The sequence below is a fragment of the Bos indicus genome, chromosome 3 (assembly GCF_029378745.1).
Source record: "Bos indicus isolate NIAB-ARS_2022 breed Sahiwal x Tharparkar chromosome 3, NIAB-ARS_B.indTharparkar_mat_pri_1.0, whole genome shotgun sequence".
NCBI lineage: Eukaryota > Metazoa > Chordata > Mammalia > Artiodactyla > Bovidae > Bos > Bos indicus.
This window is the reverse complement of record NC_091762.1, coordinates 26831056-26896847: the sequence shown is the minus strand read 5'-3', so window position 1 is coordinate 26896847 and position 65792 is coordinate 26831056. Positions and strand designations below refer to the sequence as shown.

Sequence of the window (65792 nt, the reverse complement as noted above, 5' to 3'; positions counted from 1 at the left end):
TCCTGCCCACTTTCCACCCTTGTTCTGTCATCTGAATCTGAACCTGTGCCACACAGCTCCCTCCAATCTATCTCACATGAATCAGAACCCGTCCTGCCAGCCAAAGCTTATGCCATCCAGTGGTGTCCCATTGCCTTTGGGAGAAAGCGTCTGAGCTTCGTCGCTACCTGTTCTGGCACTTGCGGACTTGTCCACTTCAGTCTTACTGGGCTGGCCAAAAAGTTTGTTTGGATTTTCCTGTACCATCACACAGGCAAACCCAAACAAACTTTTTGGCCAACCCAATACTTCGAGCCCTTCCCTCAGTCCCTGCTCCCTCAGTCTGGGCCACACGACCTTCCTGCCACCCCTGCGTTCTCCACCACGGGCCTCTGCCCTGCTCTTCTCTCTGCCTTGGAGACCACTCTTCCTGTTTTAACCATGCGTTCTGGGAAACAAACTCACTCAAAAGGACAATGCAGATGGTGGAGTGCAGTTTATTACACCAGCGGGCCCAAGGCAGAGTCTCCTCTTAGCCAAGGACCCCGACCAGTTTTTCTGAAGACCTTGTATACCCTAAGTGTACGTGTCCAAACCCACCTCCCCAAATTCCCTGAAACTAGTCTGAACAAAGGAAAACAAAGACACAATCAAAGTTAACCCATAATTCATATGCCTTAAGCCTAGGTAGTTCAGTTCAGTTCAATTCAGTCCAGTTCAGTCGCTCAGTTGTGTCCGACTCTTTGCGACCCCATGAATCGCAGCACGCCAGGCCTCCCTGTCCATCACCATCTCCCGGAGTTCACTCAGACTCATGTCCATCCGAGTTGATGATGCCATCCAGCCATCTCATCCTCTGTTGTCCCCTTTTCCTCTTGCCCCCAATCCCTCCCAGCATCAGTCTTTTCCAATGAGTCAACTCATCGCATGAGGTGGCCAAAGTACTGGAGTTTCAGCTTTAGCATCAGTCCTTCCAAACAATACCCAGGACTGATCTCCTTTAGAATGGACTGGTTGGATCTCCTTGCAGTCCAAGGGACTCTCAAGAGTCTTCTCCAACACCACAGTTCAAAAGCATCAATTCTTCAGCGCTCAGCCTTCTTCACAGTCCAACTCTCACATCCATACATGACTACTGGAAAAACCATAGCCTTGACTAGACGGACCTTTGTTGGCAAAGTAATGTCTCTGCTTTTCAATATGCTATCTAGGTTGGTCATAACTTTTCTTTCAAGGAGTGTCTTTTAATTTTATGGCTGCAATCACCATCTGCAGTGATTTTGGAGCCCAAAAAAATAAAGTTTGACACTGTTTCCACTGTTTCCCCATCTATTTCCCATGAAGCAATGGGACCAGATGCCATGATCTTAGTTTTCTGAATGTTGAGCTTTAAGCCAACTTTTTCACTCTCCTCTTTCACTTTCACCAAGAGGCTCTTCAGTTCTTCTTCACTTTCTGCCATAAGGGTGGTGTCATCTGCATATCTGAGGTTATTGATATTTCTTCTGGCAATCTTGATTTCAGCTTGTGCTTCTTCCAGCACAGCATTTCTCATGATGTACTCTGTGTATAAGTTAAATAAGCAGGGTGACAATATACAGCCTTGACGTACTCCTTTTCCTATTTGGAACTAGTCTGTTGTTCCATGTCCAGTTCTAACTGTTGCTTCCCGACCTGCATATAGGTTTCTCAAGAGGCAGGTCAGGTGATCTGGTATTCCCATCTCTTTCAGAATTTTCCACCGTTTCTTGTGATCCACAAAGTCAAAGGCTTTGGCAGAGTCAATAAAGCAGAAATAGATGTTTTTCTGGAACTCTCTTGCTTTTTCGATGATCCAGTGGATGTTGGCAATTTGATCTCTGGTTCCTCTGCCTTTTCTAAAACCAGCTTGAACATCTGGAAGTCCGCGGTTCACGTATTGCTGAAGCCTGGCTTGGAGAATTTTCAGCATTACTTTACTAGCATGTGAGATGAGTGCAACTGTGTGGTAGTTTCAGCATTCTTTAGCATTGCCTTTCTTTGGGATTGGAATGAAAACTGACCTTTTCCAGCCCTGTGGCCACTGCTGAGTTTTCCAAATTTGCTGGCATATTGAGTGCAGCACTTTCACAGCATCATCTCTCAGGATTTGGAATAGCTCAACTGGAATTCCATCACCTCCACTAGCTTTGTTCGTAGTGATGCTTTCTAAGGCCCACTTGACTTCACATTCCAGGATGTCTGGCTCTAGGTCAGTCATCATACCATCGTGATTATCTTGGTCGTGACAATCTTTCTGTACAGTTCTTCTGTGTATTCTTGCCACCTCTTCTTAATATCTTCTGCTTCTGTTAGGTCCATACCATTTCTGTCCTTTATCGAGCCCATCTTTGTGTGAAATGTTCCCTTGGTATCTCTAATTTTCTTGAAGAGATCTCTAGTCTTTCCCATTCTGTTATTTTCCTCTATTTCTTTGCATTGATTGCTGAGGAAGGCTTTCTTATCTCTTCTTGCTATTCTTTGGAACTGCATTCAGATGCTTATATCTTTCCTTTTCTCCTTTGCTTTTTGCTTTTCTTTTCACAGCTATTTGTAAGGCCTCCCCAGACAGCCATTTTGCTTTTTTGCATTTCTTTTCCATGGGGATGGTCTTGATCCCTGTCTCCTGTACAATGTCACGAACCTCATTCCATAGTTCATTAGGCACTCTATCTATCAGATCTAGGCCCTTAAATCTATTTCTCACTTCCACTGTATAATCATAAGGGATTTGATTTAGGTCATCCCTGAATGATCTAGTGGTTTTCCCTACTTTCTTCAATTTAAGTCTGAATTTGGCAATAAAGAACTCATGATCTGAGCCACAGTCAGCTCCCGGTGTTGTTTTTGCTGACTGTATAGAGCTTCTCCATCTTTGGCTGCAAAGAATATAATCAATCTGATTTCAGTGTTGACCATCTGGTGATGTCCATGTGTAGAGTCTTCTCTTGTGTTGTTGGAAGAGGATGTTTGCTATGACCAGTGTGTTCTCTTGGCAAAACTCTATTAGCCTTTGCCCTGCTTCATTCTGTATTCCAAGGCCAAATTTGCTTGTTACTCTAGGTGTTTCTTGACTTCCTACTTTTGCATTCCAATCCCCTATAATGAAAAGGACATCTTTTTTTTGGTGTTAGTTGTAAAAGTTCTTGTAGGTCTTCATAGAACTGTTCAACTTCAGCTTCTTTGGTGTTACTGGTTGGGGCATAGACTTGGATTACTGTGATTTTGAATGCTTTGCCTTGGAAACGGAACAGAGATCATTCTGTCATTTTTGAGAGTGCATCCGAGTACTGCATTTAGGACTCTTTTGTTGACCATGATGGCTACTCCATTTCTTCTAAGGGATTCCTGCCCGCAGTAGTAGATATAATGGTCATCTGAGTTAAATTCATCCATTTCAGTCCATTTTAGTTCGCTGATTCCTAGAATGTCGACGTTCACTCTTGCCATCTCCTGTTTGACCACTTCCAATTTGCCTTGATTCATGGACCTGACATTCCAGGTTCCTATGCAATATTGCTCTTTACAGCATCAGACCTTGCTTCTATCACCAGTCACATCCACAACTGGGTGTTGTTTTTGCTTTGGCTCCATCCCTTCATTCTTTCTGAAGTTATTTCTCCACTGATCTCCAGTAGCATATTGGGCATCTACTGACCTGGGGAGTTCCTCTTTCAGTATCCTATCATTTTGCCTTTTCATATTGTTCATGGGGTTCTCAAGGCAAGAATACTGAAGTGGTTTGCCATTCCCTTCTCCAGTGGACCACATTCTGTCAGACCTCTCCACCATGACCCACCCGTCTTGGGTAGCCCCACAGGCATGGCTTAGTTTCGTTGAGTTAGACAAGGCTGTGGTCCTAGTGTGACTAGATTGACTAGTTTTCTGTAATTATGGTTTCAGTGTGTCTGCCTTCTGATGTCCTCTTGCAACACCTACCGTCTTACTTGGGTTTCTCTTACCTTGGGCGTGGGGTGTCTCTTCACGGCTGCTCCAGCAAAGTGCAGCTGCTGCTCCTTACCTTGGACGAGGAGTATCTCCTCACTGCCGCCCCTCCTGACTTTGAACGTGGAATAATTCCTCTCGGCCCTCCTGTGCCCGTGCAGCTGCCGCTCCTTGGATGTGGGGTTGCTCCTCTCAGCCGCCGCCCCAGATTTCGGGCATGGGGTAGCTCCTCCCAGCCACTGCCCCTGACCTCGGATGTGGGGTAGCTCCTCTAGGCTGCTCCTGCGCCGTCGCAGCCTGGCACTCTTGGCCATTGCCCCTGACCTGGGATGTAGGGTAACTCCTCTTGGCCACCGTACCTCGGGCATGGGGTCCTCCTGGCTTCTGCCCCTGACCTCGGACGTGGGGTAGCTCCTCTCGGCCGCACTTGTGCGCTGTCACAGCCGCCTAGGTAGTTAACAGTGGACAATTATCAATAGGCCTGTGGTCATACCCCAATAAGCATAATAGAATTTATTATTCTATTTGGTTACACAGATAATTAGGGTATTCTTTTAGGCAATAGAGAGTCTAGGTATGAGCCCTGGGGCTCTTCCATCCAGGGGGCCTGGTTTTTCAGCTGGTATGTCGTTTCTATAGATACTGGGCATATAGCTCAAAGTCAACAATCTGGCCCAAGATGGAGTCCTGCTTTCAAGATGGAGCCTGTTCTGTCTGTTTCCTCCTTCATTTCTCCCTCTTGATGCTCTTAACTCATAGTATGAGCATCATTCATAGGGATATATTGCACCCTGACTCTCCGACCTCCAATTTGGGAGAACGACATCAACCTTTGGGTTACAAAGTTCATAAGACATTGTAAAATTAAGGGCCCACAAAGCAGATCTATCAAGGCAACTATAACAATGGTAAATATAGTTTTCCACCAATCATGCTTCACCCAAGATAGGACCAAAGTCCAAAAAGGAAGATTATCATCAGACATAACTTTTACCTGACCTTTGATGTCATCTAGGGCGGCTGATATATATGGGAGAGGGCCTCCCATACACAATTTTGTATGGAGAAGAGCCATGTGGGGTCATCCTGAGTCTGAGCAGAGCCGTCGGAAACAAGTCCAGGCAGGAACAGTCAGTCTCTAAGATCCACTTGGAGAGTGTCTCTTTAAGTGTCCGGTTGGTTCCTTCCACCATCCCACAACATTCCACTGTAATTATAGCACAGGTCCCTCTTTGTACTGAAACTATGGTTAGTCTCAAGATGATACCAGCAAGTCCTTGTAGCAGTAGTTGATTGTAGAGCTTCATCTTTGTTTCTTCTTTAAGATGACCTTGGTTTCACGGGGATCAGTGGGGTCCTTTTGTGTAGTCTCCTCGGCGTCCTCCGTGTCTGCGTGGTATGCCCTCTTCACCTGCATGTGGAGGATCCAGGGAGTGAAACCTGCAACTTTAACTGCAGTAGGGCTGGTTCAGTTCAGTTCAGTTCAGTTCAGTCGCTCAGTTGTGTCTCACTCTTTGCGACACCATGAATCGAGGCACGCCAGGCCTCCCTGTCCATCACCATCTCCCGGAGTTCACTCAAACTCACGTCCATCGAGTTAGTGATGCCATCCAGCCATCTCATCCTCTGTCGTCCCCTTTTCCTCCTGCCCCCAATCCCTCCCAGCATCAGAGTCTTTTCCAATGAGTCAACTCTTCACATAAGGTGGCCAAAGTACTGGAGTTTCAGCTTTAGCATCATTCCTTCCAAAGAACACCCAGGACTGATCTCCTTTAGAATGGACTGGTTGGATCTCCTTGCAGTCCAAGGGACTCTCAAGAGTCTTCTCCAACACCACAGTTCAAAAACATCAATTCTTCAGCACTTAACTTTCTTCACAGTCCAACTCTCACATGCATACATGTAGGGCTGGTTAGAGCAACAGTATATGGACCCTTCCAATGTGGGGCCAAGAAGTCGTGTTTCCAGTCCTTGACCACACCTGATCCCTGGGCACAAATTCATGAATCTGTTCCCCAAGGGGGAACGGAACCCTTTCTTGTACAAACTTAGTTACCTAATTTACTACCTTACCCACTTGTTCCATCTGCTGTGAAATCTCATCTCCCCTTACCTGTTGTTGATACCTGTTTTATTATGGGAGGGGGCCTCCCATACACAGTTTTGTATGGAGAAGAACCATGTGGGGTCATCCTGAGTCTGAGCAGAGCCGTTGGAAACAAGTCCACCCAGGAACAGTCAGTCTCTAAGATCCACTTGGAGAGTGTCTCTCTAAGTGTCCAGTTGATTCCTTCCACCATCCCAGAACTCTGGGGCCTATATGCAATTTCCATTTGATGTTTAAAGTTTTGCTTACTTGTTATACTAAATCAGCTATGAAAGCCGGGCCATTGTCCGATCCAATGCTGGTAGGAAATCCAAATCTGGGAACCATCTCCCTAAGCAGGCACCAGGCTACTTTTGATGCTCTTTCAGTCCGGGTAGGAAAAGCTTCTACCCATCCCGAGAACATACATACTATGACCAGCAGGTAATTGTAGTGTCGGTGAGGTTTCATTTCAGTGAAGTCCACTTCCAGGTGTTCAAAGGGCAGCGTGCCTTTTACCTGAATTCCTGGAGGTTTCTGTCTGTGCCGAGAGGCAGCATTGACCTGTGAGCAGGCAGTGCAGTTCTGAGATTCTGTCCTTTTGACAGCTGGAGGGCCTGGATTAGAGCATATAGTTCGGCCAGTTGAGCCGACCAGTGTGATGGCAGAGAGCTAGCCTCAACGATGGTTTCTTCCATGACTACTGCATACCCCGACAGTCATTGTCATTGTTTCACCAGGCTGGTGCCCTAGGTGTACAGGGCCAAATATGGGTCTGGGATTGGCTGGTCTCTCAAGTCAGGTCTGCTGGCATATTTCCTTGCAATCATGTGAGGGCCCTCCTTCTCCCACAAGAAAGAGAGTGGCCAGATTCAGGGCCTGACAAGGCTCAGTAGTGACATGGGGGTTCTCACATAACAGTCCCTGGTATTGAGTAGTCTGGGATGTTGACAGCCATTTATAGGGGTCCCCTCGCAGGAGAGTGTTGATCTCATGCAGGATTTTTACAAACAAATCTTGGTTCAAAGTCAGCTTGGTTGCCTCCCGGACCAGTAAGGCAACTGCAGCGACTGCCCGTAAGCATCCCAGCCACCCAGTGGCAACATTGTCCAGCTGATTAAAGATAAGTCACTGGTCTGTCCCATGTCCCCATAGTCTGGGACAACACTCCCATAGCCAACTAGCAAGGTCTGGAAGGCCCAAGGCAGGTGCTGACTTAATTGTACCGGGTTTGAGTTCTATTACCAGTGGGACTTGTTTTGCAAGCCTGGGGATGGGGGGGTGGGGGTAGGGGAGTTGTCTTCTGCCCAGACCTCAGGCAATTGTTGAGTTAACTCTCTTCAGGGAATTTTTGAGTTAACTCTCTTTCTTGACTGTTTAGCCCATCTGGTTTCCCTTCTGGGAGATTGTGCAACCTCCATTCATCTTGAGGGGTTACTGAGAGGAAGAGTAAATAGGTGGTTGAGCCCACTCAAACAGTGGGTCTTTCGTGGGGGGAAAGGTCACTTGTGCCCCCAATTTAGACAGTAAGTCTCTTCCTAACAAAGGCGCTGGGCATTCAGGGATGTATAAAAATTCATGGGTCACTTGGTGTCACCCTATGTGACATTTTCAGGGTAGGCTAGAGACACAAAGGCTGCATTTATCACCATGTGAGACTGAGCAGCCTCTGGCTGGGTCTATTGGCGTATAAAGGCTATAGGCCTCGCACAGTCTTTCGCAGAACTCAGAGGGTGATTCGCTTTCCCTTTGAATAACTTCAGAGGGTTTTGCAATACTTATAGCTTTCCGGGCCCCCATCTTGAGACCTTGTAAAATAGGATATCTCTCCAGGTGGCCCCTCCCTTCCTCTGTGTTACAGTCCCAGTTGGGCCTCTCATCGGGGATGGCTAGTTCTGCCCACCACTGTGGGTTTGCAGTCCCCTCAGGTGCCATTTCTCTTAACCATTTTCTGGCCTCAGTTAGGATCCTGTGTCTTTCCTCAGTGCTGAAAAGGGAGACTAGTAGTTGGATTATGTCATCCTATGCAGGGCGGTGGGTTCAAAAAATAGTCTCCATTAGCCTAATCATGGCTTGTGGCTCCCCCGAGTATGGTGGAGCGCGTCTCTGCCAGTTTAATATATCCGTAGAGGAAAATGGCTGGTAATAATAGGCTACAGAGGGCTGATGGTAGTGCCCCATGCGTCCTGAACTGGAGGCTGTTGTAGCTCTCTGAGGGGCATCTATAGCGGGGTTTTTTCCCCCTGTTCCTTGGTGGAGCACAGCCTCTGTCTAATTGCTGTGTTTCTTCCCACTTCCCATCAGTACTCACCGAGAGAGGTGGATACAGTCTAGGAGGTCCAGCTGAGGTGGAATCCTGGGGGCATTGACCAGAGGTCTCCATTGCTGGGATTGGAGTCTGCCGAAACGGTGGCTCTACGAACTCCGGGAGAGCTGGTGGAAGAGCAGTGGCTGCTGAGGGAACTTCACGTGGCCCTGGATTGGGCAGTAAGGCGGCCTCCGGTCCTGGTGGAACACTGGGAGGCAGGCGCGTCATTGTCCAGTATGGGGGAGGGGTCAGGATATCCCTGTCCAAATCCTGTAGAATTTGCTTTTTTATCATCAGTCAATTTTTGTGCCATTAATATTTTTCCCTTTCCTTTCTGGATACAGAACCTTGTCCAAGTAGGAGGGTCTTGAGCTAACCCCAGCCATGAGTCAATATATGGATGTTGATCCAGGTGTCATGGCTCTCCTGTGACTACTGTATAGACTGCTTCCACTAGTTGTAAGTTCATGGTGTTCTCTGGCGGCCATCCTACTCCCACAGGGGGCCATTCGACCTCACAGAGTATGTGGAGGCGGTTAGGCTTCATCTTCACCCCATAGTCTTCTCCTAATCCCTTCTTTAAATTTTTAATCATGCACTCCAATACACTTGCCTTAGATTCACTTCCTCCCATCTTCCTTACCTTCTCGGACCTTCTTCTCCTTTTCCTTATCCTTCTGTCTACAAAGGTCTCAGTACCCTATGTACTTCTGATATTTCCACTCAATGACACTTAAATTGCCATTCTGCCTCCTTCCTAATTGGGGTGAGAAGAGCCTTACCTGCCAGATCCCAGAGGGAGAAGGGGGATCAGCATGTCTTTACCTGCCGGTCAGCACAGCTGAACCAGAACACCACGTGAGCCAAGACTGTTTCTCCCTTAACTTTTAAAGTCCATTCTGCCTTGGTGGCCTTGATCAGGTGTGGATGAAAATACAGATGGGTTAAATATTCCACGTCCCAGGCCGTCTCTGGAAAAGCCAATTCGTACTCACTTATGTATCCCACTCCTTCTAGCCTGACAGTTCTGAGGGGGTCAAGAATTTCATAGCAGATGGGATGCCTCCTTGGGGTGGGCAGAATACGAGCACACAAAAACCAAGTTTCTTCTCCTGAAAACCCCGTGGCAATTGCTTGGTAATAATTTTCCCCATGATGGCGTGGACACCACCTCCTAAATGACCTTCACAAAATTCCTTCCTAAGCCCTAACATGTTCGTCAACCTGTGTACCAAGCAATCATTGCCACCTGCCTATTCCAGGCTCCTGTGGGTCTGTGCCTCTTCTAGTCCCTCCCAGGGGGGTGATCAGGCCCCCTCTTCCACCCTGCCGGGTGGGTTCCTCCTCACCTGAGCACTCAGATCCCCTGCTGCCATCCACTACCTGCTAACATGAAAGGTCCGGGCATTGAGAAGCAGAATCCTTCCAGAAGGGCGAGGCGCCTTCCCCCTTCTAGAAGATTCAAGCTGCAAGGCCTCAGAGTAGTCCCAAATGGGACTTGTCTCTGAGGAGTTTCCCGGCCATGTACCAAATGTTGTAGCCATGCGTTCTGGGAAACAAACTCACTCAGAAGGACAATGCAGATAGTGGAGTGCAGTTTATTACACTGTGGGCCCAAGGCAGAGTCTCCTTTTAGCCAAGGACCCCGACCAGTTTTTCTGAAAACCTTATATACCCTAAGTGTACGTGTCCAAACCCACCTCCCCAAATTCTCTGAAACTAGTCTGAACAAAGGAAAAGAAAGATACAATCAAAGTTAACCCATGATTCATATGCCTTAAGCCTAGGCAGTTCAGTTCAGTTCAGTCGCTCAGCTGTGTCTGACTCTTTGCGACCCCATGAATTGAGGCACGCCAGGCCTCCCTGTCCATCACCATCTCCCGGAGTTCACTCAAACTCACGTCCATCGAGTTAGTGATGCCATCCAGCCATCTCATCCTCTGTCGTCCCCTTTTCCTCCTGCCCCCAATCCCTCCCAGCATCAGAGTCTTTTCCAATGAGTCAACTCTTCACATAAGGTGGCCAAAGTACTGGAGTTTCAACTTTAGCATCATTCCTTCCAAAGAAATCCCAGGGCTGATCTCCTTTAGAATGGACTGGTTGGATCTCCTTGCAGTCCAAGGGACGCTCAAGAGTCTTCTCCAACACCACAGTTCAAAAGCATCAATTCTTTGGCGCTCAGCTTTCTTCACAGTCCAACTTTCACATCCATACATGACTACTGGAAAAACCATAGCCTTCACTAGATGGACCTTTGTTGGCAAAGTAATGTCTCTGCTTTTTAATATGCTATCTAGGTTGGTCATAACTTTTCTTTTAAGGAGTAAGCATCTTTTAATTTCATGGCTGCAAACACCATCTGCAGTGATTTTGGAGCCCCCCAAAATAAAGTCTGACACTGTTTCCACTGTTTCCCCATCTATTTCCCATGAAGCTTAGTTACCTGATTTATTACCTTACCCAGTTGTTCCATCTGCTGTGAAATCTCATCTCCCCTTACCTGAGGCAAATTTGTTGACACCTGTTTTATTATGGGAGGGGCCTCCCATACACAATTTTGTATGGAGAAGAATCATGGGACTGTGGGGTCATCCTGAGTCTGAGCAGAGCCATCGGAAACAAGTCCACCCAGGAACAGTCAGTCTCTAAGATCCACTTGGAGAGTGTCTCTCTAAGTGTCCAGTTGGTTCCTTCCACCATCCCAGAACTCTGGGGCCTATATGCTGTATGTAATTTCCACTTGATGTTTAAAGTTTTGCTTACTTGTCATACTAAATCAGCTATGAAAGCCGAGCCATTATCCGATCCAATGCTGGTAGGAAATCCAAATCTAGGAACCATCTCCCTAAGCAGGCACCAGGCTACTTTTGATGCTCTTTCAGTCTGGGTAGGAAAAGCTTCTACCCAACCGGAGAATATACATACTATGACCAGGAGGTAATTGTAGTGTCGGTGAGGTTTCATTTCAGTGAAGCCCACTTCCAGGTGTTCAAAGGGCAGCGTGCCTTTTACCTGAATCCCTGGAGGTTTCTGTCTGTGCCGAGAGGCAGCATTGACTTGTGAGCAGGCAGTGACGTTCTGAGATTCTGTCCTTTTGACAGCTAGAGGACATTTCAGCTCCCTTAACCGCATTCCAAAAAGGGCTGAAGTGTGAGCCTGTTCTGTTTCCTCCTTCATTCCCACCTGCTTGGTTTAGGTAGGGCACCTGCCCTTCCTATCCCAGGTCAGTGGAGCTTTCTCAGGGAGGCCTCCCTGATTTTCCTGGTCCTCCCACTCTGGATCCATGGTCACAATGCCCATGCCTCTCCTTTCCAGCACATCTTCCCTTGGCAGCTGTCCCTTCATTCCTGGGGTGATCTGAGCCTCCTGTGAACCGCTGGTCTCTGGGAGGGCAGAATCACATCTGTGTGCTCAGCTGGCACTTCCTTGAATAAAGGAAGGGGAAAAGAAGGTGATGAGGTGCTGTGTGCTTCCAGGGGCCTAAGGGCCATCTGGGCATAGCACATGGTCATCAACGGGGTGCTCTCCAGTCCTTGAGGTCCCCACCCCACCCAACTCCCTCCAAACCTCTATAACCACCAAGTCAGGAAGTCCACTGTTTGGTTAAGCCCTGACCTCACACTTCAGCCCTTTTTGTAATACCGTTAAGGGAGGTGAAATGTCCTAATGCTTGAGTTTAGCTAAAAGTTTAATCTATTTCTAAAACACTCTCTCTAGCAAGAAATATTTGTGCTGCAAGAGAATGTGAGGCAGCCAGAGGAAGGAGACGTTGGAAAGATTTAGAAATGAAAAGGAATGACTTTTGACACATGCTGTTGGTGCCTCTTGCTCTTACCACTTGGGTTGCTGCTGTCTGAAGAGAGCTCCTTTGCCACATGTCAAACATCCCAGGCATCTGTCAGAAGCAAGCACAGTAAACTTTAGAAGCCTTCCCTGGTCCACCTGGGTAGAGTTGGACCTCTGACTTTGAAGAGGGAATTCATAGGGCCTGGCCTCCATCCTAGGCCTGTTCATGCTGATCATGCTTGGCCACCTCTCCAATGGACTCTGAGCTCTGTGTTTAGTGCCTATGAAAACAACAACAGAAGGATAAGACTCCCTCCAGACAGGCCATAAATTTTTCTGTACCTATCTGAGTGTCACCTTGGGCTTATTGATTATTGGCCAATTGTTTAACTGTTTGAGCACATAATACGTGAATGATGGGGTTATTGGGATTGTATTTACCCTTCCTTTGTTTATGTAAGTCTCAAGGAATTTGGAGTGGTGGGTTCAGACACGAACACATGGGGTATAAAAGATTTTCACAAATGCTGGTCGGGGTCCTTGGCCAAGAGGAGACTCTGCCTTGGGCCCGCTGGTGTAATAAACTACACTCCACTATCTGCATTGTCCTTCTGAGTGAATTTGTTTCCTGGAAGGCGTGGCTACAACAACTCCACTGGGGCACTGCCTCCAGATGTCCACCATGATTGCATCCATCACACAGTATTCCAAGGATTTGGGTATGTGTGATGTCTCTCTTATGGGGCCACAAACTCTCTGAGAGCAGTGCCCTTGACGGCATAACCTTCTATGTCCAGTACCTGTCATAGAAGTTGGCGGGGTAAGTTAGGATTTCTGGTTGCAAGTTATAGAAATCAACTTGATCTCCCCACTTAGGCAAAACAGAAGTCACTCGTGCTTGGTCAGCCCACCCTGACCTTCATGTTGTTGTTAAGCTGCTCAGTCGTGTTGGACTCTTTGTGACCCTGTGGACTGTTGTCTAGCCTTTCAGGCTCCTTCCTCCATGGGATTTCCCAGGCAAGAATACTGGAGTGGGCTGCCATTTACTTCTCCAGGGGGTCTTCCCAACCAGGGATTGAACCGTGTCTCTTGTGTCTCCTTCATTAGCAAGGCAGATTCTTTACCACTGAGCCTCTCCATACTTCCTCCCAGTTCTCAGAAACAGGCCAGTCTTGTGGGTGAGCTCTTCACAGAGAATACGCCAAGAAATGGGCACTAAACACTGGATACTAAGCCTGGAAGGACAGAGGACCTGGAGCAGGGTAGGAAGAGTGGGAGGGGAGGGGGACAGCCACACTGAAGACCAGCAACTTAGTTGGGGCCGTTACAATGGTTCCAAATTCAGCTTAGGAGTCTCTCCTCCCACCTCTCACTCTTCTTCCTTTCCTCAGCCCCATCAGTTCATTAGACTCAGGAAAACAAGGGCACCACGCTCACCAGCCCAGCGCACGTGCCGGGCTGGGGCTGACCCACGAACCCTAGGTGTTGGATCCCACCAAAGTGCCTGTAAAGTTTGCGGATCGTGGGGCTAGACACCTCCTCCCTGCCAGCAGTTACTTCATTCTTTTCTCAACTTGTCCTTGCTTTTTAATTGCTCAATTTCTTCTCTTTGTTTTCCTAGCTAAAGGCTAACAAAGAATGAATTGAGTATTTCAGTCGTTTGTGGTCATCATTAATTTCATGGTCCTCTGAATTTATTAAGTCTTATTTCCCCTTCATAATCTCCTTTCCCCTGATATTTGTAAAAAGCACATCTTATTCTCCTTAATTGCTTTGGCTAGTGTGATCTAATTCTGATTTTTCACCACTCTTATCTTTTTCCCAGGAAGCTTTAACTGATGCAGAGTGTTCTCGTTTAATTCTCTCCCTTTTTCTCCACACATGGGAGTGTGTTTCTCTGTGACTCTCCTCAGTCTTTGGAGGAAGTTGCACTGATTGTATTTTGCTTCCCCTTTAGAAGTGCTGGGTGGCCTGGGCTTTAGTTATGGGTGGGCCCCCTCCTTTGCCACCTGTTTCTCCCCTGAAAACCATCCAGGTTTCTCCAGTTTTCCATCTGCAGCCAAAGTGCTTTTTGCCCCTCAGCTGCTGGTGGTTCTTCCCCTGGCTGTTTTGAGGCTAGTACAGAAAGCTATGCCTGGGGCAAAGCAGGAGAGGAAGCTGTGCAGTCAGATGGGCCGCCTATTAGCAGCTCGGGGCATGGACTGCTGGGGAAGCTAATGACTGAAAAGATGCTGCCCACCTAGCAGGGCCAGTGGCCGTGGATAATTAAGCGCTTGTTATCAGTGACAGTGAAACAGCATTCCTGATCTAAACGTCTACCTGAGTGTTGTCCATCTCTCATTTCTGAACTGCAGGCACCTCAGTTTTAAGTTTCTCAGGTGCGTTTTGCTCATGGCTCTCATTCAGCATCTATTTTGTTCTGCCTTGGCTTGTGGTCCATCGTTTGCATGTGTCCCAGATGACAAAACCTATCTCATCATCTCACCCCTTGGCAACGTAAACGTACTTGGATCCCATGGCCCTCATGTCTATGAACACATTGCTTAACTTATTCTAGAATTATCTCTGGCCTCCCCTCTCCCTCAGCCTCCACATGGAACAGCTCCCCAGTTTGCAGCTTTGTTGTATACCTTTTCCTGTTTGCTGAGATGCCCTTGCTAAAGTCTTCCTGGTTGCAGCGCCCATAGTGGAAGCCACGCTGTACCGAGCCCCCTTCTCTCAGCAGCCACTCTTGAGTTTGGGTCCTTTACCTGCAGCTCGCCCTGCACCAAGGGGAAGCTAACACCACCCACTGCTCTAGGAAGGGAGCTTGTGGTTCAGCCTAACCGAGTCAACGTGATTCCCTTCCCTGGTCATTCTCATTGATTTGGTGTGAGCACAGGACCCTGTTCAAACCAACAAGGCCAGAGAGGGCATCCTTTGAAGATTCTTTGGAACACAATCTTCCTTACTTTTCTGAGCAAGCTGATGGGCCATAGGGGTTGGTGGCCATCATTACCAGCCTGGGGAAGAGCCCAGCTGAAAATGAGGCCAGCACAGGAGAGAACGGCACCAAGAGACACAGAAAGGCTATGAGTCTTGGTTCTAATATTTGAGCTCACGGGTCCAACTGTGTTGGAACACTCTAGACCTACAGTTGTTGTTTAGTCGCTAATTCATGTCTGACTCTTTTGCAACCCTATGGACTGTAGCCCACCAGGCTCCACTGTCCATGGGATTCTTCAGGCAAGAATACTGGAGTGGGTTGCCATTTCCTTCTTCCAGACCCAGGGGTCCAACCTGTGTCTCCTGCTTAGCAGGCAGATTCTTTACCACTGAGCCACGAGGGAAGCCTGCAGCATCCTATACCCTACATCCAAGCTGTAAACACGTCCCACCAGCACTGCCTTCGAGTTACATCAATAATCCAGCTCCTCCTTGTGTGTCCACTGCTCCCTTCCCAGTCCTTAGGCTCAGGCCACTGCAACACCTGCACGCTGAACCCCCGCCTCCATCCCAGCCCTCGTGCACTATTCTCCACAAGGTAGCCTGAGTGATCCTGTTAAAACCATAGGTCAGATAATACCACTGCTCTGCTTAGAACCTTCTAAAAGCTCTCTGTTCAGATGCAAGAACTTTTTCTTGACTCACAGGCCTTGCAGGACCCTCCTGCTTCCCTCTGACCTCATCTCCCACCACTCCTGCTCTAGCTCGGCCCACTCCGTGCTCACTGGCCTTTGACTCCCGCCACAGGGTCTGTGCGCCCGCTGTCCCCGCTCCCTGGGACACCTTCCATCAGGCCTCTGCACAGTTTGCTCCCTCTTGCCTTTACAGCTCTGCTCACCCGCTGCCTTTCCAGTGAGGTCATCTCTGGCCAGTCCTCCCTAAAGTAGCCCTTCCTTGTCACCCTGTATCCCCTTGCCTTGCCTGATTTTTCCTTATATCACGCATCACTTCCTGAAAAATAACATATATTTGTGGCTATTATTGTCTGTATCTCCTCCTTGGCGTGCACATCCTATGAGAAACTTGGGGTGCTCAGTTTGCTGCTGTGCACCCAACTCTTAGAAAGGCAGCTGGCACAGAGCAGAGACTCAAAGTGTTGTCAACTTACTGACTGAATGAATGAATGAAGTAATCACTTCCCTATTATGAATAAGGCATTTTCATTTGACTTGATGCCACTTGTAGACAGAGAGTCCTAATACAGTGTTCAAGTAATAGTTGCTTAAAAACTGGACAAATACCTTAGCTTTGGTCAGAGTGTAAGTTGTCTTCAAATATTAATAATAACAATATCTGGCCTGCAACTACCCCTGTTAAGTCCCAAGTCAGTGTCGCATATGGTGCCCCTTGTGCAACACTTATACGTCGGTTTTGCAACACAAACGGGGCGAATCGTGTCCACCCCCCACATCACAGGCAGAGCGTGGTTCGGAGGTCGTGAGCAACAGAGCAGGGACCAGAGCCCACACTGCCTTGCTCCCAGCCACAGCTCTTCTCGGTTTTGCATTTCTGTCCTCGGATCTGCAGTTTCATAGCCTGACACTCCTCCACAGCCCCGGGGGAGTGCTCAGAGATTCTGGTCCATGCGGTCTCTATTTAGCTAACATTTCCAATTCCCTCTTCTCCGAGAGCCAATAAAACTGAATTTTTCCCGCATGAGATCGTGGGCTCTTCGGGGAAAAAGACAAGCAAGCATATGGTCTCGGGAAATCAAATCTGCCTTGTGAGATAAAAATTTTTCTCCCTGTAAGTCAGCCCATGTGTAACATTCCGTGCAGCTGCCTTTTATATGTTGGGGGGCGCGCGGACAGCAGGCGCGTGCTCCTGCTCGAGTGGCCGCAACACATGGCGAAAAATCCTTCCGCAGCCCCTTCTCCTCTGGAGCGGTCCCCAATCCCCCACCCCCACCCCCCACCCGCGATTCCCCACGGATGACATTAGCTCCCTTTTTAATTCCTTTCCCCTCGCTGCACACTCTGATGCTACTCCCCAGCTCCCAGTGGACGTGTGGAGACTTATTCGGTTTCACGTGTAATAGATAAAACAGCAGGGGCTTCTAATAGGAAAACGTTTTCCAGGCTGCAAAAGGCTGCAGAAAACCACAAAGCTGCCAATATGGTTCAGAGTTTATTAATACATACTTGGCACAGTTTTGGCACCCGACACTGCCCCATTCCCCGTGGAGAAAGAGGAGGGGCTAATTATATGTTTATAGACACAGCCCACGGTGGAGAAGGACCAGGATGTAGTCCCCCTTTCCCCGGGAACTGTTCTTTTCTTTTGAACAGGTTTATTGATGTATGATTGATATGCAAAGAACTGCACATATTTAATGTACACGATTTGAAGAGTTTGGACATATGCAGAGATCCATGATGGCATGCTCATGGTAACAGACACTACAATCTAGGTAACAGACCTAACAACACCTCCCAATGTACGCTTGTGTCCCTTTGTTTGTCTGTCATAACAACACTCAACATGATGGTACAGCCACTGTGGAAAATAGGATGGAGATTCCTCAAAAAATTAAAAATAGAACTACTGTGTGATCCAGCAAGTCCCACTTCTGGGTTTATTCCCAAAGAAAATAAAAACACTGACTCAAAGAGAGAGCTGCACGCTAAGTGCATGGCAGCATTATTTACCATAGCCAAGACATGGAAGCAACCTGAATGGTAAACTGCTACAGAAAATAGATAATTCAGCCATAAGAAGGAGGAAATCCTGCCATTTGCGACAACATGGATGCACCTTGAGGGCATTATGCTAAGTGAGATAATTCAGAAAAAGACCAATACCGTATGCGCTCACTTAAATGTGGAATCTGAAAAAGTCAGACTCAAAGAGAGCAGAACAGTGGTTGCCAGGAGCTGGAAGTAGGGACAATGGAGATGTTAGTGTACAAACTTCTAGTCATGAAAGGAATACTTTCTGGGGAATCTGACATACAGCTTGGTGACTACAGTTGACAATACTGTATTATGTACATAAAAGCTGCTAAGAGTAGGTCTTCAATATTCTTACCACACACACACACACACACACATGCACACACAAAGATAATTAAGTGAGGGGTTGGAGCTGTTAACTAACTTTACTATGATAATTATTTCGCAACATTCCCTCTTGTATACCTTAAATTTATACGAGGTTATATGTCAAGTACTTCTCAGTAAAGCTCGGGAAAAAGAACACAATGGTGAGATCTGCCCTCTTTACAAACGCTAAGGTGCACACTCCCCTATTGTGAAGTGCAGGTGCTGTGTAGAAGAGCTCATCTTCAGACCTTACTTATCCGACCTAACCCGGAACTTCCCCCCCTGCTGAACAATGACTCCCCATCACCCCTTCCCTCGGCTCCTGGCGGCAGTGTGGTGTTCTCTGCTTCCGTGTGTGTGACTATTTTAGGTACCTCGAACAAATGGAATCAGACAGCCTTTGTCCTTCTGTAGCATAATGTCTGCTATTATCTATGTTGTCAAAATGGCAGGGTCTCCTTCTTTGTAAAGGATGAAAAATATTCCATTGTATGCATATACCACAATTCCTTTTTCCATTCATCTGCTGATGGACACTTGGCTTGTTTTCGTATATGGGTTGTTGTGAATCACACACTCCCAAGTGCATCAGAGCTTGATTTTTTAAAGGCCCAGAGACACACAGGCAGTAGACCTCTTTGCTAGAGCACAGGGTTAAATATAACTTGGGTCTTCATCCTTATTAAAAACTCATGTTGGGACTTCCTCAGTGGTCCAGTGGGTAAGATTCCGTGCTGCCAATGCAGGTGGCGGGGGTTCAATCCCTGGTTGGGGAACTATGGATAGATCCCACATGCTGCAACTCTGAGTTCATACGCAGCAACTAAAGATCTCACCTGCCACAACTAAGACCCAGCAGAGCCAAAAAGATAAATAAATATTTAACAAAACAAAACCCCAAAGCTCATGTCTACAGTTCTCCCGCTCCTGCCTTAAGGTTCATTGTGGTGGCATTTTACAAGGCTGCTGGTTTTTTTGAGATGCTTCCCATTAAGACATGGTTCCCATTAAGACATGGCACTCCTCCCCTGAAGTCTGAGCTCTGTGACTCCTTCAGCCATCTGAGTGGTGGGAATGATGTTCTGGGACTCCTGAGACTAGGTCATAAGAGGCCAGGGCCTTGTGCCCACTCCTCTCGGAGTGCTGGCTCTCTGGTGGCCCCTCGCTCTCAGAAGGAATCCCTCACACCGCCCCGGGAAGGGGCACGGGGGGTCCTCTGGCCGGCTGCTGCAGCCCCCCCCCAGGGCAGGCTTCAGGCCCTGTTGGACCTGCCTCTTCCCAGGCCCAGCTCTCCCAGCATCCCTTCAAGTGGAGGCTCCAGACGCGCCAGCTCAGGAAGAGTCGTGCCCACAGGTTCTGGGATCACAACAGCATGGAGGTTGTTTTATGCCACTAAGTCTGTGATGGTGAGTTATGTGTCCCAGGACCCCGTGGCCTCCCCTCCCCACACCCCTGTCAAATCTATACAAACTGCAGAACAGGCTCCTTTCACATTGTTTTGACTCTGCAGAAAGAATGGGACTTCAAGGCGGACAGCACGGAGTTGCTCCTGCTCTGAACAAAGCCTCCTATGACTGCCTACCACCTGTCTCACCTCTGCCTTAGACCTTTTCTCCTCCCCCTACCCCCCCGCCCCCGGCCACCGCTGCTCCACCCCAACACGTCTGCATTCGCACCCCTCTCCCCAAACAGGCTGCGGTCTCACCCCACCGTCCCCCTACCTCACTCTCTCGGGCCTTTACCCAACGCTACTTCCTCAGTGAGACATTTGTGGTCACACTCTCTAAGAGTGCAAACCCTCCACCCTCCCCACATTCCCCCTTCATTCCTTATTTTTCTCCCTCATTTTCACCATCTAAATGCTTATTTATATGTTACTCATTTCTGTTGTATATTGTCTGTGTCTCCAGTAGAATGTAAGTTCATTGAGGGGTGGGTGGGTGGGGAGAACATCCCAGGACCCAGGAGAGTGCCTGGCACAGGGAAAGTAGGCAGTCAATAAATATTCATTGAATAAATTCAAAGCTATGTGACAAAGTGTTGGTTTTGCAATTGTCCCTAGAAACAAACTGAATGTGTGCCTGTCGCAACAAATATTGGTTACACAAGTTGAATGGATGGCCTTACAAAGTAGGAGGAATTTCATCCCTCGCCCAATCTCCACATCCAGCATCACTGCCGTCTTCTCAGCCAAACAGGAATGCCTCTTCCCCTCTCACTGAAGTTTGTCTGTATCTGTGCTTCCCTCCTCCCGGGCCTTCAGCCTGGGATGTCCTTCACTGACCCCTTGATGAACTTGCACCCCGTTAGCCTTTTAACAGTCAGCTCAGGCATCACCTCTCCCAGCTGGAACCGCTTTACCTTCCCATGAACTCCACCTGAGCCTGCCTGTAGCACTTCGCATGGGTACCAGGGCCCGTGGATGTCTGTATCACCTCCGGATGCGTGTCTCACCTCCTTCATCCATGTGAGATTCTTGGGAGGACTGGGGCACCATGTGCCCTGCTCACTTCTTTTCTAGTTTCACCATCCCTGCCCATGGGCAACCTCAGACACAGAGGGGTATTGGGAGTTTGAGACCCTGGAGGCGGGGTTGGGATAGGAGAAGATGTCAGGAGAACCCCATCCTCAGATTCGGATACCTACTATAGTAGTGGCAGAAAGAATACAGTTCTTGGATCAGAGAATCTGGGTCACCTCCTGGCTAAGTCTTCACCGAGGAAGCTTTAAATTCTTTAAGCTTTGGTTTATTCATCTATGAAAATTCTTACAGTGCAAGGATATTGTGTGGATGAATAAATATAATTTTTTAGAGGGGAAAAGTGTAAGCAAAAACATTATACAAATACTATTCATATGCAAAGTGTGTTCTAACCATCAGCAGTGACATTAGCAAGGGTGCAGTTCAGGTTGTGACCAGAGGGTGGCAGCAGCAGGCAGCTTTGCCCCAGGATCCTTTGGAAAGAAAGCAGCCCCAGGAGCTGCTGGATCCTGGTGCTGTGATTGGTGATAGTTTTCTTTTCGGCTCAGCCCACCTGACTCTGAAAAGATTGCCTTGTCTTCTGTAGCGGGATCTGACTGTGCCTGAACTAAATCCAGAAACCTCCTTTTGATGATTTCCCCATACGTTTTTTTTTTTTTTGATTGGTGGTATAATCACCTTACAATGTTGTGTTCTTTTCTGCTGTACAATGAAGCAAAATCAGCTGTATATATATCTACATCCCCTTCCTGTTGAGCCTCCCTCTCACGGCCCCATCGCACCCATCTAGGTCACCATGGAGCACCACGCTGAGCTCCCTGTGCTATAGAGCAGCTTCCTGCCTATTTTACACATGGTAGTTTGGGTGGGGAAGACCCCCTGGAGGAGGAAACATCAGTCCAGTCCAGTATTTTTGCCTGGAGAATCCCATGGACAGAGGAGCCTGGTGGACTGCAGTCCATAGCCTCCTAAAGCGTCGGATAGGAGAAGTGACTGAGCACATAGTGTATATACTGTCAATCCCGATCCATCCCACTCCCCAGCCCTCCACACACACACATATCTGTTCTCTACATCTGCATCTCTAAAATGGTACAGATCCCCACAAGTTTCTGATGGCCACTCTCACCATCACGTGTAAGATTTTCATTGGTTACCTTATCTAGCCCTCATCACAACCTTTTGATCAAAATCAAGCAAGCGGAATGACTGCCCCTCCCCCTCCTTGCCATTTCAGACTCATTGAAACTGAGGCTCAAAGAGGGACTGTGGGGAGCACACAGCTAGCAAGCAGGCAAAGTCAGAGCTGTCTTTAAACTGGGTCTCCCAGCTTGAATCCAAGCGCAGCACTCCTCCTTCCACCTTCCCTATTCATCTCTTCATGCCACCAGCATTTCCTGTGTTTTGCTGTTTGTTGGAGAGGTGTATGGACTTCCAGCCACGGTGGACCCTTCTCAGGGCTCAGCCAGCTGGGGTCTCCTTCCTGCTCTCCTCAAGTGCTGGCCCTTAATCTGTTTTCCTCTGTTCTTCAGCCAGCACCAGCTTCTTGTGACCTGGGCTCATGTCCCCAAGCCCAGCAGGTGAGAAGGGCTCTGTTTCACTGCTTCTTAGCTTACAAGCTCACAGGCCCTGTTGGCGATCCAGCTAAGCAATCCTGAGAAATAAACACGGGAAAGAAGGCTACAAAAATAAAAAGCAGAGAAAAGCAACATGTGCCCTAAAAAAATAATAGTTTCCTAGGTCTTGTCAGTCTTAAGTCCCCCGCTTTCTTGCTGGACAGTGCTCAGAAGCCCTGAGAGCCTCCAGCTTTCCTGACTTTTTTATGAAGGCAAAGTGTCTCGATGTCGTCCCTTCCCTTATTCTCTTAAGTAGGCCCCTTATCCAGAGTGTAATGGCAGACAGGAAAGAAAGCTGATGTTTGCTGAGGGTCTCCTAGGGGCCAGGCACTGCCCTTAGATGCCCGACACCCATCACTTTATCTGACTCACAGTCAGCTTGAGAATGTGGAAACTGAGGCTTACAAGCAGGACCTATCTACCTAGATCTGTATAACTGGTACACGTGGGCCGGCTTGGTTTGGCTTAAAACTCGCTTCTCTGTAATCACATGATTATACGGCTAGTGACAAACATGTATTCCATCTTCTCTCAGAGGAATTTACCCCCCTGGGGGACTTCCAGTCTCAATGACTCTCATTTCAGGCATCCAGACTTCACACAGGAATTTTTTCCGTGGGCTGATTCTCTCCTGTCTGCTGTGTGGGTGGGAAACGCAGAAGGAAAAGGAAACTCAAGTTTTTGCCCCAGAGAATAATAACACTTGGCAACGGACTTGGTGCTCAGAGACGGAGGTCTCCCACCTTGGAACATACATGGGTGGCTGATTACATGAGGCCGCCTTTGCAAGAACAGTCAGTTGCTGCCTGGCAGTGAGCATAGCTGTGCACTGGTGCTGATGCAATGCTAATGTGAGGCCGAGTATCAGCGGGACCAGGCTGCAAACACTCACACATGTGGCCTTTCTCATCAGCACTGAAGCTACAACATACTCGGCTTTTAGTATAAAATGCTTCCTGCTTGCCTCCTGTTTCGCATTCTCACCTGAGCTTTTGGGAAGGCATAACGAGGGCACAAGCAGAGGTACCAGAGAGAAGAGACGGGTGTTAAGTAGGAAGGCAAAGCTGGGCTTAGTGACTCCTAAGTTGGGGGGCACATGAAAGGTGAGAGGCGAAGATGACCCTGAAGTAGGAAGCGGAGAGTGTCCCGGAGCCTGGGGATCAGGCTGCTGACCCGGACGAGGCGGACAGGAATACCCTAGAAACTCCATGGGCTCAAGAGCCTCAACTGAAATGCAGAGAGGAGACCAGATCACTTCCTGAATTTCCTGCCGCTCTGAAATCTGACAATTCAGCATGTTCGGTTGGGTGTGAACTGCCGAAGTGTTAACAGAATCTGATTCTCTCTCGAGAGCTTTCCCTTGGCACAGCGCAGGGACGGCAGGAGCAGGGACCGAAGGTATCTCGCTAGCCAGGGATACATCTGTGAAAATGTCTTCCACCCCTTCACCTGCTTCTTGCTCTCTTCGACTATTTCCCCAGGAGTATTAGTTTAGATAAGAAGAGTCAGTGAAGATAAAGCAAGAGACAGCTCCCAGAGGGCAGTGAGGATGGAGAGAGAAAATTTGGAATGAGTTATCGGTGGATTTTCCCTGCAAGCTCACACACACAGGGCAGGAACTGCACCCATCTTCGGTCCTGGGATTTTTTACCTAAGCAGAAGGTCTACTTATAATGAACAAGAGATCACTTGAAAAGCAATATATATTCAATTTAGAAATGTTAGAATAGCAACAACAACCAAGAACAACAGAACAATAGGCATTATCCCACCACTCAGAGACCAACACCCTAGTGAATGTTCTTCCAAAAGATACACAAACAACACACCACACTTTTTAAGAAACAGAAATAGGATTATATTGTTTATTGTGACCTTTTTCTCCCCATATTCAGTTAGTTCATATCATGATTTAACAGATTTCCTCCTTTCAAATCATCTGCAGTTTTGAGTTATAAACAATTCTACAAGGTATAAATTTTAGCCAAGTCTTGTAAGTCTTTCATTATTCCCTTAAGATAAAATCATTCTTGTGGACTTGCTAGGTCAAAATATGAATATTTTTGATGCTTCTAATTCATGCTGAGAAATTGTCCACCAGAAACTCTACATCTGCTTGTGTGTCTACTGTCCATATTCAAGAATGTCTGTTTTCCCATCATCAACACTGTATATTTTCATTTTTAAATAAAAGATGAAAATACATCTATGTTAACATTTACATTTCTTTGCTTATTAGTAAGTCGACTCCATTTTCATGGGTTTATTCGATCATGCTTCTTTTTTGGTGAATTGTCCTTTGATGACCTTGACCCAGTTTAATATCAAGGTGTCTATCTTTTCTTTCTACATTTACATGAAAAATTTAATTTCGAGGATATTAACCTTTGTTATATATCATGCAAATAATTTGCCCCTTTCAGTACTTTGTCTTTTAAATTTCTTAGGGCTTTTCATGTACAAAGGTTTTAAATTTTACATGCATTTATCGATCCTTTTCTTTTTCAGTTTCTGTCCTTGAAGTCAGGCTCCTTCAACATTCAGAATTAGGTGAGGTGTCAGTGTTATGTGGCAACCTGGATGGGAGGAGAGTTTGGGGGAGAATGGATACATGTATATGTATGGCTGAGTCTTTGCTATTCAACTGAAACTGACATTGTTAATCGGCTATACCCCAACACAAAATAAAAAAATTAAAGTTTGAAGGAAAAAAAAAAAGAATTAAATGAGATGTGAGAGGAGCAGGATTGATTAATATTTCAGAGAGAACAGACATCTGCTCTCCATTTGTCCCATGAGAGCTTAGGAAAATTATCAGAAAGGCCAAGGCAGGGAGCACCATGGCCATCACCATGTCGTCTGGACCAGGACTTGGGAGGCTGTGGTTGGCGGCTGGCTAGTGGGTGAGCCACTTATAGGTAAGGGGCCTAGAGGTAAATTGTTTCTCAGGATCTGTATATGCTTTGGAACAGATGTGTCCTAAGCACCCTTCATTAAAAACAGTTTTTATTACAGAATGAACATGTTCATTATCAAAATTTCTAACTTCACCAAAGTTGATAAAATAGTGAAAGCTTCCTTGTTGCCTCCTCCAAATCCAAGTCCTGAAAGGGATGTGCTGGGGAAAGCTTGGCATGAGTCTTTGCAGATTTCTTTCCATGTCCACACTATGATAGTATAATACAATACAATATAATATATAATATGCTCTTAGAGCTACTTAGTTCTATTTAACTCAACCAATATTTCATCATATGAATATACCACAATTTTAGTTGTTTGAACATTTTTATTACCAAAAAAGCTATAACAAATTTCCTTGGACAGAATTTTTGCACATTTATTCAAGCATTTTTGAAGGTTAGGCTTCTCAAATTAAAATTACTAGGTTAAATATATATATATATATATATATATATATATATATATACACATATATATTTTAAAGTTTAGTGGAAACTGCCAAATCCCATCCATGGGAAGTATACTTTATACTCCCTCAAGTATTATATGAAGGTTCCTGCTTCTCCCAACATTTCTGTCAATAATGTAAATCACTATCTTTTCTAATTTTACCAATTTGAATGTGAAGATGGTGTTTTATGACTTATATATATATATATAAAGCTATTATATATATATCTGTAGCATTAGATACCTTCTTATACATTTATTGACATTTTTTCTATAATGTATTTCTTCTATAATTTGCTTGTTTGTATTCTTTGTTGATTTTTAAAACCAAATTTCATTTGTCTTATTGATTGATAGGAATAATTTATGTATTTTAATAGTAATACTTTTTCATATATACTGCAGTAGAGGGCATAGAAGGCGGGCCGTAAGGTTGAATCTGGCTCTTTGTTAACTAAAGGGTGATTCTGAGTGGCTTAGTCTGTTAGTTCCTCTTCTCTTTGACGAGCATAATAAAACCCACCCAAGGCTGCTGTGAGGATTAAAACATGATAAGAAGACACACTCACAAATATTCTGCTTTAGCAAAGAAGTACATCAGCCAGGTTGGTTTTCTGAATTGTATATGCTTATGTGTGAGTGTGTGTGTACGTCTGTATTCTATGTTACCTAAAGAAGCAAAAAAGAGAGGCACGTGGTTAAGCTCACAGGGGGTGGATTCCACTGATGTTACTTGAGTTCCTTTTGCAAGAAGAACACAGAATCACAGAAGGAAACGATCCCCAAAGATGAACCTCGCATGTGAAATCTTAGCCAGCTTCCTTCTGATTTTCACTGTTCCCACCAAAGGTAAGTTGGTGTGAGGGTCTTCACTCTCACTGTTAGAAGCTTCGTTAGAGACCCTGAACTGAGCATAGAGGTCAGAAAGGTCACAGCCCTGCTTTTCCTTGGCAGCGAGTCACCTCAGCCACTGTCTTGCTTTTTGTAGGTGAAGACCCTGAAAGCATTGTCGTCTGGGGTGCCCTGGATCATGACCTCAACCTGGACATTCCTGGTTTTCCAAGAAGTGATATAGTGGCAGATATAAAATGGAACAGAAACAAAAACAAGATTGCACGAATAAAGAAAGATATGCCACTTCACAATGAAATGGACAAATATGATATGTTTACAAATGGAACTCTGAAAATTAAAACTCTGATGAGAAACGATAGTGGTCTCTATGAGGTAGAGGTTTATGATTCAAATGGAGTAAACCTACTGAGCAAAAAATTTGATTTGAAGATTCAAGGTAAGTCTTTGACCCCTAAATTCCTCCATCTCAAAATGGGTGCTATTTAGCAAGCCAAAGAGTAGCATTTATGCAAGGTCCCCAGCCCAGATGTTGGCCTTGGGGAGCCCTAAGGGAAACTGAATGCATTCCTCCTGCCTCGATGCAAGCTCCAGTCTTGTGGGAGAGATAGACGCCACAGCTAATAGACCCTCGTGTCTACACACTCCACCTCTCCAGAGGTGGTGGGGATGCTGATTTGAGTGAAGGATCTAGATTGACATGGCATTAATTAGGAGGAGGGGAATCAGTGGGCAGAAGGGGGAAACGGTGACCATTTCAGGTGGATGATGAAGGATAAGCTATGAGGCTAGGACGGGGAGGCTGATTGAAGGGCAGTGGGTCTTCTGTCCGGAGAGACAATTTCAAGCCCAGATGTCCTGAAGGAGTGGTGGTAAGGCAGGAAAGGGCTGGAAACAATGTATTAAAGGATGAATGGTTTCTAATCTGCTCAACATCAGCATGATCAAAGGTAGAAGGTGTTTTTGCTGGTATCTGTAGAAAATACACAGGGTGTGGCTCCATATGTCTATGCGTGTACTGGGAGAGCAGTAGTAGCTATGGAAGATGAAAGATGGAAGACTAGGCAGGGAGCTGCTGCTTTAATCTGGGGGAAGCAGGAAGGGGCTGCTTGGTGAGTCTTAATTCAGGCTTCATGTTGGAATCAGCTGAGGTACAGTAAAAGTTACCAGTACTAAGTCCCATCCCAGACCAATTAAATCAGAGTTTTTTGGCTCAGGGCCTGGGCATTGTAGGCACTAAACGCCCCAGGTGATTTTAAAGCACAGCTGAAGCTGATAACCAGTGGCCTAGACCACAGGGTGCCTACAACATGCCTGAAGCTTGCTTACACTGAGGGTCATGTGTGGAAAAAGGATGGACAAAGTGGCTTGAGTTCGAGAGAGAGGGACGAGAAAGTAGAATTGAAATGACATTGAAGTAGCAAGTCCAGGAGTCACTTGGCAGGGCATAGATAACAGTAGAAGAAGAAGCTGAACTTTGCTTGGAGAAGAAGATAGGAACCTGAGCCTGAACACAAGCCAGAGATTCAGTGAGCAAATAAGCATTTCTGTGCTTGACACAGGAAATGCTGCCAAAGGAAGGGCCCCCTCCTCCCACGTAAAGTCACCCTCCAGCCCTGCTCTTGAGCACGCGGATCTGGTAGCAGCCCCCACCCACAACAGTCACAGACATTGGCAGCCCCCCTGCAGATGACAACCTGCCACACCTAATCCGGCACCAGAATACAGACTACAGCTCAGAAACGGGGTGAGATAGATGCAGCCAGAACAGGCCTCTGTTGTGGGCTCTGGGAACCACAGATGTCATAACTTTGGCCTATTTCAAACTTGAGCTTCACATCATGTATCATTTAGTATTGCCTGGGTGATAATGGCTACCAGTGATGTGTGATGTGCTTTGCTACATGCTCTTACTTGAGGATCCCAACAACCCTGAGAGGTCGTTATTCCCTGATCAACTTTGAGGAAACAGGTAGTGGTCTGATGGGAGCAAAGTCAGGATCCAAACCCAAGGCTGGTTTTAGCAAGGATGGTGACATTCTGCCCTCACCCTGCCCCGACCCACCCCTACCCCATCAGCTTTATTGAGATATAATGCACGTCCCACAAAATTCACCCATTTAGAGTATATGATTCTATGGCTTGTAGTATATTTACAGAGATGTACAACCAAACCGACAATCAGTTTTAGAATGTTTTCACAACCTCAAAAATAAATTCTCACTCTTGCCAAAAGACAGAGATCTTTCCATGACACAACTGCCATCCTGTGTGTGTGTGTGTGTGTGTGTGTGTGTAAATGTTACAGAGCATGTCAGTTTGTGATCCAGTCACCATTTCTTGCCACATGGCCTTGGGCAAATTCTCTATCTGCTCTGAGTCTGATTTTCATAATTATAACCCTATGGGGTATTCATGGGACAAGGCTTCAGGGCAAAAGCTAACCATAGGTGCGTCAGGCCCCTGGGACACAGTACCTGTCTCCTCAGTGCTAGAGTTCTCTCTGTCTCTGTTCCTTCAAGCTTGTTTCCAATCTTGGTACCCACAACTCCTTAACGAGGGGGCTGTTGCCATTAGCTGAGGAAGTCCCCTTAAAAGCAGATGTTAGTGGAGAAGGAGGTCGTCCTAGCAACCTGGAAATCAGAGCGCGCTCATCTATGAGATGTACCCTCACTCGATACAATCATGCCTCTTGTACGAAACTGTCTTACAGACAGCATATGTACAAAGATATGCTTTCAAGTGGCTGCACATTGCTGGGTGGTTTATGTCAGTGAAGTACTGGAAAGGATCTTAAAGTCCCCAGCAGTTAGAAACTTACTGATTAAATCCGAATGCGTGCGTGCTCAGTCACTCAGTCCTTTCCTACTCTATGATCCCATGGGCTGCTAGGCTCCTCTGTCCATGGGATTTTCCCAGCAAGAATACTGGAGCGGGTTGCCATTTCCTTCTCCACGGGATCTTCTCGACCCAGAGATGGAGCTTGCGTCTCCTGTATTGGCAGGCGGACTGTTAACCACTGAGCCACCAGGGAAGCCCTTAAAATCAACAATATATCATTTAAAAAGATGGTGGACATGTATATTTATTGGTGTTCATAAAGTAAAGAATTTCATAATAGATCAGTAAAGGGAAAAAGGCAGACTAAAAAATCATATGATCCAATTTTATTTTTTAGAACATTATTTATATATGGCATGCGTGCATAGAAAACATTTGTTAGATGCATTGAAACATTGATAATTATTGACTCTGCGTGATAGAATTGCAAGTGATTTTTAATCTTTTTGAAACTTTTTTGATATTTTATCAATTTTTACAGTGATGTGATTTACTTGTATGTTTTTTTTACTCGTATTTTTAATTGGAGGATAATTGCTTTACAATATTGTGTTGTTTTCAACTGTACAACAACATGTAGATTTATAAATAGAAAAAAAAAAAAGGAATATTTCCATTTTGAAAACACAAACAAACTCCTCAACTCAACCCCTAGAGCATGAACTGACCCTGTCTTGGTGTACGGGGATGTTTTTCCATCCTCTTCATTCGGGGTCACACTGAATCTCTGGATGGGAAAACACTTAATTTCTGCATACCTATATTCTGGGACAGAAATGAAATTTGGCGAGAAAGTTCATGGGGAAGATATGATTGTCTGGGAGTCAGGGAGGGAGGAAATCATTAAGAAAGAAAAAAAGGTATCCATCTGCATGATGAATGGAAGGCTGCTGAGAGAGAAAGGTGGCAACTCTGAGGAAAGAAAGGGAAGGCAGGGTGAGAAAAAGGGCAGAATCTGGTCACAGCTCACAAGTGGTGGAGTACGATTTGAACCTGGTCCAAATAACACCATGGCCAGGGCTTTTTCTTTCATGACACAGCCTTCGAATATTATCATGTCAGAAAAGGAAAGGCAGGGCATGTGTGATCACAACAGCTACCACCAATATTGTGTGTGCTCAGTCGTGTCCAACTCTTTGCAACCCCATGGACTGAAGCCCAGCAGTCTCCTCTGTCCATGGAATTTTCCAGGCAAGAATACTAGAGTGGGGTGCCACTTCCTGCTCCAGGGCGTCTTCCCTACCCAGGGATCGAACCCCTGTCTCTTGTGCCTCCTGCATTGGCAGGTGGGTTCTTTACCACTGTGCCACCTGGGAAGCCCCACCACCAGTATTGCCAGAGCCCAGCCATGTGCCAGGGCTTTGTCACCTGTCATCCTTGCTGTGCAGGTGGGGAACGTTTTTCTTATCCTTATCTATGGGTGAGCACCAGTGAGGTGTGGGGAGTGGCCCAGCAGCTCTGGGAGGATGAAGAGGCTCTGTCTGTCCAGAGCTTGAACAGCACCACTGCTCCCAGGATCTGCCGGGGGAAGGAGGAAGGAGTTTCCATTTGTGACCAAGGCCCCAGGCTATACATGTACCAGTTTCTCAAGGGTCAGGTTCCCAGTTGCTCTTAAAGCATTTCTCCCAACCCTCCATCCCCAACAGACTACTGTGCCATGTGGGGATCACGACATGGTAAACCTCTTAACTGTATGACTGAACTTGAATTTGGGAGGGTGAGCTCCTCTCCTGATTTGCCATTTATTAGTGGGTACCTTTGGACCATCCATTTAACCCTCCCAGACCCTTGGGTACTTCATCTATAAACAGGAAGAAAAACATCAGCCTCTCTGTTTGTTAGGATGAAATGATATCATATATGTGAAAGCATTTTAAGGTATAAAGAAAGAAGGTAAAGTCACTCAGTCATGTCCAACTCTTTGCAACCCCATGGACTGTAGCCCACCAGGCTCCTCCATCCATGGAATTTTCTAGGCAAGAGTACTGGAGTGGGTTGCCATTTCCTTCTCTAGAAGATCTTCCCAACCCAGGGATCAAACCCAGGTCTCCCACATTGCAGGTAGACACTTTACCATCTGAAAATATGATGTATATTTTACTGATATATTTATAAATATCAGAAATAAATTTATTCTGAATGTGCTGTATAAATAACATAAAATAGAAATGATATTTTTTAAATTGCTAGGAATCTTTGAAATTGTTTCCTGTTCCCCAACTAACTCCATTTTCCCTCTCTAAATAGGTATATCTTTTACAATCAGTAAGTTGCCTGACTTGAGTTGTATCTTTCTTTTCTTTTCAGAGATGCTCTCAGGACCTGAAATTAACTGGATCTGTACCAACAGAACTGTGAGCTGCAAGGTAGAAAATGGAAGTAATCCTAAATTAGAACTGTTTTTAAATATGACCCGTGTCAAACAAGATCATGGGAAGCTCATCACCTACACGTGGAACACCAGATGGAATAAAACATTCAAGTGCGTGGCGAGTAACCATGTCGATAGCAAAGTCAGCATAGAGATCGCCGTGTGTCCAGGTGCGTGGTGGGCACTGGTCGGGCGCCACAAGTTCATGTCACAATCCAGTCTTTAAGGCCGAACAGGCAAGGACTGCTCCAGGGCATGGGTGCTTGGCCTGGGAGGCCGCTTTGGCTCAGGATGAGAACTGAAAACATCCCTCTTTCTCCTGGAAATCTCCAAGGGAAGGCTTAGAGGAGAGAGGGGGTAGTGTTCCCTGTTTACCCGTCTTGGGATTCTTCTCACAGAGCATGGTCTAACCTCAGGAAATTAAAAAGATGCTCTCCTCGGAGAAAGAATTGCTGAGTTGAAGAGATAAAAGGAGCTGAAATGGTTATCTCATATAGACGGCCCCTTGCCAGAGAGGCAAACTGACTTGCCCATGGTCTCTCAGTTAGTCAGGGACCATGATTGTGACCCCAGGGCAATGATGGAGAAGGGAGCAAGAAAGATTCCTTTCTGGAGGGGCGATGGTCAGCACCTCCTATCAGAGGCAGGAGCAGAAGGGCTCCTTCTAGAAACCCAGGAAGTGAAGGACTTGGAGAGAGGAAAAGCTTGAGGCCAGGGAGGACTGTGAACCCAGGTGGGCAATGCTCTTACTGCCTCAGAGCAGACAGCTCAGCACGCTAAGTTCTGAAATTTCAAGAGTCTAAGTTCTTTCCTGCTCCCCAACTTGACATGACCCCCCAAAGTAATTTTTGAAAGATGGCCTGCTCTGGCCTGGGAGACTGGGGTCTGGACCTCTAGTTTCTATCTGTCTAAATATATCGGGATGGCCTGGACAGAGTCCCTTCCTCTTTCTGGGCTTCAGCCTCCTGAGCCACAAAGAAGATAAGCCCCGTGATCCCCAAGCGTCTACTCATCTGATACTCCACGATTATCTTTCCAGTGCTGCCTGGTCAATCCCCGAAAGGAAGCCAAGCACAAAACAGTGATCTGGCCAGATTTCCTTAGTTTCTATAGCAATTTTGGTGGGTCAGTGACCCTAGGAAGCAACCCTGAGCTGGTGTGAAGTCAGAAGTAAGACTTTAATATATACTTTGAATTAGTTATCAGTTGTGTAGCAAACGACCCCATATGTAGTGGCTTAAAACAGCAAACAGCGTTGAAGATAATAATCTCACGGTTTCTGTGAGACATTGAATCTGGGACTGGCCTCGCTGATGCTTCTGGCTCAGAGTCATTCATGAAGCTATTGTCAAGGTACTAGCAGGGGCTGCAGTCAAGTCAGTCAGGTACAAGCTCTGCTGAGGGAGGAGCCACTTCCAAGTTTACTCACGTGCATTCGGCTGCCTCCCAGTATGGCAGCCCCTTCCCTCAGGGAAGCTTGAGAAACAGCAACAGTAAGGGCCCAGCGCAAAAGCCAGGCTCTTTGGTCTGTGTACTTGGTCTCAGGTCCCATCACTGCTGCTGTACTCTATTCATTCAGGAGCCACTCAGTAAGCCCGGCCCACATTTAATCAGAAGGGGTCACACACAGGTAGAAATCTCAGGAGGCAGGGCTCAATGGCGACCATCCTAGAGTCCACAAGTCACACGCTCAGACCAGCGTCACGTCACCTCCTATGAAATCTCTGACTCCCAGTCATCCCTCCCTGCCCCCCATCACTAAGGCACAGTGAGTGAGGTAGCCCCTCCTCGACTTCACAAGCTCTTATCCCCTTTCAGGGTGCTCTTAATTAGAGTTGCCAGATTTAGCAAATTAAAAAAAAAAAAGTGTAAATATTTTTTTTTGGTCACCCTGCATGGCATGCAGGATCTTAGTTCCCCAACCAGGAATCGACCCCATACCTCCTGCATTGGAAACACAGAGTCTTAACCACTGGATCATCAGGGAAGTCTCTAAAAAGACAGTATAAGTGTGCTCCAAGTGTTGCATGGGACATCCTTATACTAAATCATTATTCATTGTTTATTTCTAATTTAACTAGTCATCTCCTGTATTTTATCTGGTAATGCTACTCCATGTGTATTTTAACCAGATCCCAGCAGTATAAAAATGTGTGTGCATTAGGGATGGAGGAAGAGAGGAAGGGCTTTGGGGGGAGCTGGGGTTTGAAGACAGGACCCTTCCTGTCACCTCCCTGTGGTGCAGAGTTGGGGGAGCCAAGTGGGGGAAGGGGCACTAGAGAGATGGGAGGAATACCTAGGGCAAGCCTGGGGAGGACAAGGTGGCTCTTGAAGACCCTAAAGTGGATCTGGATGCATCACCCTAAAAGGCCAAGGCAGAGAGGAGCAATGACATGATTAACCACTTGGCTCAAAAAAGATAAGCATGTACTTAAAATCAAAATAGTAGGAGGAGGGAGCCAGTTTAGATACGCAAAAGGACTCTACCACATGAATTCATGGGCATATCATCTCTGAGAGGGAGTGCAGAAAGGAGTGTGGCTGGATTTAGTGACTGTGAGGACATAGCTTTGCATGACAGCCACGTCTGAGACATGCTGGAACCTCCCCCACAGAAAGCACCCAGAGGCTGTGCTGGACAAATCTGTGAACAGAGTGTGTAAGGCACACCTACATTCCCAAGTGTGCCCAGATAAGGGCACGCTTGTCCCGTCTGAGGACTCTGAGGAGACAGGCTGGCAGCTGCATGGTTTAGCCCCGTGTTCCTCAACTGGTCCTAGGCTTGCCCCCAACCCCCCCAGGTCAGACCCTGGGAAGGCCTTGGCTGAGCCCAAGGTGGATTCTGATAGCCCTGGCCCTTCCTCCAAGCAGGCAGAACCTAAAGGGCCCTTCTGCCTTTCCCAGTCCAGTTTCACAACAGGTTAGGATTATGCCTGCTTTTCTAATGGAAGCCCCTTCATCCACAGAGCCTAGAAAGTCTGTGTAACAGGCAGGCAAAGAATGGGTCAGAGAGAGAGACACTTAGGAAGAAAGGCAAGGATTAACAAACCACTGCAGTCTGAACACCTGTTTAGTTTGGTTTCTGAGCCTCTGGCTTACTCCTGGGGTCCGTCCTGGGCTTCACGGGTAACAGTATCTTCCCAAGAATGTTAGGCTGGAGAAGGGTTTCCTTGTGATGCTGGGCCGAGCTCTGTTCATTCTCAGGATGGACGAATCCCCTGAGCCCTGGCCCCAGCTGCTGACTCTGTGACTGCTATCGACTCACAAAGGGGCAGGTGGCCCAGCATCCCTCTCAGGAAACAGCTCCCAGAAGTGCCAGTGCACGGAACTGTAGTCAGGGCAGGCTCCATCCTTGTGTGTAGTTTCACACTTTATAAAGCACTTTCACATCCATTATCTGATTGACTTCCAACAGCCACCTAGAATGTAAATTCATTATCTCCATTTTTTCAAAGACAGGAACAGGCTCAGAGAGGTGAAGTAACTGGCCAACGGTCACACAGCTCCTACCTAGAAAAGCCTGCACTCAAATCCATTTCTCTTAACACAGTCATTGTTATCCTCATTGCATTACAGCAGCTGAAGGTCTGTGAGTTGAAGATCGAGTTCACTGCTGTGGCTAACTCACTGTGTGTCTGAGTTTCTCTCACAGGCCAGGGAAAATTTGGGAGAGGGTGCTGGCTTTGAGGTTAATGGCACCCCACTCCAGTACTCTTGCCTGGAAAATGGCTGCAGTCCATGGGGTCACGAAGAGTCGGACACGACTGAGCAACTTCACTTTCACTTTTCACTTTCATGCATTGGAGAAGGAAATGGCAACCCACTCCAGTGTTCTTGCCTGGAGAATCCCAGGGATGGGGAAGCCTTGTGGGCTGCCGTCTATGGGGTTGCACAGAGTCGGACATGACTGAAGCGACTTAGCAGCAGCAGCAGCAGCAGCTGGGCTGGACACATGAAACATGGATCCTGTCTTTGGAAAGTGCCTGGTCATGAGAGTGAGGAAAAAGCAATCATGATGTAGGAGGGCAACCAGAGATGAAGCTGGATAAACAGTGCAGAAACATGAAGATGAGGGGCTGCTTAAAGGAACCACTCGGGAATGGATGCTGTGTGACCTCAGGCAACTCATCTTTCCTCTCTGGGCCTTGTGCGTGAAACTAGAGATTACACTAGATTTTCTCTAACCTCGTTCTCAGATCTAAACTTCTGTGACATCCTCCTTGAGAGGGGACAGAGCCTTGGCTCACGAAGAATCAGGCATTTCTGGTCCAGAAGAACAGCTCTCGAAGGAGCCTTGTGAGAGGGCTTATTGTGAACCCTGCACTCCTTGAGGTATTGACCTTGTTCACCAGCCTCCATGAGCTTAGCCTCCGTAAGGCTGAGAAGTCCCATCAAACTCTTTCATCCTTAAGATGGGAGGCAGGAGTCCTCGAGTCCTTGGCCAGAGCAATGAAATGGCCCCTCTTCCCAGGACCTCCCATCCATGCCGCATCTGTTCCTCTTGCAGATGAAGGTCTGGATTTGTACCTCATCATCGGCATTTGTGTAGGAGGCACCGTCTTCCTCATCTTCGTGGCACTACTCATTTTCTACATCAGCAGGAGGAAAAAACAGAGCCGCAGGAGAGATGGTAAGCTCCCCCTTCTTCTGTCCCACCGCAGGCCTGGGTGAAATCCCCGTGGAAACAGCTCATGGGGCTGGCACCCAGAGTCTGGAAAGAAAAAACTGGAGATGGGTAGTTTCAGAATGTCAGGGCCTTCACCGGCGGTTACAGGTTGTTCCATTTTGTGGTTAGCTTGAGTTTTGAAAAACAGATTCTCAGTGGTGACAATGGGGGAGATTTGAGAAGCTCAGTCCAGGTTGGCCTCACTGGAATCCACCACCCGAAGCTGACTCTGTGCAAAGCTGTGTGGTCATGCTTTGAATGAGACATGTGTATCTATGTGGATAGAAAGATTAGCTTCAAAACACCATTTCTGTGAACCAACATCTTGTCTTCTCCTGAGGAGGGTGGCCAAGGTGGGTTCAGGACCAGTCTCCTAGGAACACAGGTAAAATTTCAGCACAGTGGGGACTCACAGGAGCACACTTGTTCTAAAACTGGGTGTTTCTATTCCCTTTCCAATTCACTGTTCCAAGAGGAAGTGTCAGGGCTATGAGTGTTTCTTCCTTGAACCAGCCCTGACAACCCACTAAGAATGAAAATGTTATGCTCGTGAGGAGCTGGCTCAAGGAGCATCCAGGCCACCCAAAGCAGTGTGTTCAGAAAATGATGTTTCTGTGGACACTGGGATGAGGGTGTTAGGGAGCAATGCTACAGGTGGGTCCAGCAAGGGGTGTCCAGTCATCAGCAGGACGTGAGGACAGGTGGATGGGTCCTCAGGTTCTCACAAGCTCACATTCACAGCAGGACTGGTCCCCCCCATGTGGGGTCTCTCCCTGGAGTGGGCCTGGCACTCCCAGGCCAGCTGCCTCTGCAACCACCCAAACAAAGACCTAGTCTGCACCTCCCCAGGCAGTGGTGGCCTTGGGCCACCTTTGGATTTATCTTCCTTACTTTAGACGTCTTTCCTCAGGCCTCCCTCTGGCCATTGCTCCAGCATGGCCCCAAGCTCCCACCTCCCTCTCTCCTGCACCCTCCACGCCCGTGGGGTTAGTCCCATTAGCACACACGGTTTCCTTGGCCCTACTCGGGCAGTTTTCCATCCCCATTCCCCCTGCAAACTCTCCTTCCTCACTGCTTAAGAGTCAAAGATCCCATGCTTGCACCTCACATGCCACCCGGTGGCAAAACAACTGTTCTCTCATGAGGCTGAAATGACCAACATGATGATCAACTCACGCTGACAAAGGAGTTGGCTGTGCCAGACCCTAATCTGTAATATGATGCTTTTTAAAAATGTATTTATTTTTAATTGGGGGATAATTGCTTTACAGTGTTGTGCTGGCTTCTGCCATATATCAACATGAATCAGCCATAGGTTTACCCATGTCCCATCCCTCTTGAACCTCCCTCCCTATTTTGATGTTTATATTCACTATCTCATCCAACTTTCTGCATGATCATATGAGACAGATTATATTCCTTCGGGTGAAGTTTAAGTTCAGTGAGGTTAAATGCTTTGTCCCAAAAACTGTGGCCAGTAGGCTGAGTTAGGACAAAGGTAAAGTGAGCAAGGATCCCGGGTACAAAAGTTGAGGAGACCTCCACCCCCAGGGTTGACCCTGCCTTTGCACAGCCCCAGGGGTTAGGGCCGCCTTTGGTTTTTTGCCCTGGGTGGCTGTTCGCTTCATCTAGTCCAGGCCTAGTGCTGAGCAACCAGGAGATGCAGTGAGAGAGGAGCACATTGAGGCTGGAGGGATTCCATGCAGGCGTGGAGCAATGTGGGCTGCAGCTGGAGTTGCGCGCATGGCTGTGCTGGGGCCCACAGTCCTGCTCTGACGGGGGGCTGCACAGAGCTCTGATGACTTGCCTTGTCTGTCCAAGCCAACCTGAGGCGTCAGCCCCTTGGCCGTACCCCTCTCTTCCTCCCAGAACTCATGGGGCTCTCTGTCTGCATCTCTCTAGTGGCCCTGGGCCCCTACCAGAGACTGACATAGTGATTCGCAGTCCTGGTTTGTGCTGCTTGTTGACTTTAGGTTATCTAAGAAGAGTGCTTGTGTCTGAGCCATCACAGGCACTTAGCAATGGTAACTAATACCTGGAAGATAGGGAATAAGCATTCTAAAAACAAATGAACAAAACAGAGGGTGACCAGACTAGCAGTAAGCAAATGGCCAGCTCCAGCTTGCAGTCCAAGGATGGAAAAAGGTTTTCCCACGGCCCCATAGCTGGGACCTGGGGTTGGGGCTCAAAGTCCTCTGCATGGCCTCATGGCACCATCTCTGCCTCCTGGAGGCACCAAAGATGGCACAGAAGATATATTTTTCCCTTGCTGTGCATTTCACTTTTTGTGCTCATAGCACAGCAGCAGCTCCTCACCAAAACCCCAGCATTTGGCTTTGAGTCTTTGCGTTCAGAGTCACCCACTGCCTGGATTTCCAGCAGTCAGAGGAGGGTGCTTGGGCTTTCCTGATGGCTCAGCTGGTAAAGAATCTGCCTGCAATGCGGGAGACCTGGGTTTGATCCCTGGGTTGGGAAGATCCCCTGGAGGAGGGAACGGCTACCCACTCCAGTATTCTGGACAGAAGAATTTCATGGGCTGTACAGTCCATGGTGTCACAAAGAGTCAGACACGACTAGCAACTTTCACTTCACTTGTCACCTGAAGTCACAGGGTGGTGCTCAGAGAGGGCACGTGTTTCCTAACATACACCCCGGTACTGATGTGAGCAGCCATCCGCCCCGGGGAGGGATCCTCTTTCTAGCTTTCTAGAGAACACTGTGAGCATGGCTTTGGGCACAGGGAAGGAAATACCTAACTTGTAGCCCAAAGGGGGCCAGAGGGGCCACCGGGGCCCTCCAAGCCTATGGCACCTGAGCATCCTCAGATTTCCCGTGTGACTTTAAAACAGCAAAGGAAAATTACATTTCTCTGAGTCGTAGGCCTGTCTTCACGGATTGCCATCACAGAAAGCAGAAAATCCCAGAGAGGTGAGTGACCAGAGGAGGAATTTTTCTTCCAAGTTCAAGAGCATAGGGCTGGCTTATGAATTTCTGAGAAACTAATATGTTTCTAAGGACTAAACAGCCCCTTGCATATATCCCAACCCCTCGCCAGAATGTGGGTGAATTACAGAAGTGGGTGAAAGGTAGATCTCAGAGACCCATCTGAAGGCAGGTGGTTACTAACATCCTTTCTGACTGTGTGTGTTTGTTGCTCAGTCGTGTCCGACTCTTTGTGTCCCCGTGGACTGCAGCCTGCCAGGCTCCTCTGTCTGTGGGATTCTCTAGGCAGGAATGCTGGAGTGGGTTGCCATATCCTTCTCCAGGGGATCTTCCTGACCCAGGGATCGAACCCGGGTCTCCCACACTACAGGAAGATTCTTTACCATCTGAGCCACCAGGGAAGCCCCTCTCTGACTACTACAGATCCTATTATAAGGGCTCTGACCCTGAGTGGTGCTACGGTGTGATGCCTGGGGTGACTCTGAGGCAGGGCTGGGGTCTGAGTGCCCTCTCTGCCCCCTGGAGATCCAGGCATCAAGTTCTCCAGCGGATTCCTTGCCTCTGGCTCCCTGAGTTCTCTGAAGCCCTGGGCTGTCCCTCTATCTTGCTGGTGGGCCTTTCTGTCCTCCCCCTCAAGACCTGGAGTCTCTGGCGAGGAGAGGTGGCTTCTGCCTTCTCATCGTATCCTCCCCAGAGCAGCTAGCATGCTGTGGTGTGCACAGGAGGTGCGCTCGGTATTGTTACGCCGATCCTGATTTTTGCCAAGAGAACTCTTCAGAGAACTCTTCTTTGATCCTTGCAGATGAGGAGCTGGAGATAAAAGCACAGAGAGCGATCCTTGAGGAAAGAGGCCGGAAGCCTCAACAGACTCCAGTCTCGACTCCTGCAAATCCAGGCATGTCCCAAACTCCTCCAGTACCTGGCCATCGTTCTCAGCCCCCCGCTCATCGTCCACGGGCTCTTGGCCCCCGTGTCCAGCCCCAGCAGAAGAGGCTTCCTCCAACGCCAGGCACACAAGTTCACCAGCAAAAAGGCCCTCCCCTCCCCAAGCCTCGCGTTCAAACAAAACCTCCCTGTGACGCCGAAGAAAACTCCTAACTCTGCCGCAGCTGTCCTCTTCCTCTCATCAAAAGAGATGAAAACCCGTCCTTTCCCATAAAAGGCACTGTGGAATTTCTCCACTCCGGGTGTGCACGCCCACACCTCCATCCTCCAGCAAGGGTGCTCTCCAAGCAGACCACGATCGCCTCCCCAGCCCGTGAGCCACAACCAAGTGAGTTGCAGTCTGTGACTTCTAACGCAGCCAGGCTGCCTGATGTCTGCAGTCTCTGGCCCCCTTCCCCGATCACCGCTTCTCCAGGAAGGGAATAAAAGTGTGCACACGAGGACTGGGTGATATAGCACAGATTCCCTCTCAGAGCACGTGCCCATGTCAGATGTCAAGCAGTCACTGTGGCCGTGTCTTGTACAAGCAGCTTCCTGCTTGAGACACTCTTGGTTTCTTATGTGCCTGGTGGACACTTGCCCACTGTATTGGGAGTAGCAGTGAAATAAAAGCCTTGACTTGACCCCAGGTGTCATCTAGTGCTGAATGGGAAAGAGGCTATTTGGTGCGGTATGACAGCGCGACCAAATGTGGCCATCCCAATTCAACCAGTTCCCCTTCATCCCCCACCAGAACAACTGACATCCACTCCCCAGGCTCCAGGTGCAAAACTGGACCCACGGCCTACTGGTAGATTTGTATAAGGAATTGAAATCTCTATGCACACACTTCAATAAGAAGCACCAGAAAACATAACCTCATTTGCAGTTTTACTTCCTTGGTTCTTCAGACAGGTTCATGGTGAAGCATCCTTGAAAAGAGGGGGGATCCATAAAGACGGGAGGTTCCACGAGTCTGTCAGGCAACATGCAAAAGGAGCAGGCTGAGACACAACTCGGTCGAAGCAAACCCCAGGTCTTAAATGACCATGATTAAAAGGTCAGGCCCCACCCTCAGCTGGCAGTCATGCTAGTTGTACTTTGAGGGAAGTGGGGGAGAAAGAAAAAGAAAAAAACAGTTTACAGTTAAGGTTCTAAAGCGATAGATGGTGAGAAGGCACCTGGCTGCAATGTTGGCACCGTGCTGTTTGCGGTCCCGCCCGCCCGCCCGCTTTCTCCCAGCCTCTTAGACTTGTTAAACCCTGTCAAGCTCTGGCAGGAAGCTCTGAGGTCTAAACCGCAAAGTCTCTGTACATTCAGGACTTCCTGTGAGAGCTCACAGAGGGTTGAGCTGCTCTTTTCTCTGAACCAGGGCTTCTATTGTTTTAACACCCAGAGTTAATTATTAAGAATAATGATGAATGAAAGCCCATCGCCTCCTGAAATTCTAACATGGAGTCTAGTCAAGTGACAGTCATCATGAGATCCACTAGGAAGAGAAAGGAAGAGAAAGAGAAAGGCCCCCCTTTCTCCTTCCTCATTGCAATCCTGTGCCATTCCATCAGCCATCCTGCCAGAATTACTCCTAACCCATTCCCTTCCTGAAGCCCTCCCCGGCCTTTCCAGCCCTGCGCTCTGCCTTTTTTCCACCATCTTGTGGCATACATATGGTACAGTGCCTATAACTATTCAATCCCTACATCACTTACTCATTCAACAAACATTTATTGAACTTGTACTACCTTCCAGGCTCTGTGCTAAGTGCTAGAAACACAGAGGTGCACACATCTTTGCTTTCAAGGTGCTCAGGTTGGGGGAGGGGTGGACTAATTACAGGATAAATGTAACCGTGTGATAAGTCTAGGTTAGAGGCCAATACAGGAGCCCAGATGAAGGACTTAGAATCTGGATTGGTTGGCAGGACTGGGTAACCCAGAAGGCTTCCCGGAGGAGGTGGCCTTTGAATTGAGTTGTAATAGTGTTCTTGCCTGGAGAATCCCAGGGACAGGGGAGCCTGGTGGGCTGCCGTCTATGGGGTCGCACAGAGACTGAAGTGACTTAGCAGCAGCAGCAGCAGATGAGTCGAAAGAACTGCTGAAGCAGAGGTGTAGAATTAGCCCTGTAGAGGGAGCAGCAGGGGCAAAGCCCACGCTGACTATCTGTTGAGGTAAATGTTATTCCTTTATCAACTACTGTGTTTCATCAGTTTGAAGACACTACTGATTTTAACTGGCGCCATTATTTACACACCATTTGAAAGAAAAAGTACTCTCAATTGCACTTTAACAAATGCTAAGATACAATCAGTTTATAGTTTCAACCCTATTCCTGAGGTGTTAAAATGTGAAAAAAAAATGTGTTTAGAATTAATGAAATGCATAGTTAAAAAGCCTCCTGAGGACTTTGGCCATTTCTCAGCATTGCCCCTACCACTTTACTGAAAATTTCACTGGCCAGTTGATTCAGTGGGTGAGTACAGTCTTGATGAAAGAAAAAGAAACAAACATCCGTGGCATCTATTGGGTTGGCCAACAAGTTTGGGTTTTTCTGTAATGAAAAACCCAAACAAACCTGCTGGCCAACTCAATACATATGTAAAATACATTTCCTGGCCTGTTGGAATCTCCACCATGAGGCGGAAAACACTGGCCTTGCTTGAAATTTATGCTGATGTTGTGTGACCTCCCACTGACCTTGTCCCAGAGTGTGGACTTTCTGAGATGTGGTCGGGCCAGCTACAGAATAGCTTGTGAAGCCTGTGGGGGAAAAAAAAATGATGATTCAGTAGTTTAGGTTGGGGCCCAAGCTTCTGTTTTTAACAATAACAATTCTAAGGGGTTTTCAAGTAGGGAACCACTGGTCTCCTGGTCCTGTGACTGGTCAAACCTGAGGACTTGATAGATAATACAGCACTGTAAGAAAAACAACAGCCCAGTTAAACAATCCCCCGTAGATAACATCTACTGCAAGGAATGAAGCCTGGTTGAAAGACATATTTAGGTAATTGGAGACACTGGAACACTCTAGAGTGTCACATAAAGGAAAATTTCAGTCTTTTTTGATAGATTCCCTGCTCTTCCTAAAAGCAGTCTGATCCCAGCAGCTGGGTCAAGCCTAGCTCAAGGGGACCTTGGCTGTGGATTGGCAATTTCATCTCAGTCTTTCCTATGCAGTCTCTAGTGTGGAACTCAGCTGTGCTGGCTGGGCTACAGCCACATGTTTCCTCAAGCTCACCGACGTGTCCCCCACTGCAGGGCCATTGCACATGCTGACCCCACTGTCCACACTCCTCACCTGGCCTTTCATTTATCCACACTCTTCTCTCAGGACTCAGATTAAGGGTCACGAAAGAGACCTTTCCTGAACTCTGCTGTGACATGAACCTGATGAGACCATTTCATCTCTGTGTCTCAGTCTGTGGTCCTCCAGGTCAAAGGAGGGGGAGGCCCACAGGTATAGCAGCCAAAAGGTTTTGACTCTCTCTCACTGGCTTGCGAGCTTGAGCTATTTACTCAGCCTCTTTGAATATTGGTTTCTTTATCTCTAAAATGGAGATAACACCTCACGGGGTTGAAATGAGGATTAACTAGAAGTAATATGTGTAAATGTGACTGGCATGTCCTGTGTACAGAAGAAATCTAATAACCGTGAGCTTTCTTTCTGGCTTGATATCTGAGAATGAATACGCTGGATAGCAGATATAAATGGCCCAGTTATTGGAAAGAGACACAGCCCATTTTGAATGAATAAATAAGCACTCTGTAAGGTGACTTGGGCTTCCCCGGTGACTCAGTGGTAAAGAATCTGCCTGCCAATGCAGGAGATGCAGGACACATGGATTTGATCTCTGGGTTGGGAAGACCCTCTGAAGGAGGAAATGGCAACCCATTCTAGTGTCTTGCCTGGGAAATCCCATGAGCAGAGGAGCCTGGCGGTCTATGGTCCATGGAGTCACAAAGAGACTGAACAACAACGATGAGGTGACTTAGTGTACTGTGAGTGTGATTCACCTGAGTGAGTTTCGTAATATCTGGCCACATAGGACAAACAGATAAAATTCTATTCAGTTCAGTTCAGTTCAGTCACTCAGTTGTGTCCGACTCTTTGCGACCCCATGAATCGCAGCATGCCAGGCCTCCCTGTCCATCACCAACTCCCGGAGTTCACTACCAGACATATTAAAAATGAAAGAACATGATCTCTGAGACTGCCCCACAAAGCCAAGTTTGAGCCACCAGCCACCTGCCACCTTACTGGCCGCCCTGATGCAGGGCCACCCTGATGACACATCTGGACACCACTCCAGATGGTTTAAAACCACAAAATGTGGTTTATTCACAGCCACACAGAGCAGGGGATGGGGAGGCAGGGGGCAGCCCTGTTGTTTCTGATAGCCTACCTCTGATAAGGTCTGAGATCTCCCCAGGGGTCCTAGCATGGCAGAGGGCAATCGATTTCATGAATTGTATTGAACAATCAGGCAGTCCCAGAGGTCCCAAATGAACTGTGACAGCAGAACCCAGCCAATGGACTGGGGAGGTAAAATCTGGATTGTAGGGTGCGTGTATGCTAAATCGTGTCCGACCCTTTGCGACCCTGTGGCCCATAGCCCACCAGGTTCCTCTGTCCATGGAATTCTCCAGGCAAAAATACTGGCGTGGGTTACCATGCTCTCCTCCAGGGGATCTTCCTGACTCAGGGATTGAACCCATGTCTCTTCCATCTCATGAACTGGCAAGTGGGTTCTTTACCACTAGTGCCACCTGGGCGCTGCCTTCAAGGTGAGAACAGGGAAGGAGTGATGGCAAGGCTGTGCAGTTTCTAGTCAAGGGTAGCAGCTTAACTCATGTGTTAGCCTTTACTCTCTTCTGAAACCCAACAAAAATAACATTAAGCTTAAAAAAAGAAAAGACATCAACCACAAGGACAAAGAGAAGGAAGAAAACGTAGCATAATTAAAAACAGAGAGATCAAAGACAACATTTCTGCTAAATGTTGCCACCAGGCTCTTCCCCCACCTAGTTTGCAGAAATCAGACAGAGTATTCATAATATTTTCAGGCAGAATATTGGAAAAGATTCATCATATCAAAAAGAATCTTATCAAATAACCTTACTGAAAAAGATCTAATGATGCTGACGTCCAGAGTTTCCCAATAAAACCACCCAGCTAAGTGGACCCAGAGTAAAGTTTGCAGTCATTAAGCACCTTCTACTCACAGAGATTTTGGTCTTTACTCTTCCTTCATCTGCAATTACAGTCACACTAGGGATTAGGGTTTCAACATATAAATTTTGGTGGATATAATTAGTCCATAACAATGCTGAAGTGCTGTCTAACGTTCCTAAGGGCCAGAAGGCTCTATGTGTCCTATGGAGAAAGACCCATGTGTGACATAAGCCTCACTACAGCATGAGTTGCGGTGCTGTTGGCCATGAGTTCAGCACTAATGCGGCAACCATGTATTCTAAATTAGGTGTCTCTGAACAGAGACACACATAAAATAAAGTTCTGTATTGATCACTGGATAAAAATGTTGTGACCAGAGGCTCACAGGAACTGTACTTCCCCTGGGAGCAGAGGTTCAGGATTTGCTAAGTCAGTGTTCGTAGTGGCTTTACAGAACACAACACTGTGAATAATGATTGACTGCATATATGTTTCTTTTTCCCTCTTGCACTGCCTTCAGATTCACTCCCCTCACTCTCTCTGCCATCACCAGGCTGACAGGACTGTTGCCCACGATCGCTCTGGTGATGAGGCACCCCAGGCAGGGCCAGGAGAGCATAGATGGTTTACAAATTCCCCTGACCTATCCCTTTCTCCCCCAGGCTGTGGACATATATCCCCTCGGGTCCCCTTGCTCACACTCCTGCTCACAAAGAGCCTTTGGTCTTCTCAGAGGGTTCTGTTTTATGTGAGTTTTTCCTATCCATGTTTTTTTCCCTCCAATAGTTCTGTAGTTTGCCAAGAGTTAATTTTGGAGGACAGGACCATCAGCACAAGCTGGTTCATTGACTTGTCAGAAATACAATCAGGGAGGATATTAGTAACATGATGTAAGAACAACCAAGTGGAAATATAAATATGAAAAATACAGTAGTTGAAACAAAAGACATAATAGTTGGGATAAGTAGCAAGATAGATACAGTGAAAGAATGAATTAAGAAGCTGTAAAGTAAATATAAAGAGATTTTTAAAAATAAGAGAAATATTTAAGAGATATGAGGGATAAAATACCAATAGTCAGATAAAAGGGATCTCACAAGAGGAAAAAAAAAAAAACAAAGAGGAGAAAATGAAGACTATGATATGGAGCCAAACAGAAAACATAGTAACCCTCCAAATTAGATGCGTTACTCTGAAGTAGAATCAGTGAAGACTAAGAGAAAATTCTGAAATGTTTCCAGAGAGAGAAAGCAAGCAGCATACATACAAAGAAACAAGCATCGGATTTACTTTATACCTCTCAGTAGCAACAGGATGTGAGAAGATAAAAAAGCAATGCTATTTTTAAAATGTTGTACATAGAATTTTATATTCAGCCAAACTGACACTGAAATGTGAGGATGTAAGAGAAAATATTCTGGATATAACAAATATATTTTCTGACATACAAAACCTCAGAAACTATGCTATACATAGACTCATTTTGAAAAACCGCTAGAGGAAATATTCAAAAAAGAGGAAATAAACCCGGCAGATACTGTGGAGAAATGTGGAGTTAGGGTGATCAAGGAGCCTAGCAAAAGTGTTGAGCCAAAAAAAAAAAAAGTGAGGGTTAAAGAAAAAAAGCAAAGGAAAAACTATGTTCATAAGAATCCAGAAGTAAAATCTGACCTAGGCTCTATTAGTTTGGTGTGTGCGTGTGTGTGTGTGCTGTTTCCTCTGCTGTTGTGTGTATTGTGGGTGAGATGGGGGAGCAGAGTCCAAACAGGTGAGACAGCATGTTAAATTACCTTCCTTGTCAGAGAGAGGAAATAGACACTGACATTCAGTGAGTCAGGAAGAATAAATAAACAAATATGTATCTTAAGGTAAGGGCAACCTCTGTACAAACAAAAATTAAACATGTTCTTTTAAGCCAGCAGAAGAAAATCACATCCACTCAATAAACAGTAAAGAAGGTTAAAACAGGAAAAAAAAAAATATATCAGTAATGGGAAAAAAAAAAAAGAAAAATTAAAAAAAAACATGAAAAAAAAAATCAGTAATGGAAACTAGAAAATAAGAAGGCAGAAACAAGTCCTGATATAGAGATTATAATAAATGTACATGAATTAAGCTCACAAATCAAAAGACATCAAATGTCAAATTGGACATTTTAAAAGATCCAACAGTGTATTATCTACAGAGGAGACATTTACAACAAAAGAATATAGAAAGGCTGAATAGAAAAAGATACCAAGCAAAAATAAGTAAATAAACAGATATCAAGCTAAAAAGATGAGACTGCTGCTGTTGCTGCTAAGTCACTTAAGTCGTGTCCGACTCTGTGAGACCTCATAGACGGCAGCCCACCATGCTTCCCCGTCCCTGGGATTCTCCAGGCAAGAACACTGGAGTGGGTTGCCATTTCCTTCTCCAATGCACGGAAGTGAAAAGTGAAAGTGAAGTTCCTCAGCCGTGTTTGATTCTTCTCGACCCCATGAACTGCAGCCTACCAGGCTCCTCCGTCCACGGGATTTTCCAGGCAAGAGTACTGGAGTGGGTTGCCATTGCCTTCTCCGAAAGACGAGACAGGAGTCTTAAAACTTGACGAAAGAAAATTCAAGGGACAAGGAAGGAAATCATATACTGGTAGAAAGAACAGTAGAGCAAATACATATAAACCTAAGAATATTCCTCAAAAAACATAAAAGACAGGGGCTTTGTTGATGGTCCAGTGATTAAGACTTCACACTTACAATATAGGGGCGTGGGTTTAATCCCTGGTTGGTGAACTAAGATCCCACATGCTGTGGGGGGTTGCCAATATGTGTGTGTGTGTATGTGTGTGTGTGTATATATATATATTTATATATAATGAAAACTGATACAACTTGATAAAAAAACATCCAAATTAATAATTTTGGTTGGAAATTTTAACATAAAAAATCATAGAGGAGAAAGCTGAGTCTTCAGAAATGAATAGGTTAAACAGAGAAAAAAATAAGTAGTGATACAGATGATTAGAATGTTTCAATCAAAAAGCTCATTTCATCTATACCCAATAGAGTACATATTCTTTTTGAGTACAGATAAAAGAGTTTTAAAAAATTAATCACATACTAGGCCACAAAGGAAATTACAAGGAAGTCTAAAGAATGAGTGTTATTCAGATTACATTTTTCAATCATAATGAATTAAATTGAAAAATATTTTTTAAGAGACAGTGAAAAGAAATCTATGTCAGATTATCAGAAAACGTTACTTTTCTAGACATACATTATTCCTAGAAAAATAGAAGACATATTGTTAAGTAATTCTTGGGTTAGTACTAAAATCACCAAGGAAGTAAATATGTAAAACCAAATGATAATGAAACTGCTGCTGCTGTTGCTTCTAAGTCACTTCAGTCGTGTCCGACTCTGTGCGACCCCATAGACGGCAGCCCACCAGGCTCCCCCGTCCCTGGGATTCTCCAGGCAAGAACACTGGAGTGGGTTGCCATTTCCCTCTCCAATGCATGAAAGTGGAAAGTGAAAGTGAAGTCACTCAGTCATGTCTGACTCTAAGCGACCCCATGGACTCCAGCCCACCAGGCTCCTCGGTCCATGGGATTTTCCAGGCAAGAGTACTGGAGTGGGGTGCCATTGCCTTGTCTGATAATGAAACTACTACATGTTAAAATTTGAAAACCACATTTACAGCAGTACTGAGAGATAAATATGTAGTTTTAAATACATTTATCAAGATATTATACAGGTGGAAAGCAAATGAAGGCTAGTAGTCAGGAGGATGAGAAAAGAATAAGCAAAGAAACAGAAAGAATAGTAATAAAGATGGAATAGAAATTAGAGAACTAGGGTTTCCCTGGTGGTCCAGTGGTTCAGAATCTGTTTTGCAATGTAGGGAACACTGGTTCAATCCCTGGTCTGGGAAGATCCTACATGCCACGTGGCAACTAAGCCCGTGAACCACAACTACTGAGCCCTCGCACCTGACAACCCATGCCCTACAACAAGAGAAACCACCTCAGTGAGAAGCCCACACACTGCAAGTAGAGAGTATCTCCCACTCGCCACGACTAGAGAAATTCTGAGCACAGCAATGAAGACCCACTGTAGCAATAAATAAATAACAATTAAAAACAAATATTTTAAAAGAATCAGTGAAATAGCAAAACTAGAGAATATTAATAAAAAATAAACAGGTGTTTTAGAAAGACTAACAAGACAGCCCTGTGGTGAGACCACTTAGGGGAAAAAAGAGAGCTAGAAGATTCAAATTAAAAAAAATACAGAATGTAAGTGAGGGAATAACTACAGAGACAGCAGAAACTTACAAATTAATAGAAGAGTATTATGAATAACTATACACTAATATTTTTAAAACTAAGGAAATCTGCTACATTTCTTGAAAAATATAACAAGCAATACTGGCACAAGAGACACAAAATTAGAATAACCTATGAAGTGTTTAAAAAAATGGATATATTAGCACTCTCCCTTTAAAACAATTTCCAGTATATTTTACAGGTGACTTTTATGAAATGTCCATGGAATGCTAATTTCTATCTTATACAAGTAATTTCAGAAAATGGAGAAAGAGTGAAAACTGCCCAGTTCAATTTATGAAGTTAATATAATACTGATTCTAAAACTGAATTGAGTAATATAAAAAAGAAAGTATGAGTTCATTTCACTTACAAATGGAGATTTTTAAAAATCCTAGATAAAATATTAATAAACAAAGCCATCATTATATGTTTTTTTAAATGTATCATGATCAAAGAGAATTTATCCAACAAATGCAGGGAAACATCAACTTAAAAATACTGTGGCCTTTCTTAATGGTTCAGTGATAAAGAGTCTGCCTGCCAAGCAAGAGACCTGGGTTCGGTCCCTGGGTCAGGGAAGATCCTCTGGAGAAGGAAATGGCAACCACTCCAGGATTCTTGCCTGGAAAATCCCATGGACAGAGGAGCCTGGTGGGCTACAGTCCATGGGGTTGCAAAGAGTTCAACTTGACTGTGACTAAACAACAGCAGCAGCAGCACCAATAAAATGACAAAATAGTTGAAAGGAGAAAATCATAATTATCTGATTAGCATATAAAAAAATCATATAAAAAAAGCAATAACATTTGACTAAAAGCTTTAGTACAGTAGGACAGCCATGGTCACTAATTGGCTCCCCTTGGATTGATTTGAAAGTTGACCTGGCTGCATGGTTGCCAAAGTAAAGACTACATTTCCCATCCACCCTTGCTACTCGATGTAGACAAGCATTTAGGCTCTCTCTAAAGGGATGTGCTCTGAGCCATCTGGCAGTGCAGAGTCAAATCAAGAATTCACACAGCATTTGACCTGACAAATCTATCCTTGGGTGTATATATCTTAGAGAAATAGCTGCACAAGCCCATATGTATTCTTATAAAGAATTAGAATTATAGGTAATCTAGATGGTGACCAAGAGAATGGGTAAGCATATTATACAATGCTTGTGCTTGTATAGGATTCTATACAATTAGAAACAAAAAATGGAATGAGTACACAGCAGTAAAGAGACATCTTAAAAATAATACAGCTAATAAATTAGTGTTTGCCAGGGGAAAGCAATTATAAAGGGATAGATGAGAGAGTTCTTCATGGTGATGGAATAGTTCAGTATTTATAGATTCATTGCATAAATCTGTACCTGGGACTTAATTGCATAGAGCTACACACACACACACACACACACACACACACACACACCCAGAATTCATGTGAAAACCAAATAAAATCAGTGATTTAGTCAATAGGATGGTACCAATATGTAGTTCCTGGTTTTGAAATTGTAATATTGTTATACTATAAGATGTCACCATTGGAGAAATCTGAGTGAAGGATTTACTGGACTCTAGGTACAATTTTTGCAACTTCCTATGAATCTATAATTATTTTACCATAAAAAGAAAAAAAAAGAAAGTTGGGTGGATAAGTCTATCGACTATTCCAGAACAATGAGACATTTTTGCAATAAATTATAAGACTAAAGGAGAGACCAAAGGCAAGCCAGGAAAAGCCATCCATATAAATACTATGCAATCAGAGTCCAGAAGCAATTGCAGAACTAGGGGCAAAGGTGTCAGAGATGTCATTAGATCTTTGCTCTCCTGCTGTAATTTCATTTCCTGACCAAGAATATTATGATATACTTGTATGGCAGAAGGTTGGTATTTGGCTCATAGGGTATGAGACTGTGGAGAGCTTGGTCCTCAGTCGTTAATGCTCTGCTCTCTTTATTACAGCAGTGAATAAATCCTAATCTTAAAAAAAAAGTTATAAGAAGCTTCCCTGGTGGCTCAGTGGTAAAGAATCCACCTGCCAATGTAGGAGACACGCGGTAGATCCCGGGTCCAGAAAGATCCCATATGCTGTGAGGCAACTAAGCCCGTGCACCACAACTATCGAACCTGTGCTCTAGAACCTGGAAGCCGCAGCTGCTGAGCCCACACGCCCTAGAGCCTGCACTCCGCGACAGGAGTAGCCACTGCAGTGAGAAGCCCGCGCATCGCAACCAGAGAGTAGTTGCGGTGCGCTCTTCACAACTAGAGGAAAGCCTGCGCGGCGACAAAGACCCAGCACAGCCAGAAATAAATGAGTAAACAAAGTTATAAAACCAAGCTTTTAAAAACTTATAAAATACGAGCGCTGCTTAAGAGCCATTCTTACTTCCATGTCCTCTAAGAAAAGGCCAAATGCTTTACTGCCACGCTTTGAAGCACCTCTCAACCTCACTCCGGCCTGCCTCTCAAGTATCTTCTCACATTTATCCCTATTACTAAATTCTAGGCATGTGAACTTTCTTCAATTCTTTTCAATATATTTAAACTCTCACATCTAGGCCTTTGCATATACCAGTCTCGCTTCCTTATTTGCCTAATTTCTATTTGTCCTTCTAGTTCCAGACTAAATATCCCTCTTCTTGCCTCAGACCCCAGTCATGTTCCCTAATGGGCTAGAGTACTAGGCCCCCATCCCAAATTCCTCATAGCACCATGACCATCCCCTTCCACAACTTTCCAAAGACTTTAGACAGTCACTTGCTTACTGCTATCTTTTGTGCTAGACTATGTGTCCTGGGTTTCTCTTGTTTGCCTCGAAGTCACCAGTACTTAGAATGGTGCTTGAAACATAGTTCAGTTCAGTTCAGTTCAGTCGCTCAGTCGTGTCCGACTCTTTGCGATCCCATGAATCGCAGCATGCCAGGCCTCCCTGTCCATCACCAACTCCCGGAGTTCACTCAGACTCACATCCATCGAGTCGGTGATACCATCCAGCCATCTCATCCTCTGTTGTCCCCTTCTCCTGCCCCCAATCCCTCCCAGCATCAGAGTCTTTTCCAATGAGTCAACTCTTCACATGAGGTGGCCAAAGTATTGGAGTTTCAGCTTTAGCATCAGTCCTTCCAAAGAAATCCCAGGGCTGATCTCCTTCAGAATGGACTGGTTGGATCTCCTTGCAGTCCAAGGGACTCTCAAGAGTCTTCTCCAACACCACAGTTCAAAAGCATCAATTCTTTGGCGCTCAGCTTTCTTCACAGTCCAACTCTCACATCCATACATGACCACAGGAAAAACCATAGCCTTGACTGGACGGACTTTTGTTGGCAAAGTAATGTCTCTGCTTTTCAATATGCTGTCTAGGTTGGTCATAACTTTCCTTCCAAGGAGTAAGTGTCTCTTAATTTCATGGCTGCAGAAATATAGTAGGTGCTCAATACATATTTTAAGCAAATTCATCCATTTAATCATCAAAATATATTTGCACAGGTGTAACTGGTTCAGAGGGCTTCCCAAGTGGCTCGTCGGTAAAGAATATGCTTACAATGCAGGAGATGCGGGCTCAATCCCAGGGTTGGGAAGACCCCTGGAGAAGGACATAGCAACCCACTCCAGTATTCTTGCCTGGGAAATTCCATGGACAGAGGAGCCTGGCAGGCTACAGTCATGGGGTCACAAAGAGTCAGGCTTGACTGAGTGACTAAACAACAGAAACAAAGCGGAGGAGTCAGAGGCCTGCCTCAGAACCACATCAGCTGACCAGAAGTACTCAATGTGTACGTTTTTCTCACAAGAACAGGATGTGCCTGGTCAGGCCTCATCTGGGAACTAGGACAGTGTTGTGTCCACAGATCAGGCGATGACCAGGACCATCTGTGAGAAGTGGGCAGGCGGCAGCCAGGGAAGAGCTCAGAGACCTGGTCCCCACGTGGAGTGCGCTTAAGAATCTTAAACAGGGAAGCGACCCTGAGGGATGGGATGGGGAGAGAGGTGGGAGGGGGGTTCAGGATGGGGAACACATGTACACCCGTGGCGGATTCATGTCAATGTATGGCAAAAACCACTACAATATTGTAAAGTAATTAGCCTCCAATTAAAATAAATAAATTAAAAAAAAAAACAGGGAAGCAATTTCCAGAAAACAGAAATACCAATGTGGATATTTATATCTTTCCCACCTCCACAATTATCAGACTGAAAGTTGACCCTCCGAAGACTCTGGGAGAAGGCAGGTGGTCTGAAGAGGTGGGTTTCCTGCCAGAGAGCTGTCCACAGAGACTCTAGCTGCTTCCTTTTTCTCCGTTTCAAAGTCAGGCCATTGAGACTGACTTTATGAGATGCTGCTGGGGTGAAACTGGCTGCATGTGCCTTAAGAGTGCTGACATCAGCAGTAGCCTGATGACAGCAGAGCATCTCACCTCAAGTGGGAACGCTGAGTAACCTGTGTGTGAATGAGCAGGTCCCACGTCACCGTCTACCAGAGGAGGCAAACCCTGACGGGAAAAGCAAGGTAACTGTAACCTCGACTGGCCACACTGGTCATCAACACCTGCCCTCAGAGAGCTGATAAAGAGACCCAGCGTGACTGCTGCTTATACACACAAACACGTTTCCCTAAGAATGTAAGCGGGGAAAGGGGCAGAAACTCCTGTTCTAGGAGCAGGCCTGTCATCCGTGTGTCCTGCTGCTCACTTCCCTGGGGCAGGGTGTTCTGTGAAGCTGTGAGAACGTGAAGTCCCTTCTGTGCTTCAAAGACTCATGTCTCAGGGCCAGGCCAGGAGTGCTCAATGGTATGATTTCTAAGGGACCAGGAAGCCCCTTGCTCTCCCATCCCCTTGATGGCTCCCATCCCCCTGGCTGATAACTGAAATCCCACTGTGAAAGTTTCGAGTTTTTCAGTGTGGAGCAGGAACAACCTGAGGACTCAGAGCCACGTGTGAGACCATCAGACTGACCAATGATTTTAGGATAAGCATCCTGACTTTTCAGTGATTAGGTAGCTATGTCAGTTTCCTCACTGACATTCTTTTATTCAGTCAGGCAGGTATTCCAGGATCTAAGATACCTTTTTTTTTTTTTCACATATTCACTTCATTGGGAAGCAGACTGGGCCTGTGCACATTTTATTTTTCCTGGGCGTGGAGAAGGTCCCTCACCTCTGGCTTAAGGGTTTAAACCCTACTAGAATGCAAGTCCTCCCAGAAGACTGCATAATGAGAATTTTTGTGTGGAAAGAAGGCCACGTTGGCACTGGGTGCCGAAGGTGTGGAAAAGGTAGAATGAGGTTGGGGGGCTGAGGGTGTAGTTTAGGGGCATGAGAATAATGTGGGGAGGGGATTGGGACAAGCTTTGCCCCCTCAGAACCAGACCTGAGCCTGTCCTGCTCAGAGTACATCAGGCCTCGGAGCCCCAGAGCAGAGGGGCTGCTCCTGACAGGCAGGGCAGCAGGCCCAGAGTTTTCCTGAGCAGCTGTCAGGCCCATGGAGCCACCTCTCTCCCCATGGGTAGCCTTCAAGAGCTGCTTGGAAGGTGAAAGAGAAATCTGTACTTTTCTAAGGACGAAAGTCCCCTGTTCTAAGAGAGAGAGTGTTTCCACTACCCAGAGCCCAGGAGAGAATCCTTAGGGAAGAGGCAAGAGGAATCTCGCTCAGTGGAAGCCATCTCAGGGGAGCATCCCTCAGGAGGAGTCTCCTCAGTCATCTTGCATTTCTGGGGTGGGCAGTTCTGTGGGGAGGTGCCCAGGGGAGCATTTCTCAGGGGGTAGCAGTCCTGAGGGGGCGCTCTCCTCAGGAACAGCTCTCCTCACAGAGAACTTGTTTTCTCTTCGACCCTTCCTGTCATGTGGATTCTAGCCATCTCTCAGAGCCAGATCTGTTTCTGCTTCCTCACAGGACAGGATCACATACCATTATTTACACCCTCATGGAAATTCAGTCACTCATTCACAACAATGCTTCCCCTCAGCTGGCCATGAGCCATTTATGGAGAAAGCTGGCGCCCTCTAGGAATCCCAGCAGGTGTGTGAAGAAGAGGGCAAGGACTACATGACAGCCTTTCTCCTTCTGCCTCAAACCATACTCTGCTGGTCCCTGCCTGGACTGTAGCATTCTTTTAGGGCTCCTGGAGAGACTGGGGACAGGTAATCAACCCTCTCTTCTGTCTGCTGCCCTGGGATGAGGAAGCAGCTGGCCTGGAACTCTGCACAATGAATTGTTATAACTTCAGCCCAGTGACCTGAACCCTCAGGCTGTCAGGACCTCTGAAGAGCACCCACCATAAGAGCGTGGGATACCTCACACCAGCCAGAATGGCCATCATCAAAAAAACCCACAAACAATAAATGCTGGAGAGGGTGTGGAGAGAAAGGAACCCTCCTACACTGTTGGTGGGAATGTAAACTGGTACAGCCACTGTGGAGAACAGTATGAAGGTTCCTTAAAAACTAAAAATAGAGCTACCATATGACTCTGAAATCCCACTCTTGGGCATATTTCTGGAGAAAAACATGATCCAAAAGGATACATGCACCCCAATGTTCTTTGCACACTGTTTACAAATAGCCGAGGCATGGAAGCAACATAAATGTCCATCGACAGAAGAATGAATAAAGATGTGGTACATACATACAATGAACTCAGCCATTAAAAGAATGGAATAATGCCAGTTGGAGCAAATGGTTGGACCTAGAGATTGTCCTACTGAGTGAAGGAAGTCAGATAGAGAAGGAGAAATATTATATGATGTCCTTTATATGTGGAATCTGAAAAGAAAAGATACAAATGAACTTACAAAACAGTAAGAGACTCAGGCCTAGAGCATGAACTCAGACAGACTCAGACTTGTTATTCTCACAGACCTAGAGAATGAACTTACGGCTGCTAGGGGGAAGGGCAGGGAGGAAGGGATAGTTAGAGAGTTCGGGATGGTCATGTACACACTGCTATATTTAAAATGGATAACCAACAAGGACCTACAGTGTAGCGCATGGAACTCTACTCCATTTATGTGGAAGCCTGGCTGGGAGGGGAGTTCGGGGGAGAATGTATGGCTGAATTCTTTTGCTGTTTACCTGAAACCATTAAATCAAAACATTGTTGACCAGCTATACCCCAATACATAATTAAAAGTTAAAAAAAAAATAAAAAAGGAATCCGTGATACAGCATAGGTGTGGAGGGACAGCCCAATGACCTCCTAAGGATGAACAGACCTTGACAGTGGGGAAGGAGGGCAACATGAAGCAATTCTGAATTTTCTCTGGCATTAATGAGCATATAAAATTGCTTGAAACATTCAGGAAAATGCTCAGGACCCTTCTGAAGTTACCATGCCTCCTTTATCTTAAACTTTAAATTTTGTTTGCTAGTTTGGATTTTAGTTCAGAGAACTGGGAAATGGTAAGATGTGCTTTTCATTTTGCCTTTCATTCAGTCATCCATTTCTTCAGTAATTTTCTATACGAACATCTATCAGGCCAGGTACTACATTAGGCACTGGGACTAGAAGGATGAAAAATACTATATTGTGGTTTTCTCAGGATATGTGCCCAGTAGTGGGGTTGCTGAGTCAGATGATAGTTTTATTCCTAGTTTTTAAGGAACTCTCCATACTGTTCTCCATAGTGGCTGAATCAATTTACAGTCCCAAAGGAGGGTTCCCTTTTCTCCACATCCTCTTCAGCATTTGTTGTTTATAGATTTTTTCGATGATGGCCATTCAGATTGGTATGAGGTGATACCTCATTGTAGTTTTGATGTCCATTGGCAGATAAACGGACAAAGAAAATGCGGTACATATCTACAATGGAATGTTGTTGTTTAGTGGGAAAGTTGTATCTCCTTGTGCCATGAATTGCAGCCCATCAGGCTCCTCTGTCCATGGGATTTCCCAGGCAAGGATGCTGGAGTGGGTTGCCATTTCCTTCTCCAGGGGATCTTGCTGACCCAGGGATCGAACCCATGTCTCTTGCATTGCAGGTGGATTCTTTACCATTGAGCCACCAGGGAAGCCCACAATGGAATATTACTCAGCCATAAAAAGGAATGAATTTGAGGCAGCTGCAGTGAGGTAGATGAACCTAGAGCTGTTATACAGAGTGAGGCAAGTCAAAAAGAGAGAAACAAATATATATTAACACATCTATGTGGAATCTAGGGACTTCCCCAGTGACTCAGCTGTAAAGAATCCACCTGCAATGTGGGAGCCACAGATGTGGGTTCAGTCCCTAGGTGGAGAAGATCCCCTGGAGGAGGGCAAGACAACCCACTCCAGTATTCTTGCCTGTGGAACCTCATGGACAGAGGAGCCTGGAGGGCTGTACAGTCCATGGGGTCACAGAGAGTCGGACACGACCGAAGCAACTTAGCATACACGCATGTGTGGAATCTAGAAAATTAGTACTGATGAACCTATTTGCAGGGAAGGAATAAAGATGCAGACACAGATGTAGAGAATGGACCTGTGGACACAGTGAGGGAAGAAGAAGGTGGGACAAATTGCGAACTATCGTGTGTAAATAGATAGCTAGTAGGAAGCTGCTGTGAAACACACGGAGCCCAGCCTGGTGCTCTGTGATAACCTAGAGGGGTGGGATTGGGGGATGGGAGGGAGGTTCAAGAGGGAGGGGATATATATGTAATTATGACTGATTCTCATTGCTGTAAAACAGAAACCAGTACAACATTATAAAGCAATTTTCCTCCAATTAAAAATAAATTGTAAAGCAGTTTAAAAAGATATTATAGCTGGCCTAAAAAACTCACCATCCAGTTGAGGAGCACACACCTTTATTTCCCAAGTCTCATCAGCCCTGGGAATAAGCAAGAGTGGGATGACAGTATAGTGGAATCTGACTTGGGTCACTGGCAAGCAATTGTTGAAGGTTAAGCCGCACTTTGCATCTGGGAGGCAACCCCCCTGGAGCTACAGTTGTCTCCCGCCTTGCCTCCTTTGATACCTTTGTGCTTTCCCCACCTCCACGTCCCAGACAGAGCCCTGCCACCCTGCTCCTGCCTCTGCATGGGGAACTTTGGGTGAACTCTTTAACTGGTTTCTGTTGAACATTTCTGCTGTGTCCTTCAAGATTTCCAGGCTCTCAGATAAAGCTCCGTAGCTCAGGTATCTCAAACACAGCATCTACAATTTTTCTGAATCATCTAGTTATCTCACCTGAAGCAATTTCTGTCAAAATACACATGTTATCAGACCTTTTCCTGTTTTGCAAGCAAGTTGAGAGCAGGAAAGCGCTGACTGGCGTAGAAGAGGAGGGGAGATTCCTGGGGGTTGTGGGACCGACAGGTGAGCAGGAGAGCCAAGATCAGGTGTCCTCACTTCAAACCCTCCCAGGGCCAGCCCTGCAGGGCTTCAGCAGACAAATAAAGGCCCGTGGCATCCACATCTTGTTAGGCCACAGGGAGTGCCTTTAGGTCAGACCAAACTTATTTCACCTTTAAAAAAAAAAAGCGATCATTTTAAGACATAATGTGCTCAGTTGTTCAGTCATGTCCAACTCTTTGTGACCCTTTGAAGTGAAGCCCACTGGGCTTCTCTGCCCATGGGATTTCCCAAACAAGAACACTGGAGTAGCTAGCCATTTCCTCCTCCAGGTCAGCTTCTGAAACCAGGGATCCAACCTGCATCTCTTGCACTGGCAGGAAGGTTCTTTACTGCTGAGCCACCAGGGACCCCCGAAGACATAATATGTACCATCAAACATCAGAATGTGACGTTTTCTCTGCTAGGTTAGTTTCGCAGTCCATCCATCCATTAAACAAATATTTGTTGATCTACTCTGTACAAGGAGTGAGGAAGGTGTAAGAAAACAGCTCATTATCTCAAAATGTTTAATTTCTGGCCAGAGAGGTAATTGGAAGGATGGGGTTTTCTTTTCTCCCTCATCCCCACCCCTTCCCAGAAAATAAACCTCCCAGAGCAACAATGATAAATGAGGTTGTTTTGTTGTTATGAAATCCACATCTTGGAAAGTGACAGTCTTGTCACATGATAAGATACAGGAGATACTCAGGTAAGAGTTTAACATTTGCCTCCTGAGAGATCTGGGGCTTCCCTGGTGGCTCAGACAGTAAAGAATCCATCTGCAATTCAGGAGACCGGGGTTCGATCCCTGGGTCAGGAAGATCCTCTTCCTCTTCTTGGGCTCCAAAATCACTGTGGATAGTGACTGCAGCCATGAAATCAGAAGACAGTTGCTTCTTGGCAGGAAAGCAATGACAAACCTAGACAGTGTGTTGAAAAGCAGAGACATTACGCTGCCAACAAAGATCTGTATACTCAAGGCTATGGTCTTCCCAGTGGTCACCTACGGTTGTGAGAGCTGGACCGTAAAGAAGGCAGAACGCTGAAGAATTGATGCCTGTGGTGCTAGAGAAGACTTCCGAAAGTTCCTTGGACAGCAAGGAGATCAAACCAGTCAATCTTCAGGGAGACCAACCCTGATTATTCACTGGAAGGACTGATGCTGAAGCTAAAACACCAGTATTTTGGTCATCTGATGCGAACAGACCACTCATTGGAAAAGTCCTGATGCTGGGAAAGATTGAGGGCAGAAGGAGAAGGGGGCATCAGAGGATGAGATGGCTGGACGGCATCACCAATGCAATAAACATGAACTTGGGCAAACTCCAGGAGATGGTGAGGGACAGGGAGGCTTGGCATGCTGCAGTCCATGGGGTTATAAGTAGCAGGAGATGATTGGGTGACTGGACAACAATAATCCACTCCAGTATTCTTGCCTAGAGAATTCCATGGACAGAGGATCCTGATGGGTTGTAGCCCATGGAGTCACAAAGAGTCGGACACAACTGAGTGACTAACACACACACTCTGAGAGATCTTACATTAATTTTAAATACTCCATCTGATGGTCAGCCATTGTGAGGGCTCCTTCCTCAACTTTGTTCTAGCATTCAATGTTCCCCTTCTCCCCCATCCAAGAGCAGGAGGAGATGAAACAGAGAGTAAGTCATCTGGAAGCTTAGACACAGGAAGAAGTGGGACCTGGGGGTATGTGCTATGGAGGGAAAGGGTTACAATAACTGCCTGGGAGGGGAAAAGCAGGTGGCAGCTGGAAGGTCTGGGATGGACCCTGCCACCCAGAGCAGTTGCTCTATGTGGACCCCAAGTTTGAACAGGGAGGTCTGTGCCCATGAATCAAAGTGAGAACAAATTAAAAGATGAAGTAAACTAACCACTGGGGCCATGAATTCTTTGGATGGCAAGGCAAGAGACAGAAATAAAGAGCTGGTTTTACATTCCCTATGATTCCATTGGTGTGTTTGACTCCATGAGACCTGGATTAGGTCACCTTTCCCATCCCCACCCACCTCCCACCCTTCCTTCACCAGCACACTCCTGGACCACAGAAGGTGGGGCAGTGAAGATGACCACTCCTGGAACTGACTGACCAACAACTTAGAGATCATTCTTGTTTGGCTTTACCACCTTCCATGGCAGGGATGGAGGGATGGTGCCAGGTTACAGACATACACACGAATATTAAGTAGAACTCACAAAGTGCTTTGTGAGCCCAGAGAAGAGAGATGTTAATTCCTTTGGCTGTGATGAAAGGAAGGCTTGATGGAGGAAGCAGCATGAAAGGGAGCTTTAAAGGACAACTATAATCTAGGTCTGCAGAGACAGAAGGGGAGGAAATTCCAAGCAGAGGGAGCAGAGGTGAAATGGGAATGGAAATGAGATGCGTAGTCTTTATTTATCAGGGGTGTCATGGGATATCATGTGGAAAATTATTGTGATTATTTATCTCCATGATGCTGACCTCTTTGCATCTTTGTAATAATAATCTTGGCAGGAACTTACATAAAATTCCAACTAGAACTGAATATTCATTTCTTATTTTTAACTAAGCCACAGATCAAACCAAACTTGAACACACACACACACCACTGTACTCCTAAATTTGAACCAGACAATAGAATTCTGCATAATTTAAAAAGTCATTGAACAGTAATCGTTCACAAGAAAGGTAGGTTTTAAGTTCTAAATTATGTTTCCCTTCTAAATATAATATCACATTTATTTTGGTACTCTGAGTTTGTAAGCCTTCTCTTTATTAACCCACAGAATTCAATGAGGTGGGACCATATGTAATGATATTGATTTCTGCATGTAGCTTACAGAATCAGTCTTCATAATTAAACCTCTTTACTTTGCTATATCCGCAGGCTATCAGTCAGAGTCCTTAATTGAAAACACCATCACCTGCTTAGCTAGTTTAAGCAAAAAGGGAATTTATTATAGGCTGTTGGGTATCACCCAGACTGAGAGGGCCAGTGGGCTTAGAAGCTGCTCATCCGAGTGTATAACCGATCCCAGGATTGTACCAGAAAGACCACCCTGGGCAGCACTATAGCGCTCACAGCTGATGCCAGGCACTGTGCATCAGAATCTCTGCCATGGTTCCCCCCCAAAGCAGGCATTCTGCTGGTCTTCTAACCAAAAGATACCCCAGGTATTCCTGCTCTTCACGTGGCTCTTTTCCAAATTGAATTCTTACCCTGGGGCATCAGACAGGCGGAATCTAGATAGCATGCCTGTCTCCTACACCCACGTGGGAAGAAGGCGAACTGAGCTCTGGCTTCTATCTTAGGAAGTCCAAGTCTGCACTTGCACTCCATAATACGGGAAGTTTCCCAAATATAGGAAGCTGTTTAAATAACACGTGCCTTTGTGCGTACTAAGTTGCTTCAGTTGTGCCCAGCTGTCTGCGACCCCATGGACTATAACCCACCAGGCTCCTCTGCCCATGGGGCTCTCCAGGCAAGAACACTGGACTGGGTTGCCCTGTTCTCCTCCATGGGATCTTCCTGACCCAGGGATCAGACCTGCCTCTCTTATGACTCCTGCATGGGCAGGGGGGTTCGTTACCTCTAGCACCGCCTGGGAAGCCCAAGGTGGTCACAAAGCGTGGCCAAAGCCCACGACGCATAGCTACGGCACCATGTGCCATGATGCTGTGTCAGTCAATTTTACTGCCATAAAATTCTCTGTGTTCAATTTGTTTAGCAGTCTGGAGATTTCCGTTTCTGGCAATATTGTGGATGAAATAGTCTGAGAAAATATCCCACTACAAGACATCTAGCAATTCTGGACAAAATGTATCAAATCTCCTCTAAAAGTCATGACTGATCTTGACAAAAAAGGTGGTGAAATACGAACCCGAATGAAGCTGAAGCTGGAAAACTTAGCCATGAGCTGACTCTGAAGCTGTAGCTGCCCTTTGGATATTTACTGATTCCTATAACTCAGAGTTTTTAGTTTAATGGTTGTGTAGGGACTGCAGTTAAAGCCTCAAGTCCATCGTAAGGTGAAAGTTGGAACACAGAACTCCATATAATGTTGACACAGTGAAAGAACCTCATTGAGAAGGTATCTATGGAAAAGCTGCTCAAAAGCAAAGGGAGTCATTAAAGGAATTTTTTCAACCTGTGTTGAAGCTGGCCATGGAAAAAATCTCTCCTAGAACTTTAAGACTTGACTCTGTATTACTGGTGTCTTTGTAAGCCAATCGTGTACCAAGAAGACACAAGTTGAGAAATTTAGCAAAGTGCCTCCAGGTTTGAAGTGTCCACCTGACTCTCTCTCTCTTATCCTGCCCTGTGTGCCCTGCCTGGTTGCACCACACTTCCTTTGAAGCCTCCCTCTGCCCTCCCATGCTCCACAGTGCTTGCCCTGAAAAACTTCAGCACAGAGAAAGAGAGAGGAAAGTGTTCTAAGCCAGCTTCAATCCTCTGACTATCAAAAGGTTCTCTAAGAAAAATCAAATATAGGACTTGTCATTGGGATAGTTCTGGACATGATGGAATAATCAAGGAAAATAAATTTATATTGTCCAGAAATTTATGCTTAAGCTAAGTAGAATTTACTTGTATAGACAAAGACTATGAGGGAGAATAAGAAGAATGAGGGAGATGATATTTTTGTGATTAAAATGATCTTCTCAATATAAATCCTATTTTTAAAAATGTTTGTGAGGATTTCCCTAGTAGTCCAGTGGTTAAGACTCCATACTTCCAGTGCAGGGGGCCTGGGTTCTGTCCCTGATCAGGGAACTAGATTCCACATGCCACAACTAAGACCCGGAATAGTCAATAAATAAATAAATACAAATAATATTTTTAAAAAGTTTGTGGTACACATTACTTTGTTCTCTGGGGGCTTTCCTACCCTTCCAGAAGGTGCCAGCCCAGAGTTTTAAGGGTGAGGAAACAGGAGATGAGAAAAGTACAAGTGTGGAGCATGATGAAGTGTGATACAACACATTACCAGGGTGCCCATCTTCACAAGGAGTCAGGAAGAAAACACATTCTCAGGTGGAATTTCCTCTGGATATGTTGCAAGAAAAATCTGTGCCTCAGTGTTTTATTTGGAAGGGAGAAAGGAAGAGAAGATATTATGTGTGGCTCTCGCCATCTCCCGCCTCCCATTGGCCAAGGTTTACCCCAGGGCTGAATTCACTCCCCCTCTGCTTTGGGGGACATCACTCGGCTGCTCAGAAAGCCAGATCCCATGCTGCATAATATACCATTTCATCCAACTTCCAGAAATGGAAATGTGACGTGGAGTGGATCAGGCCAGAAATCTTGGTACAGTGTCAGCAGACTGGTGATGCTGATGGGATCACTAGCAACGGGAACAGTTGGGAACACAAGCAACACCTTTGGAAAGAAAGAGGCAATTAAGGGAATAATGGCACCCCACTCCAGTACTCTTGCCTGGAAAATCCCATGGATGGAGGAGCCTAGTAGGCTGCAGTCCATGGGGTCGAGAAGAGTTGGACACGACTGAGTGACTTCCCTTTCACTTTCCACTTTCATGCATTGGAGAAGGAAATGGCAACTCACTCCAGTGTTCTTGCCTGGAGGATCCCAGGGACGAGGGAGCCTGGTGGGCTGCCGTCTTTGGGGTCACACAGAGTCGGACATGACTGAAGTGACTTAGCAGTAGCAGCAGAGAAGATACACAAAGTTTGAGTCCCATGGACTCCTAAAACACTGGGAAACATGCTTACCAGCCCAAACTTGAAGAACGGACTTGGAGATATGAGGTGCTGTAGGAAGCAAGGCTTCAATAACGGTCTTGCAAGATGAGGTGTCTGGTGGGCAGGCATACTGAGCAGGAAGTCTGCCCAACTTTTATCCCTAGGACATAGGTTCCCTCCCCTGGTTCCTCATAGGCTGAGAAACAGAGAGTCACAATCTTCCTGAAGTCTTGTATTGGTTGATGGGGCCATGAGTAATACCTGTAGGCTTCTGAGTGGAGAATTTCTATTAACTGTTTTCCCCATCCCTTTAGTTCTCTGCACAGATCCAGAGTAAAGCCCACGAAATTTGCCCACCAAATTGTTCTTATGAGGAAGGAGAACTAGGAAGGGAAGAGAACAAAGGACTGGCAACGAGCTGCCACCTTTAGGAACCTTATACATATGCCGGGTACACACACACACACACACACACACACACACACACACATATATATCTTTCTATTTAAATATTTTTTAAAAAACAAATACGGATCATTTCTATATTTCTTATATGTTTATCTTTGGTAGAAAAGACCATACTTTTCTTACAAACACTTTTTCTTCCATTAAGTTAACAATGTGTTGTTTGTTGTTTAGTCACTAAGGTGTGTCCGACTGACTCTCTTGCGAGCCCATGGATTGTATCCTGCCAGGCTCCTCTGTCCATCGGATTTCCTAGGCAAGAATACTAGAATGGATTGCAATTTCCTTTTCCAGGGGATCTTCCCCACCCAGAGATTGAACCCACATCTCCTGTATTGCAGGCAGACTCTTAACCACTGGGCCAGCTGGGAAGCCCAATTTAACAATCTGGGTGGAGATTTAATCTGTGTTCTTGGCCTTAGAACTATTCTCTAAGCCAGATTTTAAAAAATATTTTTGACTGAAAATTAAAGAAAAAAAAAAAACAAAAAGTACCAATCAAGATAAGGTGGGTTGTGCTGTGATAATAAAGTCTAAAGTATCAGAGCAGGGCATAGCAAAGTTTATTCTCATTCATGCAACAT

At 46.1% G+C, this 65792-nt stretch overlaps 1 protein-coding gene and 1 long non-coding RNA gene across 2 annotated transcripts; one reads left to right on the top strand and one right to left on the bottom strand.

The window, feature by feature from the left end:
• The first annotated feature begins 26353 nt into the window (after nucleotides 1-26353).
• Nucleotides 26354-40901, top strand: CD2 (CD2 molecule). Its single transcript, XM_019956734.2, has 5 exons — nucleotides 26354-26509; nucleotides 26649-26951; nucleotides 31661-31894; nucleotides 36232-36354; nucleotides 40136-40901. The coding sequence occupies exons 1-5, from the start codon at nucleotides 26449-26451 to the stop codon at nucleotides 40429-40431; spliced, it is 1017 nt and encodes a 338-aa protein (XP_019812293.2). The 5' UTR covers nucleotides 26354-26448; the 3' UTR covers nucleotides 40432-40901.
• Nucleotides 35879-40138, bottom strand: LOC139182156 (uncharacterized). The gene is made up of 2 exons (XR_011565728.1): nucleotides 39973-40138; nucleotides 35879-36763 (listed from the first exon to the last, which is right to left on the bottom strand). It is a non-coding gene; the product is annotated as an uncharacterized lncRNA (long non-coding RNA).
• Nucleotides 40902-65792: the final 24891 nt, after the last annotated feature.

What these genes read in the sequence shown, in the direction of transcription:
- CD2 (XM_019956734.2), top strand. Translation starts at nt 26,449, where the DNA reads ATGAACCTCGCATGTGAAATCTTAGCCAGCTTCCTTCTGATTTTCACT. An exon ending in TTTCACTGTTCCCACCAAAG is followed by an intron (nt 26,510 to 26,648) that starts GTAAGTTGGTGT and finishes TGCTTTTTGTAG; the next exon opens with GTGAAGACCCTGAAAGCATT. An exon ending in ATTTGATTTGAAGATTCAAG is followed by an intron (nt 26,952 to 31,660) that starts GTAAGTCTTTGA and finishes TTTTCTTTTCAG; the next exon opens with AGATGCTCTCAGGACCTGAA.